Source organism: Phodopus roborovskii, unplaced genomic scaffold, assembly GCF_943737965.1.
Source record: "Phodopus roborovskii unplaced genomic scaffold, PHOROB, whole genome shotgun sequence".
Classification (NCBI taxonomy): Eukaryota; Metazoa; Chordata; class Mammalia; order Rodentia; family Cricetidae; genus Phodopus; species Phodopus roborovskii.
Window position 1 is genome coordinate 29,331,352 of NW_026126517.1, and position 72,089 is coordinate 29,403,440.

General features: G+C 39.7%; 1 pseudogene; it reads left to right on the forward strand.

Moving 5' to 3' along the window:
* Positions 1–10,495: 10,495 nt before the first annotated feature.
* On the forward strand, positions 10,496–50,657 carry LOC127231413 (60S ribosomal protein L27a-like; annotated as a pseudogene).
* The last annotated feature ends 21,432 nt before the right edge of the window (positions 50,658–72,089 follow it).

A 72,089-nucleotide genomic window follows, 5' to 3' on the forward strand; every position in this document is an offset into this window, starting at 1 on the left:
TGGGAAAAGTATAGTTCAAAAAGCATGGCTTCTTTGAGAAGGAATAAAAGATAGTCAGGTGGTAACCTGTTTTCCATCCTCTTCCTGAAGGCCCCTAAGAAAGTAAAGGAACAGGGATAGGCTGAGGCCAGGTTGAAGTCAGGAGAAATTATCAAAATTCCTTTTGATAGCAGTTCAATTACCTTGCCCAGTCTCTACTTTAAGAAATAGCTTGGAATTTCTGGTGAGTTCTTCTGTAGAACAAACTGTTTTTAGAGCAAAGACTTTGCTGGCTGGGACTACAGCTTTACTGTGTATGGTTCCTGAGTACCTTGAGTTTAACTCACAATTAAACCCTTTGCTACATACAGTGTGAGGGCAGTGGAACTTTCCTGTACAACATAAACAAAGAACAGAATGACGGTGGCATTGTAATAATGATGGAGCGACAAAACACAGCACGTTTAAGAATGGTTCAGATACTAAAAAATTTGCCCAAAATGTCTTCATACACAGGAAATTAGTCTAGAGGGGGCTCTTCCAAGGCTAGAATTTAGTAAGCTTTGAGAGGTATCTGAGTGTTTGAGTCATTAGAAGTTATTAAATACATTAATTACTTAAAACATTCTATTAATACCAATAATACACATAATATGTCTTAGGAAATGTTGATTGCTGCCCTCTATTATGTACATTAGTGTTTATCCTGGGAAAGTCGGCAACATGATTTCCTTCCTTTTTCTCTATTTCTGACTTCTGTGCCACATAACGGTAATTTTTGCCAGGGATCATAAGACGTGATCTGGAGGTGGACCCCAAGACTACCTGGAGCAAGGTTAAAAAAAAAAAATCAAAGGCCACTTGGAAATATTGGTTATTATCTCATAAATAAATGCTATTTTTAAAAATATGGAGAATTTAAGCAAATAACTTGTCTCAGTATAAGAAATTTTCTTCCCTTCCTCTAGGTTTCTTTAGGATGTTTAGCAAAGACTTAAACTCCCAGCTATGTTTTGATACCTTCCCCAGTGTCCACATCCCATACCAGTGTGGCTTGAGTGCTGCGCTTGAGCTTACACTGATGCTTGATTATTGAAAGTTTATATTAGAGTTTCTCTTGGGTTGTACACTCTTTGAATCTGGAAAACAGCATCAGGACATCTCCATTGCTATAACGTTGGCAGCATTTTCATTGGCCTAAAAGTCTGTGCTCATCTATGTACCCCTGACTTTACACAACCCCCTAGCAATCCTGTTTATTACTTGCTATGTAGTTTTGCCTTTTCTTAGGGAGCTGGATAATTGGAATCATAGAGCACACAGATTCTTTTGGATCAGCATATTGCACTTGATAATATACTTAAGTTTCTTCATTTTATTTTTAATCATGGACTGAGAGCTCCTTTCTTCATAATATTAAATAAAATCCACTGTCTGTATATAAACACCATTCATCTAGCAAAGAACATTTTGGTTGCTTCTAAGCTCTGTCGATTATCAATAAAATTGTTCCTTTTAAGTTACAATATTTTTAGAGTAATAGATGCATGTGGATTTTATAATAGGCTTTGATGACTGACTACCTGTAGTTTTCGTCTCTCCATATATGCCACCCAGGCTAAGCTCATGTCATGTCACTGATTATAGACAATTTCTGTGTTGACTTCTCTCAAATACATGTCTGACTCCAAACTCTCCTCTTCTAAACTTCATACTCACATGACAAAGCCCTGTTAGGGTGTCCAACATTAATTAAACTCAGCACATTCAAGCTGAACCCCTGTCCTTCTCCCTCTGGTGACTTCAGCCTGGCATACGTGTACCCTTTTCTGTGTCAATGTTTCTCTAATCTTCCTAGAAACTTGGGACCCATGCCCTGCAAATCTTGGATGACTTTCTTCCTCTCACACTCCTCATATAACTTAGCAGTGAGTAAGTGGAACCTTGCCCCGTATACCAGCTCTTTATCTGGTCACTTGACAGGGCTAATATAGATTTTAAACCACTGCCACTTTTATTTTTATTTTTTAAATTTAGGAAGCTGAATGGCCTCTTCACTAGAGTCTCTGTCCTTGTCATTAGTATCAATATTATAGCCTTGGGATTTATTTTACTCAGAAAAGATCACAAATTCACAAAAAAAGCTGCACACTCAATAAAAAGAATTTTTTTCTCAACAAGTCGACCATAAGTTGCTGCTCTGTTCTCTCTCACCCTCCTCCACTCAAAGACTTCAGTGTTCATTTTCTACCCAGACAGTACTATCTATGTATGTAACAATGTAACATTAAACTCAGCAAACTTGCTGCTCATTCTCCTTCAAGTGCTTGCTGAAACCTCACATTTTCAGTGGTGCCTACTTAACCCCCCCCCATTTTATAATTCAGTCTTCACTTTGCTTTGATTGATGTTTCTTTAGCAAAATGTATAAAGGAATGCTGACTGAAATGGATGCTGACTGATACAGGAGATTGGACCTGCGAGGAAGTAGAACAAAAAGATGTTCCAGCCTCCTCCCTGTTTAGTAGAACAGAAAGTTTAAAGTTTGTATAGGCAGCTGCTGAGGGTAGACATTGCAGACATTGAGAGCAAGCAAGAATGTTTGGATTAAGATACAAAGAAGATCCAGGAATAAACATCCAGGAACATTTACCGACAGTGGTGTCTCGTTTCTGAGTATATTGTTAACTGGACATTGTTGCAATGCCACTGTTTTGTGCACACAGATTGAGCTCCCAGATTGAGACTATAGCAGTAAAATTTATGGAGGTAAAAGATACTAATGAGAACAAATGAACCACTTTGGGGGAAGGAATCTTGTCATCTCACAGTAAACAGGATGATGGACCAAACTGCTGACCATGTTTTTATAGAGAAGGATAATCCCAGAAGCCTGGATTCCTTAGATTCTTCTAGATAGAGTTGAGCGTCCTTCCAAAATCCCTCTGTTTTGTTCCTACCCAGTGAAAGTGTTCACCACTCAAAGAATTCCATCTGGAAATTTTAGTTCTGGGCATGACGAATGTCCTAGAGTGAGATGGAATTTTCTTCTCAAGCTAGGACAATAGTATAGTATTCTATCTTAGCATGGAACAACACCGAATTCTTTCAGATACCATGAAACACAAAGACATATAAACCATGTATCTAAATAGTATATGTTGAAACAGAGATGTTATGAAACAGTCTGCAATAGTAACTGATTTTAAGCTTCTGCTTTCTCATGACTGTCTTTTATCTGGTCTAGTAAGATCGTCTCAGCTTCTCCTACCTTCTGATATTCCTCAATTTTTATTTTCTGCTTTGCCACAAATGACTCATCTTATTGAATTCCATATAACTCATATTCTTGGAGAAGACTGATTGGCCTGGCTTATCTTGCAAAAGTCTTTCCAGGTCATAGGTTATGGACCAGTCAGCCCATGAGGTTCCCTAAAGTCAGTTCACGACACTAGTTGTGGTCAGGGGAAGACAGGGTGCTGTGGTAGAAAACATGGGTGCTATTTCTTAGTAGGATTTTAGAAATGTCACAAGAGTATTGAGAAACTGAATTTCCTTATCTCACTTCTCAGGGTTTTCAAATAACTCAAATCTAGCAGCAGAGAATCACAGGAGGAGGATACTCGCTTGTTAAAAAGGCTGGTGGACTTAATTTTTTAAAAAGGATTTAATGTGTGTGTGTGTGTGTGTGTGTGTGTGTGTGGTGCGACAAGGTCTTGCTTTATAGTTTAGATGGACCTGAAGCTCAGCATGCACCTGCCTTAGCTTCTGGGGTGTTGGAATTTCAGGCATGCACTACCAGGCCTAGCTAAAATAGCTTTCATCTCTCTCTCTCTCTCTCTCTCTCTCTCTCTCTCTCTATATATATATATATATATATATATATATATATATATATCTTTTTTTTTCTGAGATGGAGTTTCACTATGTAGGCTTTGCTGCCCAGGAGCTCTCTATAGACCAGGCTGGCTTCAAACTCACAGAGCTCTGATTACCTCTGTTTCCTGAGTGCTGTGATTAAGAGTGTGTCTCCCCTCTAGCCTCCAGATAAGTTTAATTTGAACTGAAAGAAAGAGTTATACCACTCTTTGGTCTCGGTGGCAGAAGCAAGATAACAAAAGGAACATCATCCTTTGGAAAGTGTCGCAATAAGATGTACATGTTGTGCCGCCCCTGTGGCTCAAAGGCCTACCACCTTCAGAAGTCCATCTGTGGCAAATGTGGCTACCCTGCCAAGCGCAAGAGAACATATAACTGGGGTGCCAAGCTAAGAGGTGAAATACTACCGGAACTGGGCGGATGAGGCACCTAAAAGTTGTTTATTGAAGATTCAGACATGGATTCCATGAAGGGACAATATCTAAACCCAAGATATTGGGCAGATAAACTGGCAGCTGTTGCAGCATCCAGTTCTTCTTGAGGATTTCAGTCAGTCATAAAAAAATTGTTCTGGTTTTGGAAAAAAAAGAAAAAAAAAAAAGAAAAAGAAAAGAAAAGAACAAAAGAAAGGGTTATACCTATTAAAATCAAGTATAAATAAGAGATGTTCCTGCAGTGCAGAGTTTGGATTGCCACTGCTGAGTATCAAGTCCCATTTTGTTTCCCTGTAAACTATGAAGATGTTTATCTGTCTATTTGAGAAACTGGAAAGCAAAGCTCCCTATTTTTTTTTTTTTCCGTTTTCTTTTTAAAGTCCTATGAAGTAAGTATCTTGGAAAGGACTGCCAGCCCAAGGATGTAACAGGCTCTTGGCATACTGGCTGTTTTTACACTGTGATTTCTGTTTCCCTCACAGTCACAGCACACAGTAAAATACCTTCAAGGCCAAATGAACGTTTGCGAGTGAATCATTTGCTTCCAGGAACACAGAGGGAAATGCTGATGTTAAAAATGGCATCTGAGAACCAAGCAGAGGAAATGCGTGTGGAACCAGTGAGGCCAGCCGTGGTGCAGGAAGGGAAGGTCAAACGGTCTTGCAACAAATCATGACAGATGTGCTATGAAGTGAGTCATATCTGAGAATCACATTGGTGCTTGGGTCGATGTCTCCTTATGTCTATCTTTATCAAGGAACACTGGGAGACATGAAGACACATTCTATGATTACCTCTGGGCAAATATTTCCCAGGAGGGGAAGTGGGGGTGGGGGAGGGGGGACTTAACTCTCAGAGAACTAAGACAACACACATAAAAGAGAAAATCTGGGGGCATAAAAATAAGGGAGAATACATTTTTTAAAAAGTAATTTGAAATATAAAGAAACACAAAGAAGAAAAGAATTTGAGGACATACAGCAAGATGGGCATTTTCGCTACTATTCCAATAGGTGAGTGACTGCTGAACTGGGCAGGCCTGAACAAGGACACAAATACATATTTACACCTGAGACTATTTACTCATCTATCCACATGCACACATGTGTAATGGTGTGGAGTACATACACACACCTCATCTGAATGAAAGTTTTAAGAATTACAGAATCTTCTTGGCTCTCTTTATATGAGCCTCTGATGCCTAAGGGATGTGAATGTATGATTTTCTTCAAAGTACCAAGGTACATGCAAGAAGGAATTAAGATTTTTATCTTACCTTTCTAGTTGAATTGTGTTTTCAATAGCCAAAAAGCCCCGTTGATGATGGAAATTTCTCTCTCTCTTTTTTTAAAATATACTTTTAGTTAAAATGTGGTCACATAAAATGTCTCATATTGTTTTTCATCTGTGGGTCCTCACTGCAAATCTACAGGTGTGAATATATAAGATGGGGTAACCACAGAAACCAGAAATGGAAGCTTTTTTTTAATGCAGTGGGAAGGAGCTGCAGAGTTAGCAAATCACTAATTTTTAACTTATCATAAATAAATTGAGACTAGTTTGTTAGTGGTTGCTAATACCACAGAGCAGACAGATTCGTGGTTCCTGAGGTTGGTTGTTTACTGATATCTCTAAAGGGCTTTGGGAGTCCTTGACACCGGTCTAGTGCTAGGAAAAGTTCAGATGGAATTGATCTGGAGCATCAAGATTGAATTTCCCATAAACTGCCAGATTTTATAAACTACAGCATATCCACCTTGGGTGGTCATACACAATCAAAATAACACTCCACATTATTCTTCTTTAGTTTTATATTTTACTAATTACAAAGGGAGATGTGTACTTTACAAGGAAGGGGACTATTTCCTGTCACTTTAACCCAGGAATCAACTTCACCATCACTATGAGTAAGCAGACATTGTGTTCCTTTTGATCTGATATAATGCCTGGGGAGATAATCAAAAATAAAAACAGATATTGACCTTAATGATAGAAAATTCTATGTACAATAAAAATTATAACAGAGGCAAGCATAGTAAAGGAAAGACACGTGGGTCTAGGAGAGGGACTCATGGGGATATACAAAGGTTGAAGAGTTACCCTATATTGCCTGATAGGTGACACACTCCATAAGGAAGTTCACACACTTTCTTGGCTTACTTTTCCTTTACTGTTATCTGTCATGGGATCATAGACTAAAAGATTCCCTCTTCCTGCTGATGCCCATACTCCCTGAAAAGCACTATGCCCAGAATGCTTTCCACTGCTCCTCTATTCTGAGATCACAGGCCAGCCCCCATCCAACATTACTGTTGCTTCTTCCCAAGGATATACAGCAACCTGGAGGAGCACTTGGTTTGGCTTAAAGATATCCTTTGCTTGAATTTTGTCTCTGATGTGAGCCAGTCTGTCATCTTAGGTTCCTATGGCCTCACTGGACCCCCAGTCTTTCTTCTCTACAAAGAAGAAACAGCAATGGCTGCTTCAGAATGTGATAATCGTGAGAATGAGAATGAAATAATAATGTAGGTGTAACATGCTTACGGGAAATCCTGGTGTTCAGTAAGTGCCTTTATGATTCAAGTTCTAATCATATTTCTGTCAAACTGCTGAAATGAACGGCTTTCTCCTTCCTTTATGGTAGGTAATGTGCCTCATGCCCTCAGGATGTAGAGTTAGCCCTAGATAACTGGGTTCTGCATCTGTGGATTCAAGTTAAAAAATTAACTTAGATCTCTACTGAACGTCTAGACATTCTTTTCTTTGTCACTGCCCAAACAATCCTCTCTAACTATTCACATAGATTTTACATTGTATTAAGCATTGTAAGTAATCTAGAGATGGCTTAGAGTACAGAAGGGCATATATAGGCTATTTCTAAACACTGTGCTGTTTTATACAAGGTACTCTAGCATCCATGGATTTTAGAATTTATAATAGTCCTAGACCAGATCCCTCAAAGATAACTAGAATTGATGGGATGGCAGTGTAGGGATGCTGCTATGTGTGTGTGCGCACGATTAATCCCTCTTCTAGGAGTGCTTCTTTACATTACAAAATCCAAATTGCCTGGTTAGGAAGACAAAGTCAGGATCCACGCCTATGCTATGTATGTCCTGAGAGGTTTGCTTCATCCCTGAATACTGTCTCTGTGCTCTGCTGATGAATTGCTATTAACACCAAGTCTCTGTCCTGATTTTCCATCATCTTGTGCCAATGATTAGTCACTTGCCCCACACCTGTAAACCTTATTCTTGCTCTTGGAGAAGGAACAGTGGGGAAAGGATTTGTCTTCATAAAACTTAGAGCAGGTGGAGCAACAGATTATGAGCTTAAAAGCAAATGTATAATTACAGATAAGCACCATGAAGAAAATAAAGAGAGAGGAAGGGCAGGGAATGTGTGTTCATTACTGATAAAATCAGGAATTCTATTTTACTTTTTATTATTATTTTTGTCTGAGAGGCTTTTCTCCCAAAGAGAATAAGGAGATGAGAGCCACAAAACATTACAGGGGGATCTTCATAGATGGAAACAACAACTGGTATAAGGACCGGAGCTTAGTTGAACTTGAGATGTTTGAAGGATTGAAAGGTCTATGTGATTGAGGCAGAACAATGAGAGATGGGGTCAGAAAAAGAAGCAGGGTGGTGGTGGGGTGGTGGGGGTGGTGGGGTGGTGGGGGTGGTTAGGTGATGTAGCACCAGGTAATGCAGTACCAGGCCAAGGAATTGCATTTTATTTTGTTGAAATGAAAAGTGATTGGAGACAGTAGCAGCAGAGATGTAGAGTCTGGCAGGGAGTATGAAATGCTTTGGAGCTGAATAGCAGAACTTGTCAACTGAGCTGGTTGTAAAGGAGGAATCAAGAATGACCCCGGATTTTCATCCCAAACTCACTGACTAGTGGTGTCATTTACCTAGATGAGAAAAAAATACTTTGGAGTGTGGTGTTTTACAAAGGGAAAAGATATAATTCTGTTTTGATTGTTAAGTTGGAATGTTTGCTAATCCACCAATTAGAATAAGCAAGTAAACCATAGAGGTAAAATCGTGGGACTCTGGGAGAGCCTGGCTTGAACTGTAGCCTTCAGAATTGTTAACCCGCTGGATTAGTTAGTTTTAAAGCCACAGGGAAGAATGCAGGCTGAAAAGCAAAGAATCCAAAGTCAGATACCTGAAGCATTCTAACATGTGAAGCGATGAATATCACATTTACAGCCTTGGGTTCTTCCTGCCCCTGGGCATCCTACCTAATGCTCTTTACCTTCCTGGCTCAGTGCAAAGCAGGAGTGCTTCCTGCTTTCTCCAGGTTCAGCCTTTGCTTTTATCTGTAGTTCACCTCTCTTCTTCCAGCATGCCTCCCTCACTGTGACATTATGCAAGCTTCATTATTTTTCTCGTGGTGCATGTGTCTTGTCTCCCCAGCCAGGACAGAGAACACATCTGTAAATCCTTGTATCTCCTTCAAAAATATAACAGGCAACTATTATGTGCCCAGGAATACATGCTGATTAATAGGGTAAACTGCTTGTAAATGCCCCTATTGGGCCATGCTGGCAGGTGTTTGTGACCCACAGGTCTACTGCATCTTTTTCCAAGTGGTGCTGCCTGGCTAGGGATTAACTATTGTCTCTACTTGCATGATTAAATAATCACCAGAAGAAAACCTTGCAGCAAGGCAGCTGGGCAAAGCAAAGCACAAGGAATTGAAAGGACTTTGGTCACAGATAAGCACAAGTAGCGTAAGAAAAACAAACCACCACAATAGAAGATCAGGATGGCAGCAGAAGGAAAAAGGGCTGTGCTCTGGAGTTGGCTTAGCTGGTAGCATGCTTTCTGTGCATGAGGACCTGAATTACTTGCTCAGGCCCCATACGACAGCCTGGGTGTGGTGGTGTCTGCTTGTAATCCCAGCTCTGGGAAGTCAGAGACAAGCAGATCCTAGAAGCTTTCTGCCATCTTTGTCTTCTCAGCAATTCTGGACCTCCAAAACAAGGTGAGAACTCTGCCTTCCACACATGTGTGCATACATGTTGCTCTAGTTTGCTTTCTCTTGCTGTGATGAAGCGCTCTGACACAAAGCAAATTACATGACAGGGTTTACTTGGCTTCCACGACAGAAACTCAAGCAGGAGCTCAAGCACATGCTATGGAGGAATGCTGTTTACTAGCCTCAATGGGCTATCTTCCTTTGTTTGTTTGTTTGTTTCTTTTTTTCTTTCTTTGTTTCTTTCTTTCTATCTTCCTTCCTTCCTTTCTTTTTTAAATAATTTATTTATTTTTATTTTATGAGCATTGATCTGTGTTTTGCCTGCATGTAGGTCTGCATGAGGGTGTCAGATCCTTTGTAATTAGAGTTACAAGACAATTGTGAGCTGCCATGTGGGTGCTGGAAGTTGAACCCTGTTTCTCAAGAAGAGCAGCCAGTACTCTTAACCTCTGAACCATCTCTCCAGCCCCTGGCTAGCTTTTTTATACAGCCCAGGACACAGTGGGCTAGGCTTTCCTACATCATTCATCAGTCAAGATAATTGCTTAGAGACATGGCCCCAGAGACCAATCTCAATTGAGATTCCCTTTGGCCAGCACACATATACATGCATGCACACACATACATATGCATCCACGTAAACACACAAAATAATAAAAAAGGCTTGTTTAGTGCAGTGGTGCATGCCTATCATTCCAGTCATCTGGAGAATGCAGCAGGATTGTCAATTTGAGGCTTGGGCTACATAGCAAAACACTCATAAAAGAAAAAACAAACAAACAAACAAACAAAAACAAAACAGCAACAGAAGCAACAACAATGACAAAACAGAAAAGAAGAAAATTTTTAAAAAACCGAAAAGACCTTTAACAGTCACTCCAGGAGCTTTACCACAAGTCCTGTCGACTGATCAAAAGCAAGCCAGTCTGAACACTGATAGAGTTAGTTAGCCCTTGTATTTCTAGAACACGGACAAAGGCCGAGGCAGAGCATGTTCTTTGTGTTTCTCTTTTCTTCTAGAATATTGTAAGTTTCCTGCTGATTAAAGACCAGTTAGATCATGGCTAACTGTGACCCAAATGTCAACTCCTGGTGGCCTTCTCAAAGCCTGTTGCAGCCTCTGATCAGCAGCACCAAAAGACAAAGAGGACCCACCCACAGGTACAAGGACAGGAGGCGGGGAGAGATGGGAGGGAATGCACCAGGGAGAGATGGGAGGGAAGCTGTGCATTGAATCCAGGGAACAAAAAGAGACACTCACAGCAGCAGGTGTTGGCTGGGAAGAATATGAGAATGCTGATGAGTGGAATGGAGCTGGAGCTGTCAGAAACAAAGAGAAGATGAGAATGTTGCGAAGGGAACACAAAGGCACAACATGGAATGCAAATCAGAGTGGAAAGAGTGAATGGAGATACAGAAGGAGGTGAAGTGTGGGCTCACAGGAAAATTGTATGCTAAGTTAGAAAATGTAACTCTGTTGGGGTATTCTTTGTATTACAGTGTATCTTTGGGAATATTTGGCCAAGAATGAGAAATAACAAGGTCTTTAATAAAATCAGACTTAATACATTATAGTTTATCTCAGTGGTTGAAATTACATGGAAAACTAGAAAAAAAAAGTAGAGCATACATAGCTGATATAATTCATAATTCCTCTGGGTCACCAGTTCACAAATAATGACGTGGAGACTTATTATTAATTAGGAAAGTTTGGCGTTAGCTTAGAATTGTCCCACTAGCGCTTATAACTTAAATTAACCCATATTTTTAGTAAACTAATTTCATTGTTTTGTTTCACCCAAATATTGCTTTTGGTCTTTGCTGGAACTGGGATGAAGAAAACTCTAAGCATCTCACTGGAGACTTTGGATGGTTATCTTCTAATGGTTTGCCTACCTAGAAATTCAAGGGGATCATTTAACAGCAAGTTGAAGACACAGTGATATCATTATCTAGTCTCTAACTTTGAGACTCTTGGGGAACTCTTTTTAGGTCTTCATGTGAGGTCTAGTGTGCACTCTAGGTAAGATCACCCTAAAAATAAGAAGAAAAACCTCTTTATATTTGTTATGGAAGACTTGTTTCTCTTCAGGGAAGAGGTACTTGGTAATGAGAGGCTCAAATTACTGATAGACTCTGGAATAACCCCTTAGTATCTCTGGGCAAGATTTGTGAAAAGATCTCAGAGGGGACCCCCTACACATTTGGGGGGGTCCTAGGTATTTCTTAGTTGTGATATTCATTACTATGGCCATTTGTCAAGGTATATAATTTGAGTGGGGGAGCTTATATATTGTGTTCCAGAATTTGAAGGACAATGTGTCTGTGACAGAAGAAATAATGTGTATAAATGTAACCAATAATGGGCCTGTGTTGCATTCTTTTGGTTGGAGGCTAGAAAAGAATTTATGGAGAGGTTAAGTGACCTACTTAAGATTACAACCAATCAGAGATGAAGCATTATTCTGATGTTCCCTTTTGCACTACTCAAAACATTCCATGCCCCTATAGAACAACAAGAACAAGAACCAATAAAAGAATGCCCCTAAACCCAACCTTAGACCCTTGGCAGGTGGTCACGCTATAGTACACTTTCCTCACAACGTGTCTTTTCAGATATGACCTCAACGCCTTCTCCTGGGGCATGTGGCCATGAATGTGGCAGACTCTGTAGAGAGTAGACAGCTCACAAGGCTTTTCATCAGAGGACAGGGCCACCACACTTGTCTTAATAGCACGACCCTTACTCTGGGACACATTTCTCACTGTCATGTCTGCCCAGCAGCCTGGATAATGACACTGATTCATTTGAATTTTTCACATTCTCTCTTTCATGATTAGAAGAATTCTTGGCTTGTTTTACAGGCTAGACCTTGTCACCCCTCATCATTTATTACAAAAATCACAAACACTCTCCCTGTTCATAGGAAGGCCTGTTTCACTTTCACCCATTTCCTCTTGTTCACAAGGTCAGTATTTTTGTCTTCTGTTTTCACATAGATTACTTTTTATATGTGTCATAAAAAAAGGAAGCTCAACCATGATTTTTAAAGTTCCCTGACAGTATATGGCTTGGTAACTGTTATGGAGTAATGTCCTTTCCCTTTCTATTACTCATGTGGCTTAAAGTGCTTATCTCTTTTGAGAACAGTTGTAGGCAATGAGCTTTTATCTCAGTATAAAGATAAGACAACAGAAGATATATATTCATTCAAAGTAAGTAGGTTGTCTCTAGAAATGGTAAGCTTCCTAGGTTTTGAGATGAGTAGTAAGCGCTTGGTGGAAAGCAATTGTGTGTCAGAGATTAGTAGGAGTTTCAACAATGGAAAATGTTTAAGTATTTTTCAGGTAGGAGATTCAGAAAACCAAAATAAACCTAAAGCTGTATAGAAGGATTAGAAGTCCCCTTATTTCTCTTTCAATCATATACTGTAGCTGGATGTACTGAAATATAAACCAACAAAAATCATAGATAGGTACAGTTAGTTTCTTTGAGTTGGTGTCTGCCTTAATCATGGTTTCATTTGCCATAATGAAACATCATGAGCAAGAACAACTTGGAGAGGAAAGGGTTTATAGCCCATTGCTGAAAAAAGTCAGGGCAGGAAATCAAACAGGGCAGGAACCTAGAGACAGGAGCTGATGCAGAGGTCATGGAGGAATGCTGTTTACTGGCTTATTCCTTATGACTTACTCAGTCTAATTTCCTAAAGAACGCAGGACCTCCAGCCCAGGGGCAGCACCACCTACAATGGGCTGGACCTTCTCACATCCATCATTAATTGAGAAAATGCCCTACAGACTTGCCTACAGTCCTATCTTATGGAGGCATTTTCTCAGTTGAGGTTCTTGACTCTCAGACGACTGTAGCTTGTGTCAAGTTGACATAAAACTATTGAGTACAGTGACATGGAGTAATCTCTAGAGATGATTTTTGCTAAGCATCTTTTAAACAGAAGAAGAAACTTAGGCCTCAAAAGGGAAAGAAGTATTTTTTTTTTCAAAGATCACCTAGCTAGTCATGTTGTCTACCAAAATAACAAGCCCAAAAAATGATCAGTAGATTAAAGGACAAGGGAACAGATTTGTGGAATAAGAATCTCCTAAATTTCTCTTTTGACTAATGGTGTAATTCCCTAATCCCCTATCTATTATTTTAGGGCTTAATTTTGACCCTCTGGTTCTTGAGACAGAGAGGAAAAGAAAGCAATGTTGGAGTGGGTTACTGCTAAGACCTTAGAAGTGTCACCTTAGAAGAGTTAGTAAATCAACAAACAGGAAGGCAGCAGTGTTGCCATGGTGCCACTTGAAGAGATACCATGGTTACGTCTCATTAGATCAAGGCCAGCCATCATTATATATGGATACTTTCATTGCTTTGGGCCCTAAAATTATTTTTAATTTTAAAGAGGACTCTATTGAGCTTCAAGTTCAATGTATTCAACTCTATGAATTAATTCTTTGATAAGCCATTAACATTTTTAATACCTCTCTGTTCTTAGTCTATAATGTCCTAATTTCTTTTGATCACAGATAGCTCCTTGTGGAACTTTTCTGTCAGGGGATATAGACTAGGTACTTAGATGTGGAACATATGACCATTAGGAGGGTGAGTTATGAACTTATGCCATATTGGTTTCCAATAATATCTACATCATTTCCTCATGATAAAGAGAGTGATAATCTATAGGGATATAATATATAGGGATATAGGGAATTGGTTAAGTGTTTGTGGAATGTGCCTGAAAAAGATCAAGGGCTGAGTTGAAGCCACTTTACTTGAGGTTTTTCTTTTCTTCCTTCCTTCCTTCCTTCCTTCCTTCCTTCCTTCCTTCCTTCCTTTCTGTCTTTTAAAGGGGGCTTGAATAGGAAGAGATAGGCCTCAGAATAACAAACAAACAAACAAACAAATCCAAGCCTGTGAATGATGTTTGTACAAAGTCAATTTTATGTAAGTATTTGTGGAAAACTGAGTCTCAGAAAGGAGCCACAGGAGCAGCTGTGTGAACTGTGCTGTGAAGGATTTCTCCCCATCCCCCCACCCCCACTGTGGCTCTGAAGGCACTGAGCTTGTGCTGTTTGTGTTCTTAAAGAACCCAGCATTTTCAGCTTGCCTCCAAGCCCTCCTTTCCCTCCTCACCCCAACCTCCCTGTACTCTACACCTCAGCTCTTTGGAATGTCTAATCTCCAGATAATTACACATTTTGTTACTTCTGCCTGTGAAATACTTCTAACTGGTTAATTCACCAGATTTCCAGATCTGAGATTATATATGAATATCTTCTGGGAAGTCATGTTGCACATCTAGACGGAGCTGATGTCCCTCCAGAGTGCAGCCACACACCACACTGGCAGAAAGCTCTTCACACTTGTCCTAATCGCTTGTTGTTCATTCTTGACCTCTCCGTACGGCTGTGCATTTAGTGACAGCAAGAACCTCGTTTAGCTTATTCACTGTAGTATCTTTAGTGTCCAGAATGATAAGTGGAACTCTGTAAGTACTTATTTTAAAAGTTAGTGAATAAGTGGATTATACGCTCAGAGTTAGGAGAGAAGGTGCTTTCTTGCTGTCCATTATGATCAGAAAAGATTCTTGCCAGCACAATATTGTTATTGTCCCTTTAGTGTTTATAGAAAAATGCCACATGCTATTTACATTTTATAACATAGAGGACTTTTTTTGTAGTTAAAAGTAATGATATGTGATGATCTTTCTATATGTTTAAGCACATCTGCAAGATTCACATACTAGAAACACAGCTGCCAGTATGATAATATTTAGTGGTGCGGTCTTTAGGGGATGAGTAGAGTATGCAGTTCTTACAGGACCAGCTTAGTTCCTAAGAGAGAAGTTTTGTTATAAGTAGCTTCATCCTTCCTATATTTCTGCTTCCTTGCTTGCACATATGACTTTTACAGCCATCAATCCCTCCACTGTGTTACAACACAGATGGAGTGTTCTCAGGTGATACTAAGGCCATGTTCTTTGGATTCTACAGACAGCAGAATCACAGCCCAAATAAATCTCTCTCTCTTCTCTTAAACATTATCCACCATCAGGCATTATGTTATAGTAACACAAAACAGATGAGGACTGGAACCACATCTGTTTACCAAATCTATAGTTTGGCTAGGTTTTTGATGCTTTGTTATACAAAGAATAATGTAAGTGAGAACATCTTTCAACTAATGGTCAGAAACATGATTTGGCTACTCCAAATGTAATTCTCTAAAAACAGGGACCCTTTCAACCACACACTGGAAATGGCAAACATTTCAATTTCCATTCGGAGCCTCATTTTAAACATTCCCTGTACACTGTTCATCAAGTCTCAGTATGTTCATTGTTAAAAGAAGTTATAAGAGCAGTTGTGAAATGGAGGTGACCAGCACATTCCTAACGCTGCAGGGCAATGCTTCCAGATCCCATCTGTACCACTAAGAATGACCAGCAGGATGACAAGCATATGGTCTTTGGGAAGATGAAAAGAGGCTGTAAATGTTCTAGAAGCCATGGAAGATGATAATCAGCAAGATGATTGTCAGGGTTAAGTCTGGAAAACTATAATGTTCGCCTTAACAACTAGGCCACCATTTTTGTGGCTCAGAAGTCACCACTCCACCCACCTGTGTGAATGTCCTGTAGTCTTTGTGTTCCCCGTGTTTCACAGTTTCCTCCAAGTCTAGTTGGATTTCAGATTAAGGCATTGATTGCAAATAAAAAATTAAAATAACATGGATCTGCTGGGCTATGGAAATGCTTGGGGGGTTGAGGCAAGAGAATTGCAAGACTGGTCTGGGGTACGTAATAAGTCCTTCTGTGAGAGTGAGAGAGGAAGAGAAAGTGAGAAAGAGAGTGAGAGAAAGGGGAGCAGCTAACAATAAAAATACTCTCAGTTACTTTCCCTGGGAGTTTTCCCATTTATCACATGACCCTCTCTCAATCAGTGGTTGAACACGCAGGGACCATATAGCTATCACTCGGGCTTCACTTTTAGCAGGTGACCTGAGCTTGGATTTAGTTCCTCTTCTTGTGATGCATGCAGCAAATGAAAGAGGAATCATAAGTCTAACTTCCTCTAGTTCAGGAGGACAGCAAGGGAACACATTAAAATACTCAGTTTATGATGCATGTGGCTTAGAAACCTCAGTCTAGTTGCTTTGCAAGAGAGCCCCAGGAAAACCAAGGTTTGTTTTCCATGAAAAAAAAATTATTTTAGATGGTTTCATGAATAAACAAGAAACATGTGGATTAAGTACAACATAACTTTCTGCTCCCCCTCCCTTATTTTCTTCAACTGCATGTTTCACTGGATCCCCTCCATTCCACTTTGTGCATCTGTTGAAGAGCAGAGAAGGGTGTCTATTCTCCATCCTAAAAGCATTGCGACTGCATCAGGAGAATTTGGAAGACACCCAAACAAAAAAGTGTTACATACTGCAGAGTGAATGTATTCATAGGCAGCCTGCAGATGTGGAGTACTGTCTAAACTTTTTGCAAACATGTCCCCTCTGAATCCTTGGAAGAATCCACTGCAACGTTATCATCACTCCTACTGGTAAAATGAGGACGCTGATCTTCAGGTAAGATAAAACTTACCAAGGTCATAGAGGGGCCTTATGCTGGAGTGCCACACCTTTAGTCTTCTCTTTCCATTATAGCTCAACCTTGTCATTGTAAAAGGGGTATTCAATAGGGACAAAAGGGCTGAACCCTGCCTTAAAGTTGTGTCACCCTAGGCAAGCCATTCCTCATCACTGGAATTATTTATTTATTTATTTTCATCTGTAAAATGAGAGAGAGGGAGAGAACTAGCTAAATTTAATATTAGTTACAGTTTGAAATTCTTAGGACAATTTAGTAAATATAACATTTTGTCAGTACACTGATAAAAATACAGTAAGCACATTACTCTTCTTACAATTAGGAAAGGCGAGATCCAGCACATATTTAACACAGTAGTGAACTGGTTAGAACTAGTTCATTCTCCCCATCTGTTCAGTTCTATTCTTCAGTAACTTTTTAAAAAAGGTTTATTATATATATGCTCTGTCTGCATGTGCTTTATGCCAGATGAGAACATCAGATTCCACTATAGATGGTTGTGAGTCACCATGTGGATGCTGGGAATTGAGCTCAGGACCTCTGGAAAAACAGCTAGTGCTCTTAACTGCTGAGTCATCTCTCTAGCCCCCCTTTTTTATTTTAAGTTTTTATTCATAGTTTCCCCTCCCTTCCCTTCTCCCACTCCCTCCCACCTCTCCTCCACCCCCATCTACTCCTAAAAGAGGGTAAGGCCTCCCATGGGGAGTCAACTAAGCCTGACGTACAAGTTGAGGCAGGACCAAGTCCCTCTCCCTGCATCAAGATATCTCACCACAGGGAATGGGCTCCAAAAAGCCAGTTCATGCACCAAGGATAAATCCTGGTCCCACTGCCAGGTGTCCCACAAACAGACCAAGCCACACAACTGTCTCCCACATTTAGAGTCCTAATGACCAAATGAGACCAAACTAGGCCCTCTCCAGCCCCTCTAGTCACTTTTGAAAGCATCTACCTGACTTGACCTCTTGCCACCCTTCGCTTTAGGCATGTCACTTATGCTCCTTATAGGTGTTGATGATCTGAGGATTAGGGATTGAGATGGTCTCCACTGAAAGAGCCAATTAAAAGGCACCCTCCCTTATCAATGTGCTGGTCTTGAACTCATGAATGGTAGCTTAGTAGTCACTGTGTTTATAAGTGTCTTTAGGTAGTTGTTATGAATTTTTGCATAACTCTTACTAAAGCCTGATTAGCTCAAGAGCAGTAAAAGAGACACAGGCAGATGAAGTCCTCTACCCTCCTGAATTTGTACATGAATAAAAACAGGGAAACCTAACATAACCTACTAACCAGCTAAAGTTATCTCCTCTCTCCCCCTCCCCTCCCCTTCTTTTTTAGGAGTAACATTCTTCTTACTGGTAGAATGTCTGTTGGGACTATATATATATATATATATATATATATATATATATATATATATTGCTATTAACTACTCCCCAAGGGCTTGCAATGGTGCACGTTAAGTTAATCCGATGTTTCATTCCTACAATGATGCTCCAGATAGTTGGATTTCCCTCCTAGCAAGGTTATTTGATCAGACCATCTGGTTATAAGACATTGCTATAGACAGACTTCCTGTCTCCAGTGCTCATGAGAAGTTCGCACCCTTCTAATACATTCTCTCTTTTTCTTCTAAAGCATTCATTTGTCTTTCATTAGGCAGTGCTGGTATCTATTACTGGTACCATGTAATTCCAACAAATACAAACTGCATCCATACTGTTATGCCATCTACTGTGTCAGCTCCCATAATATATTTCCTTACTGGTTTCTATAATACTCATGCAGGTTTAAAAGTTGTAAATAATCTGACTTTTAATTTGCCCAGGATGTATCTTTATTCAGAATATATATTCTGTGGAAATGTGGGGTTCTTCTCTTACCTACCTTCCCAAAACACAGTTCTACAATCTACATTGAAATGTTTAATAAAGTACACAACTTTTGATTGAGCATAAAATTAGTGGCCTTATTTATTATTTGAGAATTTAATACATGTATACAATGATTTTAATCATATGTACTCCCAGAACCCCTTCCAACTCCTCCCATATCCCTTGCTATGTTCCTCTTTTAAAAATATAGCCTGCTTTGTCTAAACTTACTGAAATGTGTTTGGATGTCAAGCCATCTACTTGAGCATGGTCAATCTACCTGTGGCAACACCCCTGAAGAAAACTGACTTTCCTTCCTAGGGAACCATCAGCTACTGATAGCTCCACAGCTGGAGGAGGAGGTCCTAATGAGCCCCTCCAAAACCCATTCTGAAATGTTGACTGGCTTAATCTTATGTAAGTCTTATGCAGGCAACCACAAATGCTGTGCCTAGAAGACTCCATCTTGTCCCAGTCCTCCCTGATCTTTGGCTCTTCCAATCTTACTTCTCCCTCTTCCACAATGTTCTTTTAGTCTTGGGGGCCAGGGGTATGATATGGGTTTTATAGATTTTAGGTTGAGCACTTCACAGACATTTGTTTTCTGCACTTTGACAAATTGTGAGTCTCTACATTGATCACTATCCACTGCAGAAAGACACTTCTCTGATAGGGACCAAAAGCTGTTCTAGTCTATAGCTATAGAGATGAATATTTAGAAGGCAGCTTTTTTTTTTAATGCCAACTTATCAACATAATAATAACAGGCTCTCCCTTAGAGCCTATGAACTCACTAGCCATGAACTTTTGACCAAATTTTACAGCACTAAGAGCCAGTTTCCTCCTGTGGAGTGGTGTTTAAACCCAATCAGAAGCATTGGAAATTCCATAACTTTTATCCCCTGATTGTGCCTATGGGCATGTCTTGGTAGGCTGATCATCATTTTAAGCTCAAGGGTTCACTGCTGATGACTCCTTCTCCCCTGGCAGCCTGGGTATGGTTCCATGAAGCCAGCTAGCCAGAAGTAAATGCCCAGGTTGGTACCAGCTTGTTTTTTTATTCCCATGTTCTATGACCAGAATATATGGTGTTTTAAACAATAGGGCCTTACTAACAAGTTCTAGTGGGCAAACTGGAGCAATGACAACAGCCTTCATTGTTTTAAACCTTCAGCTACTTGAAGGTTTAAAGGGAGGTATCCTACACCAGGCATGGGTTTATTTTGTCTGACAACCTATAACTTCTAGGCAGAGCACAACAGCTGCCTACAGGACAACTCCATTTAATCCTCCTCCGACTCTCTCATTCATGCCTCTCCCTCTCCGTGTGTGTGTGTGTGTGTGTGTGTGTGTGTGTGTGACCTTTCTGTCCTACCATCCTCCTCCCATGTCTGCATTTTAAATGTGAAGAAGTCAGTTCAGCTGCAGAATTGCTCTAGGCTTCGTATTCTCTTCCTGGAAAAACTGGGGGAGGAAGAAGCATTCGCATCTGCCAAAATGTCATTCTTTTACAATGAAGTGAGATTTCATCTTCTAACCAGTGTCAAAAAATGACAAAGGAGAGCAGGTGCCTAAGTGCAAGACTGAAGCGAGAGCCTAGGTAAAGATGAATGCTTTGTTAGCTAGGTGGTGAAGCAAAAGCTTTAATGCAGTTGGTGGCCTGTTTGTCCTTGATACAGGTCTCTTCTAAGATGTGTTGGATCTGTTCTGTCCAGTGGTCAAGAGTTTTGTCATTAAAGTTTCACAGACTTTCCTTATAGGCAAGATGCTATGTAGAGAGCTGGGGCTTTGAGACACCTCCTATGAGAAGGGGGTCTGAGGATGAGTTATTGGCAGAGGCTAACAAGTGTGAATACAAAGAAAGAGAGGAAGCAGGACTGCCCATTGTGAGCCCTAGGCCGTGATGCCAATCTGCTGTTCTCTGCCAAGCCAACAAGGAACTCCAGAGCAAAGCTTGTCTGTTAGAGGAAGCACTGGGCAGAAGTGGCCAGATGATAGCACCCACAGCATGTAGCTGCTCATGGGAGGTTGCCAAGCAGATGTTAGTCTCAGTCCAAAATCTGTGAACTTAAGTGATTGACCTGCCCGAGGGGTTTCCAGGCACTACATTCCCGTGGCTTTTATTTGTCTTGAACTGTGTTCTCAACTCCTTCATGACATGAGACTTCAGTGTACACAATCTGCAACCAAATGGTCCAGGTGAACACACACTCTCTCTCTCTCTCTCTTTCTCTCTCTCTCTCTCTCTCTCTCTCTCTCTCTGTCTGTCTCTCTCTCTCTTACTTTATAGCCTAGGCTGGCCTCAAACTCTCATCAATGAGCCTGTCTTCAGCTTCTAAGTGCAAAGGTAACAGTAAGAACCATCACGCCTGTGCAGATGGGAATTCTAGCTCTACACTTGCCCACTGTGTGACCTTACACAACTCTTAACTTTGCTGTGCCTCCCATGCCTCATACAGACAAAAAGTCATGTGTAACGTTTTGGGATCAGTGTACTGCACGTGAAAGAATGTGCTACATAGGGCATGCACACCATGAACAGATTCATTCTTATTGCTGATCTATCAAGTGCCAATTCTGTTCCAGTACCCCTTGGTAGAGTGTCTGTCAAGCAATGTAACAACTCTACCTTTGTGGAAAACCTATCTGAGAGACCAGAGACTCTAATCAACTCCCCAATTACCAGCCCAGTAGCAGGGATTTGAGCCACTGCTTGAAGTTTGTGTTGGGAGCAAACTTGGTTGTTTCTGTGTGTTTATTTCCGACCTTAGCAAGATCTCCAGAGGCTGCTGCAAAGTGCAGCCTCTCAGCTCTAAATGTCAGCCTTCCATTTACTGCCGTGTTGAGGTGGAACAAGGGAACACACGTCACTTCATACAAGTGTGAGCAGACAGGCCCAAACTCCACATTCTGAGAAACTGTGAAGAAATAGCTATTTTAAAAAAGAAGTCCTCTAAAGGTCTTCAGAGAGAGCATTTTTATTTATTTGCCCAACATGTAGGGTCCCAGGTATCATTCTAAATCTTTATACATTTCAATTCATTTAACCTTTACAACACTATTTTGTAAGTGCTTAATGTAAATTGTAACAATATCCTCATTTGGGAGGGTAAGATCTCTATGTGCTCTAGACTGACCTTGGACTTGTGATCTGTTTTGTCTCTGTTTTCCAAGAACACCTTTATTTTATACCATGTTAACTGAGGCCCAGTGAAGCTGATAACTTTGCCAAGAAGCGAAGTTTTTAAGAAGCAGAACTGGACCTGAAATGTCTCCAGAGTTTGTGATCTTCCAATACACACACATGCACACGCGTGCGTGCGTACACACACACAAACACACATGCACACATGCATGCACACTCACACATCTTCCAGGTTAACTCTTCTCTCTCAGTTGCATCCCTTGCTTCCCACTGCCCTACTGTGAGGACCTCTTGGAGAAGCAATGTCTGAGAGGACAGCTCTAGTCATTCTGGGTCTGGGATTCTTCTAATTTGCAGTGGAGGGGAGGCCTTAATGGTGGTTCAGTGTTTTTTACTTTGGATCCCCCACCCCCAATTTCATGGTATGTATGTAGAGGTCAAAGGAAAGCTGTAGAGTTGGTTGTCTCCTTCCACGTTCTGGGGATCAAGCTCATATTGCCAGGTTTGTGCACCAAACTCCTTTACTTGCTGAGCCACCTTGCTGGCTCCTTATTCTGAATTTTCAGTTATGCTTGAGTCCATCTGATCTGCTACTAGTTTCTTGGATCCAGTTTGCCAACTGCTTGCTAAAATCCCCAGGACAAGTTTCCAAACTGCCTCTGAGAGCAACAGAAATGACCTCTAGCTAGCCAGCTGGTGGATCTCTAGGTGAAATACGATTTTGTATTTAGAAATATTACTTGTATTATTTCATCACATTTACTATTTTATCTATTTATTTAAGGGGCAGAATCTTACTACAGATCTCAGATAGGCTCAGACTTGGTATCTAGTCTATCTGGCTTTGAACTCATAGGTCCTCCTATGTCATCTTGAGGACATCATCACTCCCAGCTTGTTTTAAGTTTATCATTACTTAGTTTCCTGGCTATTGAGCTCTTTAAACATTTTGTCAAGTGAATCTGGACATTGTATGTGTTTCTGTATTTTACCTTTGACATATGGAAAGAATACATGACAAATTTCAAATGGCAGAATAAAGCATTTGATTTTTGTATCAGTGTGTCCTGACTTAGAGGTAAGCTTCTGAACTGTTCATGTTTTTAAAAGGAAGACAGGCCAGGAACAGGGCTGTGGTACAGAAGTTGCTTGGTGTGTATAAGGATAAAGTGCCACAAACAGCTATGCAAAACACATCAGGAGGAAGAAAAAGAAGAAAGAGGTGGAGATTCCTATAAAGAGAGGGAACGTTTTGAAATCAGTTAAACCTAATCAGGTTTAATACTCCAGAATGGGGAGTTGGGCAATAGGAATTCTAACCCCAACTCTTCGGTAAATGTGTTATATGGCACTGGACAAGACAACATTAGATTTGTCCTGGGCCTTCACTTGTGTTTTTCATTTTTAATGATCATTTCAACATCATTTTTGAGGGAGTGTAATGGCAGACATCCCAGAGGGGTGAGCTAAAGCAATATTTATTTTATCTATTCCCGTTTTCCCTCTCCTCATTATTAAGCCATTTGTGTGCTCTGGACTAATCAATGCAAGACAGACTGCCCTGTAGTCTCATTTACAACAAGAAATATAGTAGCTGGAAAATTACTGAAGGGATTTTATAGAAACCAGTGATTATAATCATATCACTACTGATGTCATTCTCATTCCAGTTTTAGAGAGCATTTATTCAGGTGACCCCACGTGGGTATTATATTGATCTAACCAGGTTCATCTGGTCATCTTTTGCACTATAGCAATGAAAATTGTGTCATTATTCATCAGCCATCTTCCTCACCATGTCTTCTTTGTCACTGTCACCGATAGAATAGATCTATTCATAAGATGATACTATTTCTTATTTTAGAAACAAAACAAATTATAAAAGGCAAAGAATGCCAATCTCAAATTTAAGCTTCCTAGCTTTAGCAGACGTCAAGGGAGACTGTATGCTTGTATTGCAGTAACATTTTATTGATTAATTCTTTTAGTCAATCAGTAGTTTTTGGGTACTTTCTATGTGACCTGCATTACACCTAGGGTTCAAACTAGTAGGTGCCAACAAAAAAGGCATTTTGAGTACACTGGGGACTGGGTGGTTAATGCTAATGAGACAGAAATGGAGAGGTAATGAGGAGACAATCTCAGGGTAGCACAAAAAAATAAAAGACCCAGAAAAAATATTGGGGCTCAAGCTTCAAACTGAAGATCAGAGAAGCAAAGGAGCCAAGCCAGTAGATCTTACATCAACCTAGCTGAAATGGTAATCCACAAATTCTCAGAGGCAAAAGGCTTTTCATTTCTGGCTCCTCCTTCTTATATTCCTTTCTCCACCCAGTCATATCATCCTGTCTCTACATCCCTATTGCTGGGATTAAAGGCGTGTGATCCCAGGTGCTGAGATCACCTTTGTGTGAGCTGTTTCTTTTAGGAGTGGAACATTTTGTGTAGTCAGTAAGACCTTGAACTAACAGAGCTCCGTCAACCTCTTAATCCTAAATCCTGGTATTAAGGGTGTGTGCCTGGCTTCTATGGCCAACTAGTATGGCTGCTTTGCTGTTTTAGTCTCCAGTAGATTTAATAAATTATAAACACTATATCACCACAAGAGATTATCTAGATTACATTAATTCAGTCTAGGAAAGATTCCCTTCACTATGGGTGCCAGCATTTCATAGGCTGAGTATCTGGACTTAATACAAAGGAGAAAGTGAGCTGAACACTAGCATTTGTTATTTTCTGCCTCCTGACTGCAGACTCAGATGTGACCAGCTGCCTTCCCCATCATGGTGGACTGTCCCCATAAAGTGTGAGCCAGAATAAAGCCTGCCTTCCTTAAGTTGTTTTAGATCAGACAGTTTACTACCATAACAGGAATAGTAACTATCACAGAGACTCATATGATAAGAATATAATAGCACACACACACACGCACACACACACACACAAAAGCTAGCACATATATAAAGGAAAGGTAACACAATTATGAGCATGTATACTTGCCTGGACCTGCTTAACATTTACACTGTAATACGTGCACCATCTTCCAGAATCACATTAGAGGGTGTGCTTATGTGTATGTGACTTACTTTGCTCTGCAATGTTTAAGAAGTCCATCTTTGTACTGCTTTCCAGGTGCCATTATATGGAGATGCCACAACTTACTTCTTTATGTTGAGATAAAATTGACATTTTATAGATTGTCTCAGTCAGCTTTGTGTTGCTCTCATCAAAATGCCCGAGAGGAAAGGGTAACCCAAGAAGGAAAAGGTTTACTTTGCTTATGAATTCAGAGGGTTCAGTCCATCATGGTGGGGAGTATGTGGTTGCACAGATTCCTGTCATAACACCAGAGAATGGAGAATAGGTAATACCGGAAGGAGCCAAGGCAAAATAAAGCCCTCGCTGACTGTGTCCAGAGATCTGTTTCTTCCAGCTGGGCCTACACTTCCTGCCTTTCACCACTTCCCCATAATGCCAATGAGATAGGAACCCACCTTGGCATTCAGCCACTGATTAGATTTAATTAGATCTAACTGCTCCTGGAAATGGCACAGACACAACTCAAGTTGACCATCATAGGTAAAGTCACTATGAGCATTCATGGACAAGTCTTTGTATCAACAACACACACTCCATGAATGTATGACATTCTCAGACAATAAAAAAATTTAATTGGACAACAATAGATTTCTATTTTTTAATTATCATCCATGTTTTTAGTTTCCTATGTTTAATATCTAAATATATTATAAACCCAAACATGTTTGTTTAAAAAATCATTTATCTTTCTTACATATTTAAAATTGAGAAATAAAATTCATGGACTTTTGGTTCTCAAGAAATCTAGAAGTTCTGTCATTTTCATTCAAATGCACACCATAGATTGCTTGGTATTTTTCCTTATTTACTCAGAGCCTGGGTTTTTGGCTTTTTTTAAAGCTGTCTTTCTTTCTTTCTTTCTTTCTTTCTTTCTTTCTTTCTTTCTTTCTTTCTTTCTTTGTAAAACTTAATTTTTTTTAAAGCTGTTTCTCTTTGGTGCATTTCTATTGTGTGGTGAAGTTCCCTAATATTTCCTTCTGAATGTCTAGTGTCTAATCTGATATTAATCTGATCAGAAATGTTTATTTTAGGTACTGAGTTCTTTTTAATACATTCCACGTAGCTCCTCTTAAGTCCATGTTGTTCTTTAGACCCCTCAACATGTTACAACATGTTAAAATAACTCTTCTAGTCTAACTCCATTATCCTTTCTTCTCCCCACTCCCTGTTTCTTTTCATCTTTCCTGGTTGCTTTGTTTTGTTTCTGTTGTTGTTGTTGTTTAGTTTTGAGACAGAATCTGACTATGGAGCCTAAACTAGTTTCAAGCTCAGTATCTTGGTGACTTGGCTAATTGAGTGCAGGGATGACAGGAGTGTGTCAGCGTCAGCTCTGTCATTATATGTTACATCTTTTCTGTGATTGACCTTCTCCCTGGCAGATGAGCTACTCTCATGGTTTGATAAGAATGGTTCCTTTAGGCTCACGATTTGAATGCTTAGTCTTCAGGGAGAGGCACTGTTTACAGATGGTCCTTGTTCTACCTCTCGAACGCCATGTCTGCCTACATGCTGCCTGCTCCCCACCATGATGACAATGGACTGAACCTCTGAACCTGTAAGTCAGCCCCAACTGAACATTTTCCTTTATGAGTTGCTGTGTCATGGTGTCTGTCCCCAGCAATAGAACACTGACTAAGACAGCCATATTTTCATTTTTATTCTAATTACTTTGAGTTGAGTTATAAACATAGCAGATTTTATATGATTGGGTGCTGTATTTAGTAGCATAAGGCAAAATGGCTAAAAATAATAATGAAAACATACACTAGGTGGATGTAAAGCCAAGTCTCTCCTGAATCCAATGAACCATGGGGTAAAAAGAGTGATAAAACTCCCTTTCCATAGGCATGCTTCTTTCTGTTTCTGCCTGTCTCTTTGCCTTTTATTTAACCCATTTCAGTATCTGACTTAGCTTGTGAAACCCCTTAGTAGGAACATTTACAGATTTTATTAGAAGACGTCCCCATTTTTAGCTGGTAAAAAATGATGATGATGATGATAATAAAGCAATAAGGCCAAGGAGATGGCCTTTTCTGTGAAGTCATTGCCTTGTGAACATGAGGACCCACGCGCAGAGCCCTTGAACCCACATAAAATGCCAGCAGTGTGCACCATAATCCCAGCATTAGTGAAATGAAAGACAGCCTCAGGCGGAGCTCTGGAGACTGTGGGCCCTTAGCTCCGCCTACTTAGTGAAGCTCCTGGCTAGTGAGAGGCTGCTTATCAAAGAAAAAGTGGAAAGTGCTGGTTACCTGAGGACCGACACCTGTGGTTGTCCTCTTCCCCGTGTGTGTGAAGTTTGCCAGTACCTACATCCGCAGTCCTCTCTGCCTGCCAAATCAAAACATGACAGCCCCTCCTAGGCATGATAAGGGTTAATACATTTCAGTGAACCAATTAATTTTTAGTCCTTATTTGTTTATTTGCCTTTGTCTTTTTCCCTTTGGGTTTTTTGTTTGTTTGTTTGTGTTTTTAAACCTGTAGTATGTTGTTACGTCGAAATTTTCTGCTTGAAGGAAAGAGGTTTTCTAAGATGGACTGACTCAGCCATGAGACTATGTTCCTATTTTCCTTTAAGCATTATTCAAAGAAACCAATTATCTTTGGAGAGCTGGGAGATTCTTCAGTGACCTCTCAGGCTGAATTTGCAGTAGCTTCATGGGAAGATTTTTGATTGCTAAGCTATACTCATCTATTTTTTAATTGAAATAATTGCCTGTAGAATATTAAGACATGATTCATTTCAAAACATTGCAGCAGCTGCCCGTTGGCTAGTAGCGACCTTGTGTGAGGGTTGGATGGTGTTTTCCACATTTATTGGCTCTATGTGTTTGGTGTGTTTCCAAAAATGTAGCATTAAAAGAAGACATAGTAATATTTGGACATATGTTCAGCATGATAGTTCATTCCCTGTCATCACAGCCAGGAAAAAGGTCATCTGTGGGAAAGAAGATGCTGGCTTTTATCGAGCCCAAAGGAGATATTTTCAGCAAGCTTGTTCTTCCTAATTATGTGAGATGATGGGCGCTCAGAGCAATGTTGGGTTGGGTCTCTGGGGAATACATGGTGAGATGCTGGGAAGGCAGAGGATGTAAAGTTTGGGAAGACAAGGGGCCTTTGGATTCCCTGGGATGCTTCTCTGAGTAATTATTTGGTTATTAGACCAGAAAATGGCATGAGTGGGAGGAAGATAAGAAAGGGTGGGCAGTGAGAGTAATCAGGATGCATTAATGTGTGAAATTGTCAAAGAGTACATTTAAGGAATGTAAACTAAGGGTGCAAATGAGATTGTTAAGAATAAAATGAACAAACGAAACCGAAAAGGGGCCACTTGCCTTTTCCAAGTTGTGAATGGTAAAGGCAGATGATAGAAAGTTGAGGCGATGAATTAATTCAACACTTGAGAAGATGTCAACAGCTGGTGGTAGCACTCTCATGTGTTGGGAGGTTTAGAGGAATTAAAAGTGCCGAGAAAGTGAGGGTAGCCTGAGCGTTAGCATGCTATCCCAACCCATTTAGAAACCAGTTGTTTGTGAGGAAGTGGAGAGTTTTACACACACACACACACACACACACACACACACACACACACACACACACCCCTGGGGGGAGAGAGAGAGAGACTTATTTGGTTTCAGTGTTCAGAGCTATTGTGCACCTTCTCAGTTCCCTAGGAGCCTGCAGGCTTTAGGAAATAATTAACCTTATCAGGTTTCTGGATGGTACGTGTTCTTCCTGGAGGATGGTATGTGTTCTTCCTGGAATTGACACCTTACTTTGGCTGCAGTTTCCTTGCATTTTTCTTTCCTTGCCATTTTCTAATCAGAACAGAGATAAGGCAGTCACGACCAGTAAATAAAGGGAAGATATCTGTTAACTCAGAAAGGTGAAAGAAGCCATGCCCGTTCTCTGTAGATTAAGAATTATGTACTGTACATTTGCCTTTGTAAAGTTCCGCTACAACTACTGTCTAACCACAGTCTTTGTTTCCTCCCTGACTTAAATAAGCCTGGCTTCTGCTTCCTGCTGTCATCCTCTCCTTGCCCTTCACTTCTTCTTTTCCATCCTGTCTCTCCCTCTCTCCTTCTTTTTCAAGTATAAAATTGGGGAAATTCTTTGTGGTTTATTTATTCCTTATTATTTTTCTAGTTTTTCTTACATTGCAGTTACATTGTAACATTTTGACCTTTTGAAATAGCTGAGATTTCTATTGTTGCCTAATACTTAAGTAGCTTTTATGACTATAGTGTGGACTAGTAGAATTTTTGGGATTTTAAATAAACCTGGTTTTGTGAAATGATTATAAATGAATTATGTTAGTATTTTCATATCTATAGTAGTTTCCAGAATTTAAGATATTTTTGTTATTGATTATTTAGTACATGTCTACAATAGAAAATGTTTATTGCAAATTATATTTTTTAAGCAAAAGTGGCTGTTATAGTTAATGCTTCCTCTCATGGTTTGTACTGTGATGTTTGTATTGGAGCCTATGCATTTATTTTTCTTTTTTAAAATTAATATTGACTTATCGTGTTTATTTTACTTCTCATTTTTATCCAGAGTCATTTGATTTTGAAAACACATCTCTAATTGATAGTATATAGCTGGACTTTGCTTTGGCACCAATGAGATTATTCCCTTTATATTTGTTTCTGCAACTGTTGTGATCTGAATGTCAATGTCCCCTATAGGCTGCTGTATTTGAACTGTTGATTCCCAGTTTGTGTTGCTATCTGGGGAGGGCCTACAAAGAGTGGCTTTGCTGGTCAAAGCTGGTAGCTGAGGGCATTGAGATTTCAAAGCCTAGCCCTTGCTAATGTTTACTCTGTGCTCATGCTTATAGTTGAAGATGTGACTGCTCTACTTCCTGTAACTGTTATTATGTGTGCTTCCATGCTGTCCCCAACATTATGAACTCAAACTTCCTGGAACCATAAACAAAAATCAACTCGTCCTTCTGTAAGTTGCTTTAGTCATGGTGTTTCATCACAGCAACAGAATATATATAAGAATATATATTTATCTTTCTTGTCATTACCTTTTGAGTTTTCTGCCAATTACTTATTGCAATTGTGTCTTACTGTGTGTATAGTTCATTTTTCTGTAGTTTTATTTATTTTGCAGATGGAAGCAACCTTTGTTTCACTATTGATTTAGAGATCTGTAGGTTCAACATTCTGAAATTGTTCCTATGAGCTAATGGTTATCACCTATGAAAGAGAAGAGTTGACAGTAACATTTCTCCTCATTTTTAGAGGTTTTAAAACATGCATTTTGGGAAATTTTCTATATTATTACTGGAAATTTAAAATATTATTCTCTTAAAATGCACTTCATTTTCTTTCAGGAATTATATTTGCTCTTGTTTTATAACCTTCTTTACCAAGTCGTCAGGCTTTGATTTTGGGTGTTCTTTGTGTCCCAGAGCCGTTCTTACAACTGCAGCCCATCTGGGACTTTATTAGCATTTCCTCTTTGCTGTTAGCACTCAAATTGGGGGGCTTTTTTTTTTCCTGGAAGAGTACCTACTTTCTGAGACTGTGCAAATGTGGTAAGACCTGTTATCTTTGTATGAAATGGACCCTTTGCTGAGTGATAGAACTCTAGATTCATAGCAATTTTCCCATAAAAGCAAAGTGATTTTTATTATCTTTTAGCATTTAATATTACAGAGAAAATGTGCAGCCCAGCTCTCTCGCTCTCTCTCTCTCTCTCTCTCTCTTTCTCTCTTTCTCTCTCTCTCTCTGTGTGTGTGTGTGTGTGTGTGTTACAGATACTAGAGTCTGGATGTTGTTGGATTATATCAATTTGTCCATTCAGTGGTCTGAGTAAGGTAGACACGAGCTAGAAAGAGAGGGGAAGGAATCTGAAAATTTGTCACAGAAATTGTGTTTTGCTAAAATTATTATACCATAGGATAGAATTTTTTTTTTTTGGTCTCATTTGTTTTCTGTTTAGTCTAGCATTTACTTCAAGGATGCAGAATACATGTAGCTTTCTCTAGAATCTTCTCAATGACTTTGACTTGCTCAAAAAGAAATGATTTAACATTGTAACCAGCAGTCCATCCAATTTGGGAGTTTATTGTAATATAATAATGGCCAAGTAGGTCAAAGTCTATGTGGAGGAAAGTCTTGGAGCTCCAAGTTTCGTAGCAATCCATTTTTAATGTATACGGTGGTACTCTCAATAACAAAAGTATTTCTGTAAAGGGTGGCCTCCTTGCTCATGGCCCTTCCTTTTAACCACCTCCCCTGTCTTGTTTTAGGAAAGTAATCCCCTGTCAGCAAGACTCTATCCAGCTGTAGCCTACATGGGCAAGCAGCCAGCTTAATTCCTACAAAATTTCTTGATAGACCACAGGATTGCTCTTCCTGCCAGGCACTAAAGCCTCTGAATCCAAGGATGTGTCACACCTTCATACCTTATTCTCATCCCCCATTACATGGATGGCTGATGAACTTTGCTCAGACCTGCCCAGCATCTCCTGGCTTTGCACCATTTCCAGGACAGTAAAACTGGGCGTCTCCCCGTGAGATCTTTTGAACTTTCCCTCCATCACTTCTGGATTGGCTTTTCTTCCTGGTAGGCACGGTGTTGGGAGTGATTTATAGTCAGTGCTGAGACTCTGTTACAGTATTTTACTGTTCTGATTTTGTCTACTTGGGGAAAAAATTCTGAAACAGACTCATCAGTTCTTTAAATGTCCCAAGATTATAGAGGCTTTGGCATAAATTATAAATTTTGTATTCCAGTTCCATACTAAGAATTAGGAACACAGTGGCCCCTTGAGAAGCTTTCTATGTCAATTGCTTTCTAGGTCATTGTAATGCATGATTCAGCTTGTTTAGCTTGCCATGGATTCATAAAGATGTCCTTGGACTCTTCCTCCCAAGATAAATGTATTCCTTTTGTAAATCCTACTGTGCTTTTGTTCTAACCACAGCAGCTCTTCGTGGGGGTGATGGACCTGAAGAAGGGAAGGAGGCCCACTGCAGTAAGCAGTGACCTGTCTGGTGGCTGAGCTCAGGTCACGCCTCTTAATCTCTTGAGACTCAGTTTCTTTAGTAGATTATAGAGAAAAATTCCACCTTCCTGGCTTTTGTGTGTCCTTGAGGGTACTATTTGGTCTCTTTCTCCAGTTATTGTGTAATAAATAGCAACTAAAAGCAAATACATATCAAGCATAATCGGAAAGTCAAATCTACTGTGAGTAATAATATAATACAAAGGCAAACGTAAGGATTTTTGGATGACCCTTGCTGCTGTCATCGTTCATTTGGCTGAGGGCCCTGACACTGTTCTCTACTGGAGCACTACCCCTACAATTCCTTATGGACCGTTCTGTAAGACTCTCACTGAAATGGTCTCAAGCACACACAGTTACATTCAGTTGCTTTCAACATGGCACCTTAGCTGCCTTTATGAGTATGGTCTCTAAATCATCCGGCCAAGTAAGTTTCAGATTTTAACATTACCTACTTATGTCATCTCCCCTCCCCGCCCCCTTTTCTTTTCTTTGACACAGGGTTTCTGCTGTGTAGCTTTGGAGCCTGTCCTGGAACTCACAGAGATCCACCTCCCTTTGCCTCCTGAGTGCTGGGATTAAAGGTGTGTACCACCATTGCTGGACCTTATGTCATCTTTTGAAAGCATTTTTTAAATAGTATTTATATGTGTGCTTGCATGAGATTATATGTACCATGTACACAAAATGCCTAGAAGTAGGCATCAGATCTCCTGGGAGCTGGAGTTACAGATGGTTGTGAGATGCCCTGTGGGTGCTGGGAACTGGACCCAGGAACTCCACAAGAGCAGTCATTGCTCTCAACTGCTGAGCCGGCTATCCAGCCCCAGAAAGCAGCACCCCCTCCCCCAATAAAATGTGCATTCTAATTTACCTTGTAAGGAATTAGAGTGCTACCTTTATTTGGAATATTTCCGTTTCTTTCTGACATTTACTAAGCCTTTAGAGAAAACTAATGCGTGTAGCCTGCCGTCTCTGACATCAGTTATTTAGTGAGTGGAAGGAGAATATATTAAACTTATTTTTAGAATGTTCTTTCTTATAAGCGCATCATGCGCGTCATAGAGTCTTAGCAGTCCCGCTAATGTGGGAAGTGAACCTGTCAGTTATCAGTTCCTTTGCAGGGTCAGGCTTAATTGAAACACTGAGATGGAGATAGGGAACCAGTGAAGAAAACGCCAAGTGATTCAAGAGTGGTATTTATAACCCTGAGTCAGCAATGACTCAGTGCTCAAGCCCGGCTCCAGAGGGCTGCTTGGTAAGAGCAACCATAGTGTGAAATTGAAGCTGAGACCACCCGGGGTTCCTGTTTGACATCCTGGGTGTTTGACATTTGGAGCCAGTTAAACATTACTCTGGAATCTCTCATGCATCTCTTCACAAGTTTGAGGAGCAGACTTGGACCCTCTACCCCCCCTCCTTCCCAAGTTGTTTTTCTCAGTGTTAAAAGCAGAGAAGGCAGAGACATCAACAATAAGTTCATTTAAAATTCAAAGTTGGGATCGCCTTGAGATTTTTTTTCCCTTTTAATTGTCTTGAAGCAGTCTCATGTAGTTCAGCTTGGCCTCCATTATGTGGCTAAGGATAACCTTGTACTCCTGACATTCCTGCTGTTACTTTTGAATGACCATGTGCCACAAAGACCACGTGTATGGAATGATGGGGATCGGACCCAGGGACGTTGTGCAGTGGGTTGCAGTTCTTAACTAACCCACCTAAAATAACTAAGTGTCCAGGCTCAACTTTGGTTGGAAGTGGATTCTCGAGCATCCTAATTGGCAGAAGACAAAGATAACATTAGAAATCATTTAAAAATGTTAGAGGCTCAAAGAATGATATACCTGTCTTCTGGTGATCTGATACTGTTAAAAATCATAACTTGACAGATTGAAGTCAAATTTGTCACATTTGTGATGATTGCTAAATGTCTGCCTGAGAATCTTTCCTTTGGAAATACGTTAGATTGAAATGAGTTTTCTCAGTATAATATGTGGGGGTCAAGAACTTAGACTTGTGGTACCAGTTGGCTATATGGGAATTGAATTCATCGAGATTTAAAGGGAGTTAGGAAGCACCAAGCTGAGCAATATAGGCCAGATAGTGTCTTTATCCAACTTCCTGCAGTGGGACTGCGCAGTGCAGCCTCTGATCCTCCTTCCACTGTAAGTCTGGGCCCCTTGAACAACTTGGCCACTGGTATCGCTGGCCAGAGTCTATTTGCAAAGGGAAAGAGGTTATTGCAGATACTGCATTATGTCCTTATATCCTTCTAATGAAGATAGTCTAATGTAGAACTTAAGAAAGAAAAACTCAAGAACAGAGTTCACAGAGTACTTATGTTACATAGTTTTATATACACTGATTAATTTGAGGTTCATAGGGTTGTCAGGCTCTAATTTTCTCAGGAAGGACATCAAAAATAAAAATAAAAATAAAAATAAAAATAAAAATGGGGGCTAGAAAGATGGCTCAGTAGTTAACAGGGCATACTACTCTTGCTGAGGAATACAGCTTAGCTCCCAACACCCCATGGCTCAGAAATTTCTGTGACTCTCACTTCAGCGAAATTTCTAATCTCCACAGGTGGCAGTGTTCACATGCGTAGAAACAAATATAGTGGTAATAATAGTAATAATCAATAATAATTAATAATAAATGCTCAAAAATTAGAAATGTATCTAATCTACTCTTATAAACTAAAGATATACCATTTTAAACTAACAAGTAGAAGGGGATTATAACAATATAAAAATAACGTTTAAGATGTGCTGGATATAACATTGGAACCTGACTCTATAGCACATATTTCCAGCTTCTTTTCTCAGCCTGATGGATGGGACCAGCCTATGTTTCTTGCCTGACACATCCAGGATGTGTAGTATTCAGAGGCCAACTGAGTCCTACCTAGTGTCTTGGCTTTCTTCTTGATCTGAGGGAAATCTCAGGAAACTGCTCCAAGAAAGTAATAGTTCAAAGCAGAGTCATACAGACATTTCTCAAAACATGTTGTTGAGAAAAGTATTCCCAAATTCATGGACTAATTCTAGGGAGTTCCTGAGGAGGACACATAGTTTGTCTAGGCCTCCCTTCAGGAACCCTAAACTTTTTATCCTCTTGCTGCATAGATATAGCAAAGGGGCTTCCTTCCGAGGTTCTGAAGTCCTCTCCTCATGAACCAAATGTTCTCCATGCTGGTCTGAGTGGGAAGGGTCAGCTCAGGGTACATTGACAATGGCCAAACATCACCTCACTGAGATCCCAAGCTTCCTCTGCATCCTCTTCATCTTAGCAGTTCTAAAGCACAGTGTGGTAACCAACTGACATTTTTGAAGACAAATACAAGAGCTTGGAATCTTTATAGCTAGACTCAATATCTAAGGCATCTTTCTCCTGTGGACAGTTATACTGGAGGGTCTGTCTCTATGTAAACCTGACCACTCTACTGAACACAGTGCAAATCAACACATAAAACAATGCTATGAAAGTGATTTTTCAAATAACTCACTGTACAGCCAAGACTTTGTGTTAACTTCTGAGGAGGTTCCAGATGGGTTTTGCTTTGTGTGTTTATCATTTAAGCATTTGATGCAGCAAATTCATTACTGTTGCTTTCCTTTCACAGTCATATCTTTATGTTTTACAGTTTTCTGTTTGTCTTCCTTAATGTACTCAATCTCCAATGCTGTGTTGTTTAAGAATGAAAACATTGACCTTTCTTTCTTTCCTTTCTTTCTTTCTTCCTTTCTTTCTTTCTTTCTTTCTTTCTTTCTTTCTTCCTTCCTTCCTTCCTTCCCTCCTTCCTTCTTATTTTCCTTCCTTCCTTCCTTCCTTCCCTCCTCCTCCTTCTTCTCCTTGTTTGTATTTTCCTGTTACTTGTTTTTCTTTTTCAATTTTTTCAACACTGATACAATCACTTTAATGGTGTTTTGGAAACAAGGCATACCTTAATTTGAAGTCCAATCTGAAAATTAATGGGGTAGTGATGGAAGATGTCCTTCTGTATCCAGTGAATATATGTTTCTCTTATTGGTTGATGAATACATGCTGATTGGCCAATAGCCAGGCAGGAAGTATAGGCAGGTCTACCAGACTAGGAAAATACTAGCAAAAGGAAGGCAGAGAGGAGCCACCAGGGAGATGCCATGTAGCTGCTGAGGGAGCAAGAGGGGTGGGTATTACCAGCAAGCCAAGAAAAAGTGGAGATACGTAGATTAATAGAAATGGGTTAATAATTAAGAAAGAGCTAGCCAAATAAGAAGCCTGAGCCACTGGCCAAACATTTTTAAATTAATATAAGCCTCTGTGTGTTTATTTGGGACTAAGGGGCTGCAGGACCAGGTGGGGCAGAAACTCCATCTACAGGGTGTTATATGGGAGAGGGTGGCAAAAGAGGGAGTATGGGGAGGGCTAATTACTACTAAAGACCTTTGGAAATGACACATGAGAACATACTACTGTAGTAGCTTTGTCATATATGCATGTGTTTGTGTGTAAAGGAAGTTAAAGGGTTTAAATGGATTTATCTTATAATACTATAATGTGGGAGCCTGGGAGGCAAAGATACCATAATATATTAAATACAAATCCCAGGGATAGGAATGGATTATCTTTTTTCAAATAGTTGATCAATACAGTTCCATAGACCCCCTTAAATATTATAAGGTATTGCCATTATCTTGGTTACCTCCCAGAATGTAATAATAAGCTCCACTGTTGAGACATCTCATACATGAACTACAGAACATGGAGAAATCAAGCTGGTAATAACCTAGAACTTCATCCCTACTGGCTCGGATTCATAAAGCTGGAAGGGTTTCCATATATTCCCATACGATAAGAATACAAGTAATTGATATTACCCAGCTGTGAGTCTTGGGTGCTTTGACAACGAGAGGCCTATCAAGGTGTGCCCATTTCTGCAATAGTAGCATGATGTAACAAACCACATTCTGATTAGATTTAAAGCCCACTCCACAATCTGGGATTAATGCCTGGTATTGTTAATTGGGCTTAAAAGGACACAGTAATAAACTAGTTCCCAGGTTTTTATCTCTGTACCTAGTTCTTAGTCTTCATCAAAGAAGCTTTCTTTTTACAGTGAATGGTAGTTAATACAGAAACTTACAATGTGTCAATGTTCAGAGAACAAATCAAAATGGGGCATCTTTATCACACTTTTCTACCCATGGCTCAGAATCACGGTTGGAAGAGTGGGCAGAAGGCTTTGAAGATGGTTCTAAGTGGACTCAATGGACCTCCACGACACGGGGCAACAGCAGGATAACAAATAGAAGTTTCACTGAAGACCCAGCATCGGTGGTGTAGCAGAAACCAGAGGCCTCGAACCAGAACGATGACTCTTTGTAATGAAATCTTTGTTTCTGAAAGACGAATCCAACCCTTTTGTATTTGTACATGACTTTGGTTCGAATTTTTTTCATCTTACCTCTTTGTTTTATACCTATCGAGGTACTGTTATTAGTGTTTTCCTTAGCAAATGGAGAGATCTTTCTCCACTCTTCTAAATACTACCCATCTTGTTCACTCCTATGAGACCATTTATCTATACTTCTACTATTTGCTATCTGAATAAGATACCACCTACATCCCTCTACCAGGGCCATTTCCTCACTATCCTTTTACATTACCCTTTTACATTAAGAATGTGTCCCTTTCCCTATACTTACTTAAAACTTTAAGGAAACTTTTACTCACTGCCTCTATTTATTACCACCTCCCTAAAGATTTATGTTATTTATATAGTTTTAGATTTTCTTGGTACAATTGTCTCTCATTTGTATAAACATGAGTTAGTACTTACATGTTTGTAACCACACTAGCATTTCAAATTTACATTTAAACTTGTGCATATGCATATACATATGCATACATACATATATACATACATTTACTTGTCTCATAAATATAAATATACAGGCATAGTCTCTCTTCATGGTTGTTTTTTCACTACCTTGTGCCCCTTGGGGACTCTTTTGACTTATGTCTTGTGGCAGATCACTTCCTGGAGTTCGTCCTTGGATGAAATACATAGGTGATGTAATACCTGACTCCTTCCATGCTTGGACTCCCCTGGCTTTCAGACTACCATGTGTTTTGTGGTCCTATTTGCAGGAGGTTTGTGCTTCAACTCCTGAGAATTTTGAAGAGTATTCTTTTTCTGACTTGTATGTCATTCTAATTCATGATGATTCTCTCTTTGTGTGTAGCATAGTTTTTGTGTATGAAAGCCTGAAACATTTTTTATATATGAATTTAGGAACTCTGCCAGGGTAAGCCCAAGTGATAAGTGCATTAAAATTTTTTTAATCCCCCACCTCCATAAACACTGCCTGAAACTAAATGAGCACTTTAAAGTTGCAGAACTGAGTCTTTCTTTAAGCCAGGGAAAATTTCTTCTATTATTTCCCTAATTAATGATTCCCTACATCTGCCCCTTTCCTTCTTGGAAAGTCCTGTTCTTCACAATTTTAGTCCCTGCATCTGTCTTCTGAGTCTGAGAAACATTCACTTGTCATGTCCATCCCTTTGTGTTTTTGCTTTCTGTGGTAGGTGTTTTTGGCCTGGTCCTTGGGTACCCATCAGGTACTGACAGACCTTTTGAATTCACTTTGGAATCTGTGAAGTTAAAAAAAAAGTCATACAAAAAACAAACAAACAAACAAAAAACCCCAAGCCTCTTTGAAATCCAGAGCCTGCTGCTATCATCTTGGGGCTGAACTTCCCTGAGAGCTTTGCTGTTATTTCCTAACTCATTCAAAGACTAAAGTTTCTGTCATCCTTAGCAGTCGCAGTTCAGAAACAGCTGCCTGTTTGCGTTTGTATTCTGCTTAATCTTCCCTTTTATCTGGTTACTAGATCTTTCGGGTTGCACAGTTGCTTTCTTTTCCCTGTTCTTGGCCTTCCCTGTTTACAACCTTGGAGGTACAAGCCCAGTAGCAGAGGACACACACGAGTGACTGCAAAGCCAGTGGAAGCAAGTCTGCGTTTTTAGTGGTGTCCAGTGATCAGTCCTTGCTCTTGGGAAATACACTGCCCAAGTTGCTAATTCAAGGGTTTTCTGGGATACCTCTGTTTCATGTGGTGTCTTGGGTATCCAAGTGGATTTCATCATCAGGTCATCATCAAGTGCATCAATAATCCATTGGGACATTTTCATGATCCCCTGTTGGATCTAGTAAATGGGGTAGATAAGACTTTGTTTTTTTAATGAAACAGGGATGACAGTTACTGGTGATTTATGGGGACAGCCACTGTTCAAATGAGTTGGCCAGAGTAGTTTTATTAAGGAGATATTTGAAAAAAAGTAACATTAAGGAGGATTGAATGATGAAGATTTTGAAGTCAGGAACATTCTAAGAGAAGACACTGCTATGAGGGTAAAACTTGGGTACCTAAGAAGCAACCAGTGGCCACTAGGGCTGGTTTCTTTGTTATTTTTCTGTTGCTGTGCTAAAACTCATGGCAATTTACAGAAGGAACAGGCTTATTTGGGTTTATTTGGGTTCCAGAGGGATAAGAGCCCATCACCATCATGGCAGGGAGGCATGACAACCAGCAGTTATGGGAGCTGGAGCAGGATGCTGAGAGCTCATTTTACTGTAAGTACAAAACAGAACAAGCAACTGGAAATGGCATGCGTCTTTAAAGTCTCAAAGCCCACCTCTGGACATACTTCCTCCAGCAAGACCACACCACCAGAACCCCCACAGACAACTTCCTCAATTGGGGACTAAGACTGTGGGGGACATTTCTTATTTAAATCAATACAGCTGGAATTGAGTGAATGTGACATTATTCCAAGATCATGTCAGAAGATCAAGAAGACCTGGTCAGCTCAGGGACTATTGCAGTAACCAGGCAAGAGGGAGTGCTGGAAAGTAAGATGTTTTGAACGCAAAGCCTTTCAAAAGGGGTTTCCTAATTTACTAAGATACTTTATGATAAAGGTAAACCTTTAAACACTTTAACTTTCTTGTAACACCAAGAATAGTTGCCATTCTTAGCATTTCACAAACACCCCCAGAGTGTATTATTTCATTGTGCAGATTGGGAAAAGGAAGCACAGAAAAATTAGATTGTCTTCCCAAAGTCACACATGTAATGTCACATTTGATAAATTAGTTGTAAGAGTTAATGACCTTATCATTATATTTAATTATACTGACTTTCATGTGAGTTGTTAAGCATGTTGATTCCAGTGAAGACTGAAGGCAATAGGAAAATACATCACATGGAAGGTTTGTGGATCCACTATGAGATTTTGGCCAAAATTTACTTACTGCCAGACTTCCATAAATCCCCACTTGGCATTTTAGGTCACAGTGACATTTTGGCTTCTTAAAAACTAGTGTCAGTTTAAACCTAGTCTTCAGCAATCCTAGAAAAGTTTGGGTATTTCCATTTCTGTACAGCAGACACCCTGGTCAGTGGCTACATTCTGTTTAGGGAAAACTAGGAGGAAGAATATTCTTGGTATACATGGCATAAGGTCCTTCTTCAGTGAGTCTGTGACATTTGGTGAGGATTCCTTTATATAGGAGAAAAGAAAAAAAATCCTTCCAACTTTGAGGAAATTAAACAATATGCCTGGGATACTTGACTTGAGCCTGGTGAAGGATGGATATATGCTGGTAAAACTATAGCAGGTTTGGAGCTGAGGGTGGTCAGAAGATCAGGAACTCAATGTGGGGCATATTACCTTTGAGAAAACTTTTGAACATCTTCACAGTACTGCTGGGTAGATGGCCACATAAGCCAAGATTTCAAAACATACAAACCTGGTGAGGTCACACTTTTAAAAGGCATGTAAAACCTTCAAATCTCTAAAGAGTGTACAGAAATAGAGATATTTCAAGGGAAAAGCCCTGGGCTTGAAGAGGACAAGACAGTTGTCAGGAGGTCAAGCAGGGTGCTGTCTGTCATTAATTCCAACTGAAAAGAGTGTTTGTAAAAAGCAGAACATGACCAAGTATATCAAAAGCTGCCAATACATCAGGTAGGTGAGGATTGAGCAGTGGCATGGGATTCTGTCATGTGGAGATTATTGATGAACTTGGAAAACCAGCCTTCAGGAGTGGTGGTAAAAATCTACTTCAATTGTGGTAACAGAATACTGGGAGGAAATTAGAGACAGTGAAAGACATGTACAGTGATATCTTATGAATCACCAGAAATACCCCATCAGTAGATGCCAAAAACAGGAGACAAGAAAGTGAGTATTCCTGGTGATGTCTGGGCTGTTTAATAATTTCAAGTGTGAATCCAGCCTTTAGTTCTAAACTGTAGAGGTGGACAAATTCATCACTCTTCTGCTTGTTTCTTTTGTTGCCTTTTTGGCCAAGTTGGGTATCACCACATCTGTGTGTGTGTGTGTGTGTGTGTGCGTGTGTGTGTGTGTGCGTACATTGTATGTGTCAGATTATGTGCGTTGTATACATGTGTGTACATTCAGTGTATGGTTGGGTGCACTCCTCTGTCACTCTCTATCTTACCTTGAGACAGGGTCTCTCACTGAACCCGGAGCTTGGTATGTATGTATGTATGAATGTATTTATTGGTGAAGCTGGTGATCAACAAGTCCCAGAAATCCTCTGTCTCTACACAGGCATAGCCATCCCTGGCTTTTTATAAGTGTGCTGGAGATCTGAATTCAGTTCCTCATGCTTACACAAGTGAGCTTACCCACTGAGCCATCTTTCCAGAATCTAATGTCAGTCTTTGTAAGAGTACTTACAAACCATCACAAAGAGGAACTTCCATTTTTAGTCTTGTATTCATATCAGTGCAGAACCACTTCATGCTGTGACTCCACAAAAAGTCCCCCAAAAGCTATGTCAACAGGAAGGGAGGCTAAATCTTAGGACCTAGAGAATGTTTGCTTCCATATTTACAGACACCAGCAGCCTTGTACAGATCTGGATGCATTTATTGTGCCCTGTGAGCCCCGGGCACCTCATGAGGAGAGACCAGACTTTCTGTTTGTCATTCAAGGAAGCTTAAGGAAACTCTGGAAGCTCATACCTGCTCTTTTCAATAGTCATTTGCTTCTCCAGACTTGTGGGTGTTCACTCATTTTCTGCTTATTGATTAATTTATTTTAAATATCATATTGTTAATGATTTGTTAGTACTCTAGCTATTTCTCTTAGGATCAGGATCCTGACACATAGTTTTTAATTTAAAAAGATTAGGAAGGGAGAAGTATTTAAATACTAACAGCAGCAAGGTTTAATTCTCTTATACCTTTACTTATTAAAAAGCAGATATATTGCGGTATTGCCTCTAATGTCATTCCAAGACAGATTCCCAGCAGACTTAAGTTGAAATATCCAAATTTGGCATTATCAGCCCACAGTACAATTATCTGGGATCTAATGAGGGAAAGGATATTGAATACTGAGAACCATTTTCCAGTGCTGGTTCTTCTTCATTGTAATTCTGATTATTTATTCTTCCTATGGATCTAATTTCTAATTTTGTAACCTTGTCATTCTAACTGACATACTTTGTTTGCTCTATGCTCCAAAGGTAGCTAGAGATAGCACGCCTGGGCGTAGATGTGGCTGAGGGGAGTTGGAGGGGGATTATAGTTATAGCCTCCCCTTGTGCAGGCTGCCTGATTGCTAGCCAGAACTGTACTGCCACAGCAGGCTGCCATGTTGGTTTCTGCCTCTGGCCAATGTCCTTTCTAAAGGAAGTGTCATACTTGTTTTTTCCCCTTCTGCAGTGCCCAGTACAGTGTCTGTCACATAAGACATCCAAGAAATATTTATTTGTTGCCCAGTAATCACATTATGTGATCAAATTTGGCCGTTAATTTCTACCCTGAAGTTGCTTCCAGATTGGAAGGTTATATATGTGGTCTTTAAGTATAAGTAAATTCTGTTGGTCACTCAGAAAATAAGTCACTCAGCCTATGGGGGTTTTGTTGTTATTTTTTTATTTCTGATTTTGTTTTGTTTTGAGTCAGACTTTTCTGTAGCCCAGGGAAGTCACTAACTCTTTGTGTAGCTGAGGTTGACCTTGAACTCCCAATCCTTTATTCCAAGTGCTGGGATTGCAGGTGTTTTCCATCGCACTTGACTCCTGATAGCTTTTTAAATGGCAGTTTAAGTAAATTCATACAATGACTCAGCACAGTTCATGATCCATTACTAAATTTCAACAGAAAAGAAAAAGGCATAGGGTCATGACAGGGGTGGGCATGAGATACAGAGAGGGATTCTACAGACTGAAAAATATCTATGGAATATAAGAATAATTTGTAAATTGAAGGTTATTTGGACCTTCACTAAAACACACACACATAATCAGAGGAATTTTGATGGTATTTTGGAATATCTGACGTTTTAAAGTGTGAGGCTGGATACATACAGCCACAATCCCAGGACACAGGAGACAGAGGCAGGGTGTTCACAAGCTTGAGGCCAGCCAGAGCTGCTTAAGAAAGTCTTTTTTCAGAGTCTCTAAACAAAACCCAGTGGTAAGTTACATGTTTACATATGATGACGGCACTGTTGTGTTTCAAAAGGAGTCCCTAGATTTTACACTCATATTTAAATATCTCTGAATCAAACAAATATGCTTACACCACTTCCGTGATTAAAACGTTGCTACCTCAGACTGCAGATTTAAAATGATCACCTATGTGCTTCATTAGATTTGACAAGCAAGTTCAATATTGCCATACATGTGCACTGTGATAAAGAGAACACTAGCCAAGCTTTGGGCTCCTTTGCTTCTTTGCTGTTCGTAAGGACATGAAGAGCCAGGTGGGTGACAGAGGTTACCACTGTGGTGTTTGATTACACTGCAGTTATTTTGGGTACACTTTGTGAATCATGAGTGCTTATAAAAAGAATGAAATCATTCTCAAATACTGTGATTCAATTTCTTTCCGTTTAGTTTGCTTAGGACAGGGTCCTAAGTCTTCCTGGCAGTGAACTTATATGGTATAGGTTGGCCTCAGATTTGCATCCCCTGCCTCAGTGCTGGGATTGCATGAATCCATCGTAATGCTCATTTATCAAGATTAAGATTCAAAATACTTTTGCACTATTCTTCCTTCATGCTTCTTAAAATTAGTGCTTACAATGTGAATTGTCAACAAGTAAATGAGTTTCAAGACACAATCTCCTGATTTTACAGGTACTGTAAAACAAGAACAAAGTAAGTTATTTGCATGCTGAATTTCACATCTGAATGTTTTCAGACATAAAATGCTGTATTCCTTCGTGAAATGAGACGAATTATTCATGTTGATGGACTGTAATAATACACTGGACCCATAGGGGAAAATGGTCAGCAAAAGGCAGGAAAGCAAACACGAGGTTCACTTACTCTGTGATAATAATTTCCAGTGGATGACTGAGAGACTCTCACTTGCCCTGCTCCCCACCCCCCATTCTCTCAGATGAACTTAAAGCAGAGAGAACACAAGTTCACAGACATGTCGTCATCAGTTTTTGGCTTACACATTTGAAAACTCACCCTCTTCAGCATTAACTCCACCCTCCCTCCAGTCTCAGAAGAAATGCCTCTCCTATTGTTCAACCTTTTGCTGTTTGCTTGCAAGAAAGAAATTACTTCCAAAATGTTCATAACAAAAATGTCCCGAGTGACCGTTCACATGATTGTGAAATCAATCTACAAACTCCTGCAGACGGGAACCCTACATCTATTAAATAATGTCTCCTCGGTCCCCCTCCCTTCTGCCCCAGCACCACTGTTCTCCTCTGTAAGGATCATTAAGTCTTGATACCTCAGTTCAGCGCACACTTCAAAGTGTTTATCTTTCTATGAATGGCCTGCTTAGACTTAGCACATCTTCAAGCATGTTCATGCTGTGGCTTGTGTCCACACGCATGCAGTACATGTTGTCCCTCCATTCATCTGTTGATTCTAGTTACTTCTGCATATTAGCTACTGTGAATACAATCTCTCTCAAAACACTACTTCTTTTGGATCTATGTTCGGAGAAGAGCATGCTAGATCATACTGTCATTATATGGTTCATTTTTGAAGAGACACCATGGTTATTATCCATAGTGGCTGCACAGTTTCACAGTCCTACCACCAGCCACATGATTTTTAAAAATCTCTTCATTTCACTGGCTTTTCCCCACAAACAAACCTTTCCTATGCTCTTGAGCCTTCCCATTTGCTTTCTTCCTTTCTTATCTCTTTTTGATCAAATCAAATTTTCTGGATGCTTCTGGCCACTGTCCCGTCATCTACTGCTGGATTCTTCATGTCTTTGCAGCATTCATTTTGCTGTCCTGTAATCACTCTCCCTGACACTGCTCATTTCTTCATGAATAATTTAACCATGTGCTGAAGTCATTCATCTTTCTCTTGAATTTTATAGTGCCACGCTATCTTTTTTAAAAAATGTATTTACATTTTTTTTTTTTCAGCACAAAGAAATGTATTCTTGGCCACTCTTCTCCAGTTTGACATTCATCTTTCTCATGACCCACTCTGTCCTAGGCCTTTGGAAATATACCCCAGTGATTTCCAGATCTTTATCTCTATCTCTGATCACTCCTTGGAATGTCAGATATGCGTGTTTACTCAGGGATTTTGCACCATGCCTCTCTTTGCGTGCATTCTTTCCCCTTCAATCACAGAGTGTCTGTTTTTAGTTTCATGTCATTTAGATTCTGCCGAGACATTTCCTAAGCATGCAGTTTAAAGTAGCCACCAAACACGTGCTTCTGCCAGCCCATCTGATGTTTTGCATGGTACTTGGTGTTAGTAACTGAATTTTTTCTTGTTCATCTCCTCACTTCACTGGCTAGTGTCTATTTAGCCATGATAGAAATGTGCCTTGACAGTAGAGTCTTGCCTCTGGATCACCCTGTATTGACCAAACTTAAAAGAGTATTTAGTACTCACAGGTACTTTTAAATACTGTGATGGATGAGCAACATGCTTCCAGGTCCCAAGAATTTTTTTTAATTGTTATTACATTTTTTTATTATTTAGAACAATTTTTAAATGTAAATATGTTTTGGTTATATTCTTACATTACCCTAAGTCTATCCTGATCCTGACAGATCCCCCCACTCACCAAACTTTAAGTTCTTTCTCAAAAACCAAAACAAAACCAAAAACTAACACATTAAAACCAAGGAAACAAAACAACACCCGAATAGGGAAACAAACAAACAAAAACCCCAACCCAAACCAAAGACAAACAAAAAAACAAAACAAAACAACCAAACTGAAATCAAATAAAAGCACACACAAAAATATGTAAAGTCCATTACACGTTGGTCAACTACTCTAAATATGAGGCCCGCCTTGAAGTAGTTAATATACCCAATGTCACCCCATTGGAGAAAACTGATTTTTCTCTCTTCTAATAGGTGTAAGGGTCAGTTCAGTGGTTAACTTTCACCCTAGTGTCTAGTATTCATTCATTTTTAAAAATATAACACAATAAAATTTAGTAAAATAAAACAAAAAATGTCACATTGAAGTTGGACAAGACAAACAGAAGGAAAAGTCCAGGAGAAAGCACAAGGATCAGAGACCTGTAGGTGGAAGTTTCTGTCCCATCTACTTCTGCACTTCATTCCAATAAACATCCAGAGGCTTAAATTATTATAACCTGCTTGGTTTATTGCTCAGGCTTATTACTAACAAACGCTTACAACTTAAATTAAGCCATGATTCTTATCTATGTTTAGCCATGTGGTTTGGCATCATTTCTCAGTAAAGCATCTTGCTTCTACTACGTCTCTGCCTTTCCTCTTCCCAAAATTCTCTTAGTCTGGTAGCCCCACCTATATTTCCTACCTAGCTATGGGTCAATCAGTATTTTATTAAACCAAATAGGAGTGACAAAACTTTACAGTGAATAAGAACATTATCTCAAACCAGAGACCCACTCATTATCATACTCATGAACCCCATAAACACTAAATTGGGAGCTATAATATATACAACAAGGACCAGATCCCAAAGTTTATTATTCAAGATCTAAATAGCTGCTGGAGTAAACTCTCTAAAACACATTCTTAGCAAGTCACTCTATACTTAAGGAAACTTCTAGAGCCTAAATAGAAAGTGAATACAATCAAAACTACTCAGCATGACATACAACCCTTCACCATCTGACACCTTTTTGTATGGCAAGCCTCATTTTCCTGTTCCCTCTGTGTCTAATGATCAGCCTGCTCAAGGTACCTGATGTTTCTTGCCTCTGTGGAATGTTATGGCTTTGATTGGCCTGGAACTCACCAGGTAGCCAAGGCTGGCTGGATAGCCAATCTCCTCTAGGAATCTGCCTAATCTCCATCTCTCCAAGCTGGGATTATATACATGCATCATCATGCCTGTTTTTTTGTTTGTTTGTTTTTTGTTTTGTTTTTTAATATGGGTTGTGTGCATCTGTCCCATTATTGGATGGCAAACACTTTTATCAAACTGAGCCATCTCACCATATCTTGAATCTAAAACAATCCCCCCAAGGCCCACATGTTAAAGGCTTGAAAAACAGCTTGGAGTTACAGAGAGGTGATAGAAACCAAGTGATTGGTTTAGTAGAATGTTTTAGGTCATTGTGGGCACTACCTAGAAGGAGACAGTGGGACCATGGTGCCTTCCCTCTCTCTGCTCTTTGCATGCTGATCACATGGTTATAAGCTTTGTTCTGCCATATGCTACCTACCATGATGCAGGGCTGCACCATAGGCCCCAAAGTAAAAACTGAAACCAAAGTGTGAGCCAAGACAAAACCTTCCCTCTTTATAAGTTGACTATCACAAGTATTTTGCTATAGTAATGGAAATCTGACCAACCCAGCCTTCAATAATTTTTTTATCCTCACACTTGTATTACTTTATCTCCCCAGTATTTCTCCTAACTTCAGCATCCTTGCTTGCTCAGTTTTAAACATATAGTTAGGAAATCATTCTGATTCACCTACTCCCAAACTCTAAAGTTTTCCTAGTCTGTTATGTGTGCTTCTTCTGTCTTAGTCATCATAATTCTTTATGGCTTCTATTTGCTTTCATCTCATCCCTCTACTTGGGTTATAAACTCCAAGAAAGCTAACATAGTGTGATATAGATCATTTTATTACCAAATGTAACTCATGGCTGGCACTCACACTAGTGTCGAGTGACTGACTCACGGAGTGTGTGGATCAATTTATTTTACCTGTCATAAAAATGCACAGGGGCTTGAGAATGCTTGACATCCCTTGCCATTAAGGGTGACAGATGCTGCTCATTATTTGGTGTTTATTGTGGCTTGGGCCTCACTGTGTGATAACTCAGATTAATGTAGACCAATGTTTGCAAGATAGTAAGAATGTGCTTCCAGAGAACACAGTAATATATCACCTAAAACCAACCCTCAGGCCATCGTAGAGGAAGTGAATGGGTCTGTTAACAATCTGAAATACTTAAGAAAAGCTGATTAAAGAGGGTTTGGTGAATGAAGAATTATAAAATTTAATATCTGTGGGAGAGAGTTTTACTGACATTTAAATAAATCTCAATAGCACAAGTCATAATTAAGCATTTGCCATAGCAAGCAAAGCTCTATCAGGTGTTCACTCTGAATCACAGTTATGTTAGGGTTCAGGGTGCAGCAGAAATTAAGGCTGGTGATGGGTCTAACTCACTGGTCAGGGTCTTTCATTCCAGACACTTTGCTTTTTACCATGAATATTTCAGTCTCACTCTGAAAGGTATATGCACTACACATCTCCTTGCTCTGGGTCCCTGACGCTTCAGTCTCTGCTTCCTTCTTTCCAGCCATTTCTGCATTCACTGACACTTTTCATAAAATCCCAGGCAACCCAATTAAAAATCCCGTGGATTTAACAAATGGAATTTTCAGGATACTTGGTGCATTGAAATGAGAAATATTTCTTGATCATTCTCTGTGTATCAGCATGAAGCATTGACTGCATGCATAGAAATGACATCACCAACAACAAAAGATGACCCACAAAAACTAAATAAAAACAGGCCAAAAAAAAAAAAATTAAATCTGAAAACTCAGTCAAACTAAACAACAGCAAAAGCCAGTGTTGACCTTACATATCACATCATCTAGTAGGAAATAGACATGAAAACACATAAGCCCAGAGATAACACAAAACGTACTGAGTATGAGAAAAAAAAATTTTTTTTGTGTGCGGTATTCTAAGAAACTTACAGGAAGTGCAATTAAAATTAAGGATCAAAGCAATTTCTCCAAAAAAAGAGATTTGAGTAAGGGGCAATGGAAATTTCAAAAGAGTCCAAATAGAGAAGTAAAAAGAATGAAAGCTTGGAAGACATGTTTGACTGGACAACACATGAAGAATGCGAGTCTTGTTTGGCAGATGATTGCCCTAGTAGCTGACTGGTAAAGACATCAGTCACCTGCAAATAGTGCAAGTTTGACTTCTGCATTCCCAATTTGTACCCCCTCGATCTTTTTTTTTTGTTGTTGTCTTATTGCTCTAGCTAGAACTTCAAGTACAATCTTGAAGAGGTATACAGAGAGTGGACAACTGTGTCTTGTTCCTGATTTTAGTTGAATTACATCGAGTTTCTCTCCATTTAATTTGATGTTGGCTATTGGTTTGCTGTATATTGCTTTTATTAAGTTTAGGTATGTTTCTGTTATCTCTGATCTCTCCAAGACCTTTATCATGAAGGAGTGTTGGATTTTGTCAAAGGCTTTTTCAGTATCTAATGAGACGATCATGTGGGTTTTCTTTTTCAGTTTGTTTACATGGTGGATTATATTGATGTATTTCTTATGATGAACCATCCCTGCTTCCCTGGGATGAAGCCTACTTGGTCATGGTGGATGATTTCTCTGATGTGTTCTTGGATTCAATTTGCCAGTATTTTATTGAGTAATTTTGCATCAATGTTTGAGAGGAATATTGGTCTGTAGTTCTCTTTCAAACTTTCACTATTTGCAAATGATATGATAGTTTACTAAGTGGCCTGAAAACCTCTACCAGGGAACTCCTACAGCTGATAAACACCTTCAGCGAAGTAGCAGGGTACAAGATTAACTAAAAAAAAAAAAAAAAAAAAAAAAAAAAGGCTACCTCGAGAGACTTTGCATGCTCCTCCCTCTTTCCTTTCTGCCTTTCTGCTGCAGCCATTCATCCAGACTGAGGAAGACCCGGAAACTCAGGGGCCACGTGAGCCAAGGCCAAGGTCGCATTAATTTGCATGCCTGCAGGTAAACACCGCAAGCACCCAGGAGGCCCTAGGAATGCTGGAGGCATGCATCACCACAGGATCAACTTCAACAAATACCATCCAGGTTACTTTGGGAAAGTTGGTATGAGGCATTACCACTTAAAGAGGAACCAGAGCTTCTGCTCAACTGTCAACCTGGATATGTTGTGGACACTGGTCAGTGAGAAGACTAGGGTCAATGCTGCCAAGAACAAGACTGGAGCTGCTACCATCATTGATGTTGTGCGATTGGGCTACTACAAAGTTCTGGGGAAGGGAAAGCTTCCTAAGCTGCCTGTCATCGTGAAAGCCGAATTTTTCAGCAGAAGAGCTGAAGAGAAGATAAAGGGTGCCTGTGTCCTGGTGGCTTGAACCACCCAGGGAGGTTAATTAAATGCTAACATTTAAAAACAAAACAAAACAAAAATAAAACAAAACCAAAAACAGTAGCCCTATTATATACAGATGATAAAGGAGCTGAGAAGAAATCAGAGAAACATCCCCTTTATAATAGCCACAAACAACATAAAATATCTTGGGGTAACGCTAACTAAACAAGTGAATGACCTATATAATAAGAACTTTGAGTCTTTAAAGAAGGAAATTAAAGAAGATACCAGAAAATGGAAAGATCTACCATGATCTTGGATAGGTAGGATCAACATAGTAAAAATGGCAATCTTGCCAAAAGCAATCTACAGATTCAATGCAATCCCCATCAAAATCCCAGCAAAATTCTTCACAGACCTGGAAAGAATAATACTCAACTTTATAAGGAAAAACAAAAGACCCAGATAGCCAAAACAACCCTGTACAATAAAGGAACTTCCAGAGGCATTGCCATCCCTGATTTCAAGTTCTATTATAGACCTATAATTCTGAAAACTGCTTGGTATTGGCACAAAAATAGACAGGTAGACCAATGGAATAAAATTGAAAATCCTGATATTAACCCACACACCTACAAAAAACCCCTGATTTTTGACAAAAAAGCTAAAATTATACAATAGAAGGAGGAAAGCATCTTCAATAAATGGTGCTGTCATAACTGGATGCTGGTGTGTAGAAGACTGCAGATAGATCTGCATGTCTATTGCCATGCACAAAACTTAAGTCCAAATGGATAAAAGACCTCAACATAAATCCAGCCACACTGAACCTCTTAGAAAAGAAAGTGGGAGGTACCCTTGAATGAATTGGTACAGGAGATCACTTCCTGAGCATAACACCAGTAGTACAGACACTGATCAACAGTTAATAAATGGGACTTCTTGAAAATGAAAAGCTTCAGTCAACATGACAAAATGGCAGCCCACAGAATGGGAAAAGATCTTCACCCACCCCACATCTGACAGATGGCTGGTTTCCAAAATATACAAAAAACTCAAGAAGATAGTTACCAACACACCAACTAATCTAATTAAAAAGTGGGGTACAGATCAAAATAGAGAATTCTCAATAGAAGAATCTAAAATGGCTGAAAGACTCTTAAGAAAGTGCTAAACATCCTTAGCCATCAGGGAAATGCAAATCAAATCATCTCTGAGATATGATCTTACTCCTATCAGAATGGCTAAAATCAAAAACACCAAAGATAGTTTATGCTAGAGAGGATGTGGAGAAAACGTAACTCTCTTCCACTCCTGGTGGGAGTGCAAATTTGTATAGCCACTTTGGAAATCAGTATGGCAGTTGCTCAGGTAAATGGGAATCAGTCTACCACAAGATTCAGTAATTCTACTCTTAGGCATATACCCAAAAGATGCACATTCATACAACAAGGACATCTATTCAAATATGTTTTTAGCAGCATTATTTGTAATAGCCAGAACCTGGAAGCAACCTAAATGACTCTCAACTGAAGAATGGATGGAGAAAATGTCATACATTTACACAATGGAGTACTACTCAGTGGGAAAAAATGGAATCTTGAAATTCACAGGCAAATGGATGGAGCTAGAATAAACCATCCTGAGTGAGGTAACCCAGTCACGAAAAGACAAACATGGTATGCACTCACTTATATATGGATTGGGCAGTCTATGGGGCCTCTGGTAGTGGATCAGTATTTATCCCTAGTATATGAATGGATTTTGGGAGCCTATCCCACATAGAGGGATACTCTCTCAGCCTAGACAAATGAGGGAGGGCCTAGGCCCTGCTCCAAATGATATGACTGATTTTGAAGACTCCCCATAGAAGGCCTGGGGAGCAGAAAGGGGATGGGGGTTGATGGGAGACAGGGGAAGAAGGGAGGAAGGGAGGGTGAGGATTGACATGTAAAAGAAGCTTGTTTCAAATTTAAATAAAAAAATTATCAAAAAACAAAAAACCATTAGTCACCAACAAGAAACCAGGCACACAGGGTGACTGAACATGATGGTCACATCAAACAACAAGCAGTTGTGAAGCCATATTTTGCAGATAAGAGGACTGGTTTGCCAAGGTTTTCTTCACATCGACATGGTTCAGAATAAAACAGCAAGAGCAAAACTGCCTCGTCACACTCCAAAGGAACGAGAATCTTGTTAAATAAACGCTTTACAGAAGAAGAAAAAGTTGACTCCCTTTTCAAGACACAGGTCCTTTTTAATTCCACTCAACATATCAAAGGGCGCTCTGGAAACTGCTCTTCCTTCTTGATGTCCCTCAATCCTTGATGGCAGTGAGTGTAAGGTGCATGCTTGGCATAAAGCAGGGGGTTGACCTTGTTGCCTCCAAATGCTTTTTATGGATCTGTGACTGCTAATGGGAATATCCAGGGGAAATCTGGCTTGTGTGACTAGCACATGTGACTTAACAAGTACTGAAAGGTGAGCTCACTATCCCAGTCATAGCTTTTCTGGCTTCTAGGTACTTCCATTACTTATATAGAGTGGAGAAAAGTTCTTTCCTTTCCACCTGTTCAAACGAAACAACACAGAGTTCTTGAGTCCTGAGTCGTGAACTCTGCCTACCCATCAGTGTTGGCTGGGTCACTTAAAAACCTCCATATGCCCAGGTATCAAATCAGGAACTATTTATTCAGTGGGGTCAAGTGAGGTTGGAGATTAGAATGATTCTGCTGTGCAGAATTAAGTTTGGGAAAAATGTAAAAATGTTCCTATTTTATTGTGCATGGATGACATATGCATGGAGTACTGACATTGGATTTCTTGAGTTCTTGAGTTCTGGATGACTGTGAGCCATTGTGTGGATGCCAGGAATCAAACCTGGATCCTCAGGAACAACATCCTGTACTCTTAACCACTGAGCAATCCTTCCAGCCCCAGGAAACATTTTATTAAACCATATTTACATTATACCTTTCAAAAATAATCCCCCTTCCCTGAAAATTAAGCAAGCACAGAAGAAACATTAAAAGAACTCAAATCACTAGGCGTGTGTGTGTGTGTGTGTGTGTGTGTATGTGTGTGTGTGTGTGTGAGTGATGCAGGGGGCACACATGTGATAGAGGCCAGAGGACAACCTTGGGAGTTGCTGCTTAGGCACCATCCACTTTTGTTTCTCAGCAGACTGCCACTCATAGTGTCAGCTAGGCTGACCAGCCAGCAAGCCCTGGGAATCTGTCTGCCTCTACCTTCCCAGCATTGGGATTACACAGTGTGTGTCAATATACCTGGCTTTTAAAAGAAATGTGGGTTTTGAGGATCAAACTTGGGTCCCTATGTTTACAAGGCATACACTTTACTGAGTGAGCTATATCTTTAAGTTTTAAGTCATTAGATATTTGAAATTTTTTTTAAACATAAAGAGGTTGGAAAACTTTCACTGAATTATTTATGATTTTACTGTCCTGGACTCATTGTTCTGCTTCTAGGGTTGATGGATGGGTGGACAGGAGGCTTTTCACAGGCAAATCCTCTTCAGTTCGAGGATTTGGCCGTTTCCTCAATATTTTGTCTTGCCATCACTTTTCCATGGCTTTTCGTGTCTGCAACACATGTCTAATGTTCCATTCTTTGACAGACCACATGTTCCAATTAGTGCTTCTGAAAATAGGGCCTCGGGAGCCATTTATGCTTTATCCATCTCCCTCATTTTGCAGCCAGCACATATTGCTGCAGATCTGTAACCTTTCATCTGAAACTCTGGGATCCAGATGTGTTCTGTAACTTCAAGATGCCTTAGATTTCAAAAGGGTAGACTTGACATTCAAAATCTTATCAGCCTACTTTATTTGGAAGAGCACTTTGTAATCAAATGTTTTTGTGTTTCCGTGAGAAGCATGGGACTATTTCCAGAAACAAGGTGAATAAAGCCTACAATTAGTCTCATGGATGTTTTGTTCAGGTTTTGAAGCTGAACGACATTCCTAGAAACTGCATGAATTAAGACCTCTAAACTCTCAAAGTCCATTCCTTTTTGAGTTGTGGATAAGGGGTGGTGAATATGGTAGGAGTAGCATTTAAACTTCCTTCTTCAAAACTGTCTTTATGCAGACTTCACTCAGTCACACAGCAGAGAGAAGCCAAACATGTTTCCAGTGCCAGTTACTTTCTGAATGTTAATATTTTCCATTCAGTCAGAAATGGAAACCCCAGAAAACCCTAGATTTTTTTCTTTTTTCTTTTTTTTCCTTTCTGTTTTTGTAAACCAAAATAGATAATCAGACTCTTCCAACCTCTTACCATTCAATGCTAATGACTCAAGTTCAGAAACCTAAATAGCTGACTGAAACCTTGTGGTCATTTTTGGCCTGTGGTTATCTGGTAATTCTGCTTTCACCAGCCCTCAGAAAATTTTGCCTCTCCAGCTGTACAGTAGATGGTTTTCACAGTTATGTTGGCTGCATATTTATTAGGCTGGTCTTCCTCAACTCTGTGAGGATATGAACCTGAGGGTCCTAAGGTAGGTGGGTGAGTTGAAGAGGCAGCACTGGTGAATTCCATGTGGTCTCATTATTCCACAGGCTGGAGAGCTCAAGAGAAATTGGAGTCATGTGTATTACTTTCCTTATTAGGTAAGCTACTTATTGAGTAGAAGTTCTTACAACATGTGGGTTACCTGCTGTGTGATAAGAAGTGGATCTACTTTTTATAGTTGTTAGTAGAATCTACTTTGGGAATAAGTGGTATTGAAGATAATAAGATCTTGAAGAGGCATTTGGGAATGGAAAAAAAAATGTCACCCCAAAGGATTTGGGAATCTTAGGGTAGAGCAGATGAAGGGTAGAGACACCCTGCATTTGAAACCATATTGATGATTGGGAGAGAAGAAAGAAAGGAGGAGGAATGAATGAGGAATGTGCGAGAATTTATAAAACCTGCTTGGCCGTTATTCACTTATATTTCTTATAGGTCAACAGTGTAAAACTCATCGAGTTCATATTTCTTCTAACTTCTGCAAAATCAGAGTATGTGGATTGTGTTCAAAATGGAGTAAGGTGGTTGAATACTAGTTGAGACCATATTGGCAATATGAAAGTAATTGCAAGATGTCAAGTGGAGAATTAGAAGTCAACCGAAGGAAGAGGGGCCAAGAGAACATACGTCCTGGGGAAACACATAAACATTTTGGAGAGGAAATTGGGTTTTCAGCACCAGGTGGGTTGGAAATAAGAATCAGTCACAACCTGGACTGTAAGAAGTAGAGTAACCATGGGTGTCACCTACATTAAACAGCTAACAAAAGTGACATATGACTTACAAAAAAATGGCAAATGGCCTTGGTGGAATATCACAGGCACATTTGAGGTGAAAAGATTCCTGAAGGATAACTTAGAAACTCTCGGTTTGGGATCTGTGACATTAAACAGTTCTGTGATGTACATGACTCTCTTTAATTTATTTACCAAGTAGCAATAATAACTGTTTCTGATGGCTTGGGGTAGGGGAGAATGACATATTTCAGTCTAGGTAAACACATCTTGTTTGAAGTATTTGCTACGTGCTACATCTAACTCTTTCAAATCTAAAACTCAGTTTTCTTGTTTAGTTTCCTTTTTATATACTTTTGCAAAATAAAAGATTTCCAGTTCTATTTTAGAGAGTAGTCAAACTTCATACTAACTTGCCCCTGCTGAGAAATAGAAAGAAATAACACAAAGTAACATTAATTCAACTTCATGTTTTGCCAGTTACGTGGAATCTAGCAACATATATTCAAATGATACGCTGCTATGGTTACTGATTATAATGTAAATATTATCCAAAGACGGTCTATTTAAGGAACTGTATCCACAGAGGTGGTGATTTTTGCCCACAGATTTCTTCACTATTATGAAGCTTCCACATAGTTATACTTTGATTCTGAACCCCCACTGCAGGCTCATGTGTGGAAGGATTGTTCACCAGCTTGTGACATTCTTTTGGGGGTTGTGGGTTTCTTAGAGGGTACCTGGCTTGCATAAGTGGGTCACTTAGAGTAGGCCTTTAGGATTTTACATACTCATGATTCCAGGTTGCTCTCCTTACACCCTAGTCTGTCACATTGTCTGGGCCATCTACCTCATGCTCCCATCACTACAGATGGAGACGGCCTCACCACCATGCCCCCCACTATAATGGGCTGCACCTCTCAGAATGTAAGCCCAAACAGCTTCTTCCTCCCTGAAGCTGCTCTTTCAGGTATTGTCTCATGGTGATAAAAGAAAGAAAGGAACAAAGAAGTGTGTAGTAAACTTAACTACATGTTTCTCGTGTCTCTGGAAACTGGTTTGGGGATGGGGATGGAACACTTTGAGGACACAGGATAGAGAAGTCATAGGATGCTGTAAGCAGAGCTTAATGGTCCTCCCTGGTGGGATTTTGGAAGACTACAATGCTGTTAGAAAGGTAAACAGTGAGGAGTGTGTTCATTTTCTCCTATGTGTGAGTAAGGACTCTCAGGAATTGGGTAAGCAATCATTCATAGTACATTCGGGTTATACTTTGCCTGGGTCCTGAAGATTTCAGTGACTCTGAATTCAAAGGTAATGAGTTAATTTATTTGGTGGATGACATTTTGAGACAGCCTAATTCAGGCTTTGATGTAGTTATTGTTTACTGCTTTTAGCTTTATTTACAGTAAGAGTGAACCAAGAGCAGAGCAGAAAGATGTGTGCGGTTCATCAAAGGGATCATGTTTGCATTTAAATTTACAGCCAACTAGGTATCCATGAACAGACAAGGGATCATGAAAATATGATACATATACAAAATCTATTCTGTTGTAAAGAAAAAAATGAAATCATGAAAATTTCAGAAAAATGGATGGATTAGGAAAATGTATTAAGTAAAGTGACATAAACTCAGAAAGAATAAAACTTCATCTTCTCTCTCATAGGCTAATACTAACCATATATAGGTGTGTATATAACGTATATAGTATAAAGTTTAAGAATGAGACAAAGAGAAGGTAAGAGTAGGTGATATGGAAAGATGAATGTAGGCAAAAGGCAGTAGGGTCAAGAAAGGATATAAAATTTTTCTTCTCCCTAATTTCAACTTCCTCATAGTTTTTCCTATTTTCCCAGTGGATAGTTGAATAAAAATGTAATTGACAGAGCAAGTGAGACCCAAGTGAAACTTAGAATGGTCATTCTAGTACATTGACATCCACTGAGATGTACAGAGCTTGGGGTTGCACACATGTTTAAGCACTTCCTTAAACTAATTATGTGAGTTAATTAGAATAAGTTGATTTCAGTGTTAAACAGTTACAGGCAAAGTAGATGTAATTGTTAAAATGATTGGTACCATTAAAGAGAAACCATGTACATTACACTGGGTCAGTAGAAAAACACTTTATGGGGCTCACCCACACAACGTTCAAGGCATCAAAGTGCAAATTCATTTGAAAGAAGAGTGCCTGAAAGGAGAAAGCATCCAGGACCTCACCCATTAAAATGCTAGTAGGAAGTGTTTTCTGGGTTCAACCTCAAAGGCAAGCAGAGGCTTCTGCAGCACTTGTAAAAATGGTACTTTCTGAGTTGAAAGGGTACTTTGTCACCCTCTACGTGGTGCCTTTTGAAAGATACACAAAGGAAGCAGTTGTGGCATTATGAGGGCTTGCACCTAGGTTCCAGAGAAAGGCCCACGAGGCTGCGCAAAATGTAGTAGGTTATGATTCTTTGAGGGTTTCTCTGGGGGACTGACATGTGAGACTGTTAAAGTAAAGCCTGAATTGCAATAGACTCTAGGATATTGATACGCCAGGAATCTGGAATAACTTCAGGGGAAAGTGGCAGGTGTTGAATAGAGCAAATCCAAGAGAAAGCCCATGTGTGCTTCAGGCAGCAGGGATGTAAGGGGAAGCCTTTTTGTGCTTATGTCCCTCTACCATACATTTCAGAGACAGAGCACAGAGCTGGATTCAATGTTTGACTTGCTGGGTTTTGGTCTTATTTTGGCTTACTATTTCTTTGATAGCCTCCCATTCTTCCATTTTTAGAATGGGAATATTTACTCTCTGCCTTTGGATATTATAAGCATGTAGTTTTATTTTTCGTTTTCCAGATGCTCACAACTAAGTGATCACCTTGAATTTCAGTAGGAATTTCCATCTTTTAAGCAATGTAGGAGTTATTAATATTGTCTGGACTCTTAGACTTGGACAAAGTGCATCTTTGCAACATGAAATGACAAATCTGAAATGTTCTGCACAAGCTCATGTTTTGAATACTTGGTCCCACTTGGGGTGCTATTTTGAAGGCTGTAGTGCCTCTATCAAGTGAGCTGTAGCTATAGGAACTAGATCTTTAGAGAGACTTTGATGGTTATATCTGCTTCTGGTTCTGGCCTGAATTCTTGTAACCCATGATGTTCACATGATCCTCCTGTTATGGCCAGTCAACTATCAAAATGTTCCTGAAAAGGTGAGTGAGAATTGAGAAAGAAAGAGACAAAAGACAGAAGATAGAGTTGGGAGGGTTCTCAGTGACTACCATAGCAGCCTCAAATTTATTTCTCATAGCCTTTTTATATCCAAACCAAAGGGGAGGGAAAAAGTTTTCCTTTTCATAGTCCAAGGAACAAACAAGCATAATCACCTCCTTAATTCTCAAAACATCTAATAACTAGGCCTTTGGCCAAATATGCTGTTGTTTGGCCTCGAGGAGCAAAAACAGACTTGAACCCTCTGACCTTAAGTCAAGATGGAATGAAGAAATTTCTTACTTCATGCTCCTACTGCCAAATATATTTCCTGCTAGTATAGAATGGAACTTTAGATTGTGATCCAAAGTAAATCCTTTCTCCTTTAAGTTGCTCTGTGAAGTGTTCTGTTACATTGATAAAAAGATCAACAAATGTGTATCATAAACACTATCCTAACACTAATTCTAAGCATTAAGTTCATTTGTTTAGTAACCATAGAAATTACAGAAGTTATAAAACTCATGATCACTTAATCTTGGCCTGAGAATGATTGAAGACTGCCATTATCTTCTACTTCATTTCTAACCCCACTAAGACAGGCTGGCTCCACTTAGGTTTATAGGAAAAATGTCTCATAAGTAAGGAATGGATGGGTTTTTCCCTTTTTTCTTTGAAACAGGGCATCTTTAGGTATTATAAGGATAGTCTGAAATGCGAATGTATTCCAGAATGACCCTGAACTCACAGTCCTCCTGCTTTCAGCCTTCCAAGTTCAGGAATTACAGATATATATATATATATATATATATATATATATATATATATATATAATCTTTTATGAAAATTAGAAGGCACTTTCTGTTATCTGAATATTTCTTCTTACTAAATAACCATTATCCAGAATGCTTGGGCAAGAGCCCATCTGTCTTAGGGGTTTTACTTCTGTGGAGAGAAGCTGTGATCACATAGCAGCTCTTATAAAGAAAACATTTAATTGGGTCGGCTCACGTAGCATTGCAGAGGTTCAGTCCATTATCATCATGATGGGAAGCATGGCAGCATGCAGGCAGACATGGTGCTGGAGCTGAAAGTGCTATATCTTGTAGTCAACAGGAAGTTGCCTGAGGCACTGGGTGTTATCCTGAGCATAAGAAACCTCAAAGCCACCCCCACAGTGACATAGTTCCTCCAACAAGGCCACACCCACTCCAACAAAGCCACACCTCCTAATAGTACCACTCCCTATGAGATTATGGGCTTCAATTACATTCAAACTGCCACATCATCCCACCAAATATTACTTCTGCAGTACCATTAACACACATATCTCATGAAAGGACAGGTCTACTCCCATTCTCCTTGTCTGTGTTTCTTGTGTGTCCAGGCTTCCTCTTTTTCTGTGGTCCTAGTTCTTTGGAAGAATAAAGGAAACTCCAGGCCACACCTTAGAAGTATAGATTGGACTGGTTTACTTGAACTAAATCTGTCTTTATAGCATCCCCATTTCATCTACCACATGTGTTTAAGCTTTACCTATCAAAAGATAGTACAAAAAGTAAACTCATCTGGGAGTGAAAGTGTAAGCCATTATACAGGTCTATACAACCCTTTCTTTCTTCCCCTGCCCCCTTCTTTTCTTTGTTTCTCTCCCCTACTTCCTCCCCTTCCCTCACTCCCTCTCTCCTTCGTTCCTTTCTTTCTCTCCCTTACTTCACCCCCGTTCCTCCCTCCTTCCTCTTTCCCCTTTTTTCTTTCTTTCTCTTTCTTTTGATGTTTGAGACAAGATCTAATGAGATAACCCAGATTGACCTTAAACATATTGTCCTCCTACTTCAGCTTCTTGAGTGTTGAAATTACAGAATGTATCATTATATCCGTTTCTTTCTTAATTCTGGTTCATATTTCATCTGCTAACTTAATAAAAATATATGATATTGTCCCAAATCTTACATAATCAAAGTAGGTTGAATTAACAGCTCTTAGCTGATGAAGAATTTCCAAACTGTTATTTTGTTTCAAAAGATGTTCATGTAGACAATGTTCTGCTAATATTTCTAACTCCAGTATTTCCTTTTTTTCCTCAAGAGCCATAGTCTTCTTTGGATAGCATTTATGATCCCAAATTGCCAGCTGTTAAAAGAAATGAGCAGTTGAGGGAAGCTTCAACACCGTATTTTCATTAAGATGGTAATGAAATTAAACTATTTTGTGTTAATTTAGTTTATTTTGTCCTGAGGATATGTAGTTCCATAAATTATAAATATATTTTAATCTGAGAAGTCAGTAGTTCAGGGCAGGTATGAATTCAACACTATACCTTGGTTTGACTGATGGACAGGGAGACCTTTATCAGGTCAGTGTGACTGAATCATGCTGACATCATGAAGGAATTGATAAATAAAAATGAGAACTAATGAATAAGCACACAGTTTAAGAGCTCTATACCCAGAAATCTCATAGTAAACAAACACCAAAGGATAGTCGATTTTAAGTGGGCCATTTTCCAGCAACAGTGCTTGTCTCAGAGCTTAGCACCATTTCACAGACTGAAATTATAAATAGTGGCTTCCTCAAGATATATAGCAACTATCACTTATAACACCCATACATGCATACATATACATGTAGTGATATATTGTTTATGATTTATTAAAGCTTTCTTGAGGATTCAGAAAAGTAAAGTCAGCCTCAAGCTATAGAAGTCAGGCAATGGTAGCACACACCTTTAATCCCAGCAGCCAGAAGCTAGGAGGTGGTGGTACACACTTTTAATCCTAGAACTCAGGATTAAGAGATAGACAGATCTCTGTGAGTCCAAGGTCATCTAGATCTACACAAGCATGAATCAATTTAAAAGAGAATTATAGCTCATACCTTTAATCCCAACAACTGGGAAGTATATAAGACAGGAGCAAGGTCTCAGAGAGGCATTCATTCCCCAGCCACACTGAGAAGAGGCAGCAGTTTGAGATTTGGTGAGAAGCTCATGCGTGGATCTCCCTTTCAGTCTGAGCTTGAGGCAAGAGCTAGTGGCTGGCTGCTTTGCTTTTCTGATATTCAGCTTGAACTCGAATCCCAACATCTATCTCTGGGTCTTTTTATTTTTCATGTTACATATACATATATAAACACACATGCAGGGTACAGGTACTGTGGTTAGTATGGACTGAAGGGACCGGAAGGAGACCATTAAATAGAATCAGCCTCTGTAGTGTGTACATTATAGAACGTGGATACTACTGTCTAACCCCAGGAATCCCCTTTGGTACCAGTCATTTTGGTATATTGTCTCATCAGTAGCCACAAAACTATGTTGGATCAACTTTACATGTGTTTATTGAATCTGATAGTTTTATTTATTACTACCACCACAACTACCACCAGAGCACCTCATCCTATCCTGGGAAGTGATATCTAACTGACAGGATTTGTATTTATTCTTTACCACGGAAGTGTTTTTTTTGTCACCTGCCCCCGCCCCGCCCCGCCCCCCCCCCCCAGACAGGGTTTCTCTGTGTAGCTCTGACAGCTGTCCTGGAACTCACTCTGTAGATCAGGCTTCCTCAAACTCAGAGATCCACCTGCTGTCTGCCTCTGTTTCTGCTTCCTGAGTGCTGGGATTAAAGGCATATGCTGCTACCACCACCCAGCTACCAGTGAATTTTTGTTACATAGCCAGATGAGACTTCTAAAGATTTAATTTTGGGGCACTTATGAACCAGTGAAATCTGTCAATGATTTGCCATTGTTCTTATAGTGACCTTAAATCATTAATGATGTTTTCAGGGCCTTCCATATTCTGTTTATTTTTCTCCTCCAACTTTAAGTTGGAGATTATTCACACCAACCTCACTTTTCCTTTTTCTCCCTTGCTTCCTCTTGTTTTATTTAGAGACAGGCTCTAATTGTGTATTCCAGGCTGACTTCAAATGTGTGATCCTTCTGCCTCGGCTTCCCAAATGTTAGGATTATAGACCTGCACCACCAGGTCTGGATTACTTCCATTCTTGACTTTGCCAATCTTTCTGTGTTAAGACTGCCATATGCAAAATCTCCCCTCTCCTCCCCTTTCTTTCTGCTCCTTAAACTCTTTACCTACTCCAGGTCTATGAGCCTGTGATTAAAGCTCAAAACACCACACAGATAGCAGACTCTTAAAAGGCCAATTCAAACACAGGGCTTGATTAACTTGACTTGAAAATCTTTGTCATGCTCTAAAAATGCATGTGTATGCACATGCACGTGCAAACACACACACACACACACACACACACACACACACACACACTCAACATTACTTATATTTCACAAAAGATGTTGGTTTGTAGGCTGCTATTCCATCTATAAAGTCAGTGCTTTATTTAAGTGCAGTTTAAACTAGAGTAAAAAGAAGAATTCTATCTTGGTAATTGTTAGCAGGGTAAAGAATTTTTGATCAAAACATTTAAACCCCATCAAATGTTAGCATAACGCAGACAAACAAGTGGTTACAATGAGAGATAGACGACTCTGTCCTGATTGTTGTTTCAGGAAGTAGTTGACAATAACATAATGGTAACACCTAATAGAATTTAGATCCCACAGAGCGATCATTAACAAGTATGCTGAGGCTAGATTGGACGGGGCACAGTTTTGTTTTGATAACCCAACAATAAAGTCACTGGAGGTGGTATTTGAAAACTGGGAGAAGGAGAACAATGGAAACTTTCACTTCCCTTTAGGTGTGAGATAGTCTGACAACCTGAGCTTCATGCACCCCACTTGGTGACTTTCAGCTAGAGCTGGGTGGCAGTATTGGCTTCAGGAGAGAGCAGAGTATCTGAATCTTGAGTACATACTAGGAACACCTGCAAGCTTGGTTCATCCAGCTACAGATTCCCAGGCATTGTCCCAAAGTTTCCAGTTATTTGGTCTGGAATGGTCCCAAAGTTTGCATTTCCAGCAGCCTCCCAAGCGCTGCTGCTGCTGCTGCTGCTGCTGTTTAGGCATCTAAACTTGAGTACCACTGAGATCTCACTGCACTATCTGTGTCCAGTTCATCTTGGCACTTCTCCTCCTCCTCCATTACCCACTCCAGGCACTATTGCCACTCATCACTAAGTTCATATTATTATTATTTAGAGAGATATTTCCTTATAAGTCTCCCCTGAAAGCAATAAATAAATAAATAAATAAAACAAATGACACAGGATAAATTCCTATATTTGTGAAAGCAAAGAATATGTGTGTATGCATTTCTATGTGTCTGTGAAGACTTCTGAGTCTGTTGCTCAGTTTCGTAGTACTATCATAGGAAAGAAGATTAAATTTGGGTATTGAGACTTTGGGTTTAAGCTATCCGGGCTTGGGTTTAATTCTTGATCTGGAGTTTAGTGGCTCCGTGACAGAGGGAAAGAGGAGTCTCATTTATTGTGTCCAACAAAGGGATCACAATGCTATCTGCTCTGGTGGGTTATTGTGAAATAGCAACAACAAATGAAATGTGTAGAGTATCCAAGATGCTCAGCCTCTGTCACCTGTCAATGTGAGTTATTCACATCTTAAAATAAAGCAATCCTATGCCAGACAGGGAGGAAAATCTACAGAGAAACGAAGTTAGGAAAAAAAAAAAAAAAAAAAAAAAAAAAACACTGGGTGAGAGAGGGCAAAACTCAAAGAGTAGAGATTTGCAAAAAGTACAAAGAACAATAAAAATGTATTCTCAGAGTCACTGTCTGATGGGGGATGTCCTTCTGTATATATGTTTCTCTTACTGGTTGATGAATAAAAACACTGTTTGGCCAATAAAGGTAGGAAGATAGATGGAACTATGAGATGAGTAGAATTCTGAGAAAGGTAGGCAGAGAGAGAGAGACCACAGGGGACACCATGTGGAGACCAGGAGGATAGGATGCAACAGGAGTTCTTTGGTAAGATAAAGCCATGTAGAAATACATATATTAGTAGTTATGAGTTAATAATTAAGAGATAGCTAGCCAATAAGAAACCCTGCCCTAGCCATTGGCCAACAGTTTATAATTAATATAGCATCTCTGTGTGTTCATTTGGGGCTGAAGCGGGGGACCTGGAAGGACAAGAACAAAGTCAAGCAACAAGTGTCAGAGTTAGGAAACTAGGACTACCTACTGCTTGAGGAAATCAAGAGATGTTAAGAGAACATAAGAGACAATAGCCCAAAATTAATGTTTTACTTCATGTTTAAAGGGAAGAATTTTAAGTTACAAGGGGATAGGAAAAATATCTAGAAGGACTGAAGAACCAGCCAGGTAGCAAAATGAGTCTATATTTGCAGAAGAGAGTAACCTAAGCAAGTGACTACCAGGCATGTTAGTGGAGAATAGCCAAAGGCTGTAGATGAGTTGAAGAGTGGCTGTGGCTGGGAAGTCACAAACAAGAGTCCAGGAGCAACCACAGGGAGTGAAGTGTTCAGACAACACAGAGTATCATCTTTATTCTCATGTCCAACACAGAGAGGAGAATCTGCTTATTTTCATGAATTTTGTATTTACCCTAAATGAGCTATTAGATAGGCTGTGAATAGCATGAAGGGAAAGGATTAAGCACAAGAGGTAGGCGTTATTTCTTTAATGTAAGCCCTTTTAGTATATTCATTTTCCTTTCTCATGAAGATTATGACTATTAAGCCTAGAGGTTATGGAAATGACACACTCAGCAAATATAGTGTGAGTGCTTTGCTTAATAGGGATTAGCCGAAAGCATATTGTTTGTCTTATTTTTTTTTCTTATGGACTTATGATTCAACTATGTTTGTGGTGATGTTTTGTTTGTGATCTAGCAAATAAAGCATGCTTGAAGATCAGGGTGAGGCAAAGGCAGACAGATCTCTGTGAGTTAAGGCCACCCTAGGCTATGTGAGATTGATCCAGTCTAAAAGAGAAACAGAGCCAGGCAGTAACCACAGCTTTAATCCCAGTACTTGGGATCACATGCCTTTAATCCTAGCAGTAAGGAGACTGAGACAGGAGTGATATGGCTTGGCAGAGAGAGGAATATAAGGTGGGAGGAGACAGAAGCTCATTGTATTCAGCCCGAGGATTCATAAGGACAGGATTTCTCCCCTTGGTCTGAGGATTCAGTAGAGGTAAGAGGTCTGTCTTGTGGCTGGCTCCTTACTTCTCTGACCTTAGAGCACTTACCCTGACATCTGATTCTGGGTTTTTATCATTAAGACCTATTAGAACTCGTGTTACATATATTAATGATGTGAGTAAAGATGCCTATGGATGTAGCTCTGAAGGCTCTGGGCTACAACCAGGGATCTGTCAATCATTAGCTTATTTGGCTGTGAAAGTCCCCACAATGACTGAAATTTCACATAAGGAGTATGTTGAATAATGTGTGATTTCTTCAAAAGTCTTCAGCTACCAGGGTACACAGCAGGCAGAGAGACAGAAAGAATGGTCCAAAAATAAGAAGCTTGCAGAGATGGGAGAACAGAAGAATAAGGCAAGTGGAGGCAGTAACAGGAGTTGTTAAGAAAGTAAATTTATGAGGTGTTCATATGACATTGGGTGGGCAACTGAAAGATTAACTGTCTTCATCGAGACCCAGAAGCAACAAGCAGAGCTGGAAGAGATGGTAAAATCTAGCCTAGTGGAAAGTTGAACATTCTTAGATTGAAAATTCTTAGATTTTTTTCTATTCTTTATTCAAGGCCTAAATGAAATTGTGGAGGGTTGACTCATGTGGAATGGACTTCTGGATATCCCTTATCTCTCTCTCTCTCTCTCTCTTTTTTTTTTTGGTGAAAATTCTTAGTAAAATTTTTAAGGAAGAAAAGGCTTAACTGACAACCACATGCAAGTGAACTAACATTTACATAGTTGACTTTAAGTTCACTAATATTATCTAATAGTAATAACAATCATGGAAGTGCTTTGAGCATTTTTCATGTATTAGGTGTAGAAGCTTCATATATACAGTAGATATTTGAATCTCATGTCCATAGACTATTGTGCTAGGAAATCAGCTGCCATATCTCCTTTAATTCAACTGGATGTTTAACTGGTATCAGTGGGCTCAGGCACACAACCTCAGGTCCTTTTTGGATCTTTTTGTCCTGGGGCTGAGACAGAGCCCTGGAAGGACTGACATAGTGCCTTGCACAGTGAACTGAAGGGAGTTGGAGCTTTCTGGCCATTGAGTATTCCATTGTGTTTTAGCTATCCAAAACCCTTTGGGTCCTTTAGGAGCATGAGCTCAACACACATTCTGGCTCCCTTCTCAGAGAATACTCTTTAAAAGGTGATTGGCTAATGTGCCTAGATTCACGATGAAGCCATCTCATCTTTGGGGGTCTTCCCAGAGTTCTTCTCACCTCCTCTTCAAATTCCATCCCTCTGATCTAGAGAATTCTATTCTAGGTAGGGAGTAGAAAAAATTAATACTTTTTAACCCATGCCCCTCCCACACATTATGCTTTTATGACATCCCCCAACTCAAAGTTCCCCTTTTTAAAACAGAGACCCAAAAAGTGGTTGCTGACAACTTCTGCTTTCTGACCAGCTCTATTCCCTTGGTGAGACAGTGAGCTAAGGATTGCTTATAAAATAAGTGGGGAAAGGCCAGGAGAAGATGTGCTCAAATAACTACCCAACTACAACCCCATTAACTCCTTTTTTTCTTGGGCAACTACATGTGAAAATTAGATTTGGGCTTGGAAATGTATACTAAGGTTTCTCTTACAGTTATAGATTCTATAATTCTTGCATTGCTAGGCAAGATCAGGTTTGTGCTACAAAGATTAGATGATCTAGGTGGGCTCTTTCCAGGGAGATAGTAGTTGTTCAGACAATGAGGGGAAATGCTCCCATCTTCTGGATCTCAGGGTACTTGGAAAGATTCTTAGGAAATAATAGTGTCTCACCTGGTAGTGGTGGAGCATGCCTTTAATCCCAGCATTTGGGAGACAGAGACAGGTGGTTTTCTGTGAGTGCAAGGCTAGTGAGTTCCAGGACAGGCACCAAAGCTACATAGAAACCCTATCTTGAAAAAAAAATAGAGAAAAGAAATGGTCATCATCTGACAAGTATTGACTGTGCCTCGACTCTTGAAACTTTTAGCCACTTAAGGTGGATTTTCACTTCTCTCTGTTAGTCAAGGCCTCACTATTCCTTATCTCCAACTTCTTTTCTGTTAGTGGCTCAGCAGGACCATGCATCCTGAGTCTTTAGGTCAGGATTATAAAGTACCACAGTGGCTTCTTAAATTTCATAGAAGCTCATTATTAATGAACTGTTGTTGATGGTGGTTGTTCAAAGCTGTGCACTAAGTTTTCAAATATGATAAAACTCAAGGCAATCACTTTGGGCAGATTTAGCATGTGCAAAATGTCCAGCATAGCATGGCTGTGGTGGTCAGATTTTCATTACTATAAATGAATCCCCTGAAGCAATCAGCTTTTAAAGGGAAGAGGTTATTTTGGCTTACAGTTTCAGAGGCTTCACTTCAAGACTGGTTGGCTTCTTTACTTCTTTTTTGGCCTGTAATGAGGCATCACATTATGGCAGTAGCATGCCATTGGGCAGTGTAAGATTGCTCACCTCCTGTCTGAAGTGTGCAAGAGATAGGAGAGATGGGACTAGGGCCTAACTGTTCTGTTCAGGAGCACAATGACTTAAGGACTTCCCACTAAGTCCAACCTCTTCAGGGTCTCTCAGCTGACCACACTAGGAACCAGGCTTTACTTCCTGGATCTTTGGATTACACCTGACATTCAAAACACAGCACTGTCCCAAATATCTCTGTGTCACTGTGCTAGGAGTCAGGAGATGAAGGATGTGAACTAGATCCATCAGCTGGCACACCCGGTGGCTCTTGAAGTACAGCTGCCTTTTGGAATCATAGCTAAAAATAGCTCCAGTTCAATTTGCAGAAATTCTGACCTGAAAAGATATGGCTCAGCTCAAGAAGGATGAGTTATTCTTAGGCCTTGATAAACATCTATGGCTCATCCTCAGCCACACCCGTAATTAACACTAATGGTATCTATCTCCTAGACATATGCTTTGAAGATGAAATGAGACTGTATGGGCCAAAGAACATGGACTGCCATTCAGATGTGTGCTGGCCTTATCTGTTGTAATTATGGGCCCAAGAGCTAGAGCAGATGCTTTTATATTTGGTATGACTATTAAATCCAGAGAGAGGCCCTTCCCTCACACCCACAAAATCCATCACTCTGGTATTTAAATCTGGGCCTGAAAGACTCCAAAATACTAAAGCACCATTTCCAAATTGCTACTTAAGATGAATATCCTACCTTTTATGTTGTATTTTCTGAAACTGATTCAATCAGAAGAGCACTTTGATGTTGTAAATACCTACACATCAGTTCATCTACTTTCAAATTAATCAAAATATTTAGGCATCTTCACAGAAATCTCTAATATGCATAAAACAAGGCGATAGTTATTTACTCCCTGGTATCAGACCGACTTTTGGGAAATCTCTATTTGACTTTTATGCAAGGAATAAAAGCTGGTTTCATGAAATTCTGTTGTCAGAACAGCTAATGTTTTGAAAACACAATGATTCAAAATCTGTCCCATCTGGCTGTTGAGTGTGTGCCTCACTGAGTCTTAGAAGGGAGGGGATTCTTCCTTCATCCATGCTCTGAATCTCCTTTGGAGATGGGTTGTTTACCACTGTGGACAGAGAAGGGCTATACATTATCACATTCAAAGGCTGTGTGAAGCACTGCAAAGACACCCAGGAGACTAGTTGCAGGGGTGAACATCAGCCAGCGCCTGCTGAAGAGTACTCTCGTCCTTATTACTCCACATGTTCATGTCTCAAATTGGATTGAATTCCCTAAGCATCTTGGGAGTGGTGGAAGGTGGATGACAAGGGCTGGAACCCTGGAGGAAACTTGCCTGGCATTAAAGAAGTGGCATGCATTTCCCTAAGGCAAATTAGAACTGTAATCATGAATTCAGACCAGGGTAGCACCATGAATCTGAAATAATTTGAGGCTGAATTTCCAAGTCACATGCTAATCCCTTTCAACATGCTAGTTTTTCTACCCTGCTTCATCATCAGACTGATTTTCTTGTTATTTTATAATATTACTATTATATAATTGTTATTATTTCAATATTATTTTATTATTATTATTATTATTATTATTATTATTATTATTACTTCTCTTTTACTATTGTTATTTTAAATTGCACTTTACCAGCTAAATTAACCCACACATATCACACCCTCAGTCTAGACTAAAAAAAAAAACAAAAACAAAAAAAAAAACAAAAACAAAATACAGCCTCTGGAATTATGAGTAAATATCATGACATTTGGTTAACTGGAGCTGGAGTGGAGAGAACTTTCAAACATTAGTGATTGCAAGCATAACCTTTGTCTTTACTGATGTGGGAGAGAGGATTCAGGGTTGCATTTGGAAGGTGTGTGGGCAGAGAGGCAGGGGAATTTGGAAATGTATGAAACTGCTTATGAGGCTTATATGTTTGTGCTCTTCCAATGGCACAATATAAAAACAACTAACTCAGTATTGCAAAACTCATGTTTGGATGACAGAAATTGAATAAACAGACTATAAATGTATATTACATATAAATATGTAAATATAATGTGAACATATAGATAATAGCAAGTATATCCTTTTAAAACTATTCATAGTATTAAAATTCTTTTCAATTTTGCTGTTGCATACAGGAATTCACAATTTTGACAGATGGGAGGATTCAGTATAGAAATGAATTAGGACAATGTGAAATTTGAACGCAATGGAGCAAAGACTTGGAGTAAAGAGATTTAGACATATCACAAATTAAATACACAAGGAATCTGGGTGGCATAGGTTAAAATACAAACCATGTTTATTTCTTATGCAAACACTTGCAGTTTATTGTGTTGGCTATGCTTTTGGTTTCAGGAAAGTGGACCCTGATTATAGATCTGGGCTTAGACATACTGTATAGATGTTCCTTAATTGAAGATGGAGTGTGGTGTAATAAACGTATTGTAAGCTTTAAATGCATTTAATATACTCAGCATGATAGCACACTGGTAGAAGTGATGCTTTCTGTCATGGCTGGGTGACTGGGAGCCAGTTACAGCTGGTTGTTACAATCTAGCCACTCAAGAAAGCACCTCACTCCATATTGTTGACCCAGAAAAAGTTCAAAATTCAAAGTACAGTTTCTACCAAATGCTTGTTGCTTTCTCACCACCTAGAGTTAAAATCAGTCTAGATTTGAACCATCTTAAGTTGAAGACTGTATTCAATTTTCAGCCTAAATTGAAAGGTCATTTGCCACCAGGGTAAGTTCCTCTCCTGACACATTGGAAGGCAAGTAGAACCTCACAAAACATGGCAAGCATCTCCCAGGATTTGCCCTCACATTTGCTAAAACCAGTGACACAGCCAGCCTGAAGCTTGTGGGTGGTAAAGCACTGTCCCCTTGCTATGAGAAAAATGACAAGACTGTATAATTCTAATGCAGAGGAATAAGGAACTGGAATGAACAATCCAACATACCAATCGGTTCTCCATCCTTTTCACATCGGTCTCACACACCATGTCTATCTCAAGGCCCCCAAACATCTGATTCCCTGATGGCATCAGAGTGGACAAGGGTGTCTTGGGATCTACATCAACTCCAGATGCAATTCTTCTTGTTCTGGGTTCTAGAAAGATTTGAACTAAAGAGTAAGTGTTTCCCCTCCCACACTCAGGAAATGGAGGTGGAACAGGAACAGGGTTCCCGCAGTTAACATGCCCACCCCAACAGGGAAGAATGAGCTGCTTATAGAAGTCATGGGTTAGGGCAACTGGAAAGTCCTGAGAGGTAAATGTTGTCATGTTCCCCAACCTTAGGGGAGGGAATGTACCCCATCTTTTCACTGTGGCTCTTGACTGCTCTCACCGGGGACTTCTTGATCCAAATCCCCTCACGATCACTTCTCAAGGTGGCATAGTGCAGCCCTCCTGTTACCTAAGCAGCCTTCTCTGGGTGTTTCCTAAGAAAACAGGGACCTGAGATA